Here is a 72,089-nt window from a genome sequence, read left to right as displayed (position 1 = left end):
GAACGTTATTCTCTTGTTGACAGGGAGCCAATGAAGGTCTCTCAGGTGGCCGGAAATGTGATTGTGGCGGGGTAAGTCTAGGATGAGTCTGGCTGAGGCGTTCTGAATGCGTTGGAGTTTTTTCTGTAATTTGGCTGTGGTTCCGGCGTAGAGGGTGTTTCCGTAGTCCAGTCGGCTAGTGACAAGTGCATGGGTGACCGTCTTTCTTGTTTCGGTGGGGATCCATCGGAAGATCTTTTTGAGCATACGCAAGATGTTAAAGCATGATGATGAGATGGCGTTGACTTGTCTGGTCATCGAGAGGGAGGAGTCTAGGATGAATCCTAGGTTGCGAGCATGGTCCGTTGGTTTGGGCGCGTTGCCTAGGGCTGATGGCCACCATGAGTCGTCCCATGTAGAGGGGGATGATCCTAGGATGAGGACTTCCGTCTTGTCTGAGTTCAGTTTTAAACGACTATTCTTCATCCATTCGGCTACGTCTTTCATCCCTTCATGTAAGTTGGTTTTGGCGGTGTTTGGGTCTTTGGTGAGGGAGAGGATCAGCTGTGTGTCATCAGCGTAGGAGATGATGTTGAGGTTGTGTTGGCGTGCGATGGATGCAAGGGGGCTCATGTAGACGTTGAAGAGGGTGGGGCTGAGCGATGATCCTTGTGGTACGCCACAGATAACTTCGGTGGCCTTTGATCTGAAGGGGTAGAGGCGGACTCTCTGGGTTCTTCCGGCGAGGAATGATATGATCCAATCCAATGCTTTTCCATGTATCCCGACGTTGCTGAGGCGTTGTACAAGGGTGCTATGACAGACCGTGTCGAATGCTGCGGAGAGGTCCAGGAGGATAAGGGCAGCTGTTTCCCCGTTGTCGAGTAGTGTTCGGATGTCGTCTGTGGCTGCGATGAGGGCAGTCTCGGTGCTGTGTTTGGCTCGGAAGCCGGACTGTGAGGGGTCGAGGGAGTCGTTGGACTCGAGGAAGGCGGCGAGCTGACTGTTGACAGCCTTCTCTATGACTTTGGCAGGGAAAGGGAGGAGCGAGATGGGGCGGTAGTTCTTAAGTTCAGTGGGGTCTGCTGTAGGTTTCTTCAGGAGGGCACTGAGTTCGGCATGTTTCCAGCTTTCCGGGAAGGTAGCGGTGTTGAGGAGTAGTTGATGATATCCCGGAGTTGGGGTGCTATGATGGAGTCGGCCTTGTTGAAGATGTGATGGGGGCATGGGTCGGTTGGGGATCCAGAGTGAATGGAGTTCATCTAGCGGATGGTGTCTTCGGTGCTGATCGGGTTCCAGGCGCAAAGGGTGGTGGTGGGGTGCTTCAGTTCGGTGGTGAGGGGAGTGGACTGGTCGCCGAAGCTGTTATGTATGTCAGCGATTTTACTGTGGAAGAACGAGGCTAGAGAGTCGCAGAGGTCTTGAGAGGAAGTGATGTCGTTGGTGTCGGCGCTGGGATTGGTAAGCTCTTTGACGATGCTGAAGAGTTCCTTCCTGTTGTGGGCTTTGTTGTCGAGTCGATCCTTGAATGCAGATTTCTTGGTGGATCGGATCAGCTGGTGGTGTTTGCGGGTGGCGTCCTTGAGGGCGGTCATGTTGTCTGTGGTTGGGTTTTATCGCCAGGCTTTCTCGAGGGTGCGGCAGTTCTTTTTGGAGTTCTTGAGGTCGTCGTTGAACCAGGAGGCTTTTTTGCTACCTGGCTTGTTGTGTTGCTTTTTCAAGGGCGCTAATTCGTCAGCGCAGTTGGTGATCCATTGTGTGAGATTGATGGCTGCTTGATTAGGGTCCGATGATTTGGCGGGAAGGTTTTGGCTTAGCGAAGTGGTGAGTTGGTCGGTGGTAAGTTTGTTCCAGTTTCTGTGGGGGACTTGTTGTGGCTGGTGGTGGGTTGTGGTCTTTCTGAAGCTGAAGTGAACGCAGCTGTGGTCCATCCAGTGAAGTCCTGTGACGTGATTGAAGGAGACGTGCTTGCTGGAGGAGAAGATAGGGTCGAGCGTGTGACCGGCATAATGGGTGGGGGTGTTTACTAGTTGTTTGAGTCTGAGATTGGCGAGGTTGTCCAGAAGGGTGGTGGTGTTGCTGTCGTTGTTCTTTTCCAGATGGAAGTTGAGGTCCCCTAGTAGGGTGTAATCTTTGGAGGGGAGGGCGTGTGGGCTGATGAAGTCAGTGATGTCTTCGCTGAATTGTGCGCGGGGTCCTGGTGGTCTGTAGATGAGGGTACCTCTAAGTGTGGTCTTGGGGTCGGTGTGAATCTGGAAGTGGAGGTGTTCGGCGGCTGTGAGGGTATCGTCGGAGCTGGTCGTGATGCGGATGGTGTTCTTGTGAACGATGGCGATGCCTCCTCCTGTCTGGTTGATGCGGTCCTTTCGGATGATCTTGTAGCTGTCCGGGATGGCTATTGCGTTGTCGGGTGCTGATGAGGCGTTCATCCAGGTTTCTGTGAGAAAGGCGACGTCCGGCGTAGTGTTGTCCAGCAGGTTCCATAGTTCGATGGAGTGTCTGTGAACCGATCGAGTGTTGAGTAGGATGCATTCCAGGTGGTTACTGTCTGAGCTCTGTTTGGCGTTTGTGGATGTAGAGTGGGTCCTGATGCAGCAGAACTTGCAGGATTGACAGGTGAAGGGACCATTGGTGCGTCCAGGGGTGGCTTGGTGGCATTCGGGGAGGCGACCGGTGTTGAGCGCAGTGAGGGTTGCGGCGTCGTACGTTAGGCGGGTGGAGTGGTTAATGCGAGGGCCAGGGGGTCTTGCGCTGGGCGCGGTCCAGGCACGGACGGGCGTAGACGGGCTTACCTTTGGCGCGCCTTCGGCGCGCATAGGGCACGTCCGCTGCGCGCAAGTGCCTCTGTCATAAGTGGAGAGTGGAGGGGGGCGGAGCGAGGTAGGAGCAGCTGGGAGGCGAGAGCAGGGTGGCTACCGGGGGTGGCTAGTGTGGAGGGTCAGTGGGAGCTGGAGGGAGCGGGGGAGCAGCGGCAGGGACGGGCTAAGGGCACAACAACAATGCTGGGCGAGATCACTGGTCGCGGGCACAAACAAAAACAATCACTGGCACAATCAATGGCACACAATGCAGGTCGCTGGCACAAATAGCTGGCACAAAATTGAGCAATGCAGGCAATGATACCGGGCCGAATGCAGGTCGCTGGCACAGATAGTAGGTCGCTGGCACAGATAGCAGGTCGCTGGCACGGAGAGCGCGATATCAGGCACAGAATGCAGGTCGCATGCACAGATAGCTGGCACAGGAGGGACGAGCTGCGAGAGGAGCGACCAGTTCTGACTGGGTCAGGATGGTCACAGCTCCTTGTCTCGCGTTATCAGCCAGAGGTATGTTTGTGGGAGGGAGGAGCAGCTGGGAGGCGGGGTGGCTAGTGGGGGTGGCTAGTGTGGAGGGTCAGTGGGAGCTGGAGGGAGCGGGGTGGGGCCGCGGGGGAGCAGCGGCAGGGACGGGCTGAGGGCACAACAACAATGCTGGGCGAGATCACTGGCACAGAGCGAGGTCGCGGGCACAAACAAAAACAATCACTGGCACAATCAATGGCACACAATGCAGGTCGCTGGCACAAATAGCTGGCACAAAATTGAGCAATGCAGGCAACGATACCGGGCCGAATGCAGGTCGCTGGCACAGATAGTAGGTAGCTGGCACAGATAGCAGGCCGCTGGCACGGAGAGCGCGATATCAGGCACAGAATGCAGGTCGCATGCACAGATAGCTGTCACAGGAGGGACGAGCTGCGAGAGGAGCGACCAGTTCTGACTGGGTCAGGATGGTCAGGATTCAGTACACATAACACACATGGAGAGGAATGTAGCTGTAACAGAGAGCAAAAGCATTGACAGTTGTAATTTCTGTTTGACTTTCAGCTGACCAAGGATATGGTCTCCAGTCATGGGCCATGACCGCAACAGTGCATCTCCACACTGATCTGAAATGACACTACAACCAGGCACTGGTCAAGACTGATAGCATCCTGGAGAGAAACTGTGGTCTGCTGAAGTCCAGGTTCAGATACTTGGACATGTCAGGGGGAGGTTGCTATACCCGCACCCTATTTTCTGCAAGCTCATCCTAGAATGTGCCATTCTCTACAACATCTGGGTCCAGAGAAATGACCCATGGGACGTGGACCATGATGAGCAGGTCTCAATAGAGGAGCATGAGAATGAGGCTGGAGAAGAGATCCAAAATACAGTGGCGGAATTGGGCCGCAGGACCACTGAAAACTCACACATACAAATATGAAACCTCTCAGGCAAGAAAAGAAGAACAAGGAAAGTGAGACCAAGGTGTGCGTCCTGCATTGCACAATTCACTGCAGTGTATCCCAGAAAATATGCCACTTGAATGGTTCAGACCCCAAGCATCGATCTATTTGAGCATCGTATCGCCCCTGTTACACAGGTCGTAAGCCACGTATCTGCACCAATGCGTTGAAAAAGCATTGTGGCTAATGTGTTGTGCGTTATTAACGCATTGGCAATTTTTATACCAATGCGTCAGAAAAAAAGAACGCATTTGTAAAAAATTAGCAGGATACACCCAGGAAGTGACATACTGGGAGTAGCAGGCCGCAGACTAGTAAGTGTGAAGTTACATTCACTTTCTCTTACTCTCTGTTAGTCTGTGCTTGGTGTTGGAGCTGTTTGGAAAGTGTGTCAGTGAAAAATTTGCATTTTGGTCTTGGCTGTGTGTGTTTGGGGTATATTTTGTCTCTGTCTGTCACATATTTATTGCATTGTCATTGTGTTTTTGCAATAATTGTCTTTATATTGTTGGGTTTTAGTTTCTAGGGACTGTCTTGATGGGGTAGTTAGGGTTTGTAGGGGTGATAGTTTTGGGGGGTAGTGTTTTTGGGAGGGTGTTCCCAATGTCTGGGTGAGGTAGGAACGTTATCTTTACCTTCCAAGGATGCTTGCAGCTAATGGCAGAGTGAGCCAGTGCTACCCTGCCAAGGAGAAGAAAAACAGGTGGGAGCGCATGTGCGGACACCATCATAAGATCTCCTGTGTGGACCATACTACCGTCCAAATGAAACATAGATGGGCATATAGCCTTTCCCAGGAAGCAGATGTCATAGACTACCTTGAACTGGAGATCAGTGGACCAATAGGTATGTCTGTCCTTTTTATCTGCCTTTAATGATGTATCACTTACAATGGCAAACCACGGCTTGATTTGATACGGCTCGCCACGGCAAGTTCGGAAGGAATTCGAGTCCCCGCCTGACCACTGGCCAGACGCTGTCATCCTGCTCGCAGAGAATCCAGCTTCCAGTGTCCTGACTCCCTTTGCGGGGTGTTAGGGATTGAGACCCGGAAAGAGATTCCAACCTCTCTCATTCTAAGGTATTGAGCAGACTAGAACCTAGAGGGACTTCTGCCAAATACAAAACTATAGCTTACCATACTATAGAAAACAGCACCTACTTCTTACCTCCTACCACACTTAGGTTAAGTACACTGGGGTAGAACTATTTAGAAGCATCAGATGAGTATTCACATTTTATCCTGTGATATTTATGTATGTTTAAATGAATATATGCCATAGTTTAATTAAGAAGTTTTCTATAGCACTGGCCAGACCCAGGGTATTGGAGCGCTTTACAATGGGAACATAACAAATAATCATCAGATACAGGATAGAAGAGTGAAATATCAACATAAGCAACATATTGTAGCGCAGGACCGTTTTTCCTTCAGAGTCCTTTGAAGTCATTGTACTGGAGCCGAGCTTGAAGTCTGCTAGTTGCCCCAAGCTATCCAATCCATAGGGAGCGGTTGAGGAACAAGGTTTTGCGTTGGCTTTTGAATTCTACAAAGGAGGGTATGATTCTGATGTGAGGGGGAATGGAGTTCCAAACTTTGGGAGCGCTTCCAGTGAGGGATAGGTCCGCAGTTTTTTTTTCTCTAGTTTTTGGTGGGATGAGTAGGAGGTAGTTAGAACTTCTCAGGTTCCAGGTCTGGCTGGCTTTTATGAGTTTTTTTGCCAAGTACTCAGGTTTGCCGGTGTGAAGGGCTTCTTGGGTGAGGCAGGTTGTTCTGAAGTTAATCCACATTTTGACTGGAAGCCACTTAAGTTCCTTGAGTGCAGGGGAGATATGCTTGAATTTCTTGATACCGGTGATCATTCTAGCGGCCGCATGCAGTGTTGTTTTGATGGGAGCCTGGTGTGAGTTTGGAATTCCTGAGTGGACTGCGTTCCCATAGTCCAGTCTTGACAGTACCAGAGATTGGGTGGCCTGTTTGAGATCATTGGACGCAATGTAGGGTTTTATTTTGTTCAGTAGTCTGAGGTTAAGGAAAGCACTTTTGGCTGAGTTCTTACTGTGTCTTGTCATGTTCAGTTTTGAGTCTAGAGTGATGCCTAGAGATTTGGCAGAGTCTGCTAGACTGAGATTCCCGTTGAGGGCATTGATGGCCTTTAGCCATTCGGCAATTTGGGGGTTATCTTCCTTATTCGAGATGAGGAGAGTTTCCGTCTTATCAGGATTGAGTTTCAGGTGGTTGCTTGTCAACTAGTGCTGGACATCTTTCAGTACAACATTAAGTCTTTGTATGTCTTTGGGAGAGGTAGTTTCCAGATAGATCTGAGTGTCATCAGCATAGAGATGGAAGCGGATGTTGGCTTTTCTGAGAAGTTGGGAGAGTGCTTCCATGTAGATGTTAAAGAGTTGGGGTGATAGCACCGAGCCCTGAGGGACACCCTTGTTGACTTGTTGGAGGTCAGAAGTGAAGTGTTTTATTTTTATTTTTTGTGTGCGATTGTGCAGAAAGGAGGAGAACCATTTGAGGACTACCTCGCCAAGACCAGCTCTTTCTTGGAGAGCCCTTATGAGGAGTTTGTGATCTACAGTATCAAATGCTGCTGAGAGGTCAAGGAGAATGAGTAGGCAGCATTGGTCAGAGTCTAGTGATCCATGGATATCGTCGATGATGTTAAGAATCGCGGTTTCTGTGCTACAGCCTTTTCTGAAACCTGACTGGTGGGGGTCCAGGAGGTTGATGTTATCCAGTTGCTGGGTTAGTAGATGTAGTACGCATCTTTCTAGAGTTTTTGAGAGAAGGGGGAGGTTCGACACTGGTCTAAAATTGTTCAGATCCGTCGCGTCTAGGCCAGGTTTTTTCAACAGGGGGGTCACTTGACCCATTTTAAGGCAGTCTGGGACCACTACGTTTTTCATGGAACTATTTATGATTGAGCTCCAGAGCGGTGCTAAGGCGTGCTTCAGTTTTTTGGTCAGTAAGGGAGGACATGAGCTGAGGGTTTGGAGGTGGAGAACAACAAGCCTATCTCAGTTTCTTGAATGCGTCGAAAGCTAAGCCAGGGATTGGGTGAGGGATTAGGAGAGAGATCAAGCGACCCAGCCACGGTGCTCTTCATGGGGTGCGTGTTGTTGACGTCCGGTGAGAGTTCGATTTTCGTGATCTTATCATTGAAAAAGTGGGCTCAGGTATTGCATAGTTCTTTGGACGCCTGTATAGAGGAGGGCACGGGCTTGGAGGTTTGTTGTCTGATGATGCTATATAGTTCCTTGGGTCTGTTTTTGGCACTGTCTAGCGTTGAGCGGAAAAAGCTGGATTTCTTTTTTTTATGTGATTGTTGTACTTCCTGCGGGCTGATTTGAGTTGATCCTGGGGGATGGAGGTAGGGTTATTTCTCCACTTTCTTTCTTTGGCTCTTAGTTCTGTCCTTTCAGAGTTGAGGTCGGGACTGAACCATGATCTGGATGGGATGGCTATACTCTTTTTGTGCTTTAGAGGAGCTATTTTGTCAAGCATTAACACTAGCTCTGCATTGTACCATTCAGTGAGGTCATTAGTGGAGAAGTGGTCATTGGTGTCGGGATAAGTGAGCTTATCTGTTCTTCAAGGACTCTTATGGGAACCTGAGAGAAGTTTCTCAACCATTTGGGGGGGTCTTGCAAAGGAGATTGAGAGAGAGTCAGTCGGTTGATATGAAATAGGATCATGTGGTGGTCAGATCAGTCGACGGGGAGTATGTGATTGATAATGATGGTGTTTCTTTGAGCAATGATGGCATCCAAAGTGGCTCCTTTATAGTGCGTCTCCTCTGTGCAACACTGGATTAGATTGTTATCGCCGAGGAAACTGGATAGCGATTGGATTATTGGGTTGTTGGTCTCGTTCCATTGTAGGTTCAGGTTGCCTAGAATTACATTGTTGGCATCACTGAGTGCACGGCGAGCTACCATGTCAGATAATTGATCTCCGAAAGCGGCAGATTTGCCTGGAGGACAATAGAGAAGGTGGCAAAGTAAAGATCCATTATCTTTGGTCTTCAATTTGGTTGAGAGACATTCAAATGTGTTGTAGTCGAATGAATTTATTTCCGTGATGACCATGTTGTCTTTATGGATGATAGCTACCCCTCCCCCTCGCTGGTCTTTTCTGTTTTTGTTTATGAGGGTGAAACCTGGGGGTACAAGTATGTCTAAGCATGGTGGGGATAACTCATTGAGCCAGGTCTCAGTGAGAAACGCAATGTCAATGTCATGAGAGAGGATGGCCTCTGCTAGTTCAGTTGCATGCAGAGAAGCCAACCTGCAGTTGATGAGCAAGCAGTTGGTGAAAAACTCTTTGTTGCTGGCGGTGTTTTCTTTGGGCGCTCCAGTTAGGCTGGTGAGGACGGGCGTCTCGGTTTTTTTTTGCAGGGAGGGTTTTTCGGAGACCTGTGATCACTTGGATTTTGGAATTAGGGGCGTCAAAGAAGGGTGTGTCATAGGAGGAGGCTAGAGCGGATGCTTCATTGTCGGACATGGCTGCCTCTGTTCTAGTGGGTCTTGAGATCAAGGGTTTTGTTTCGGTATTGGAGCGTCTCTGAGCCCTTGTGGGAAGGGCTGCGATTCTTGGGGCTTTTTGTGGCCAGGGTTCCGTGACCAGTCTTGGGTGTCTCTGAGGTTGAGTTTCATGGGTTTCTTAGGGCCAAGGGGTGCTCTTGAGGATGTTGGTGTTGACAATGAGGGGAACGCCGGGTGGGAATTGGTGGGGTCTGCGTGCTTTATCTAGAAGGGAGAGGATTTCGGTCAGGCCCCGGGAGATAGAGTCTATCTGGTTTTCTAGTGACATGAGTCGCTGCGCCACTGAGTCGTGGGAGGGGTTGGGGGCATCTTGGGGGGTTCACCTTGTGTGGTGTAGGTCAGGTTGGTGGAGTGTTGTCTCTTACTCTTTGTGTAGGACAAGTTGCCTCTTTTTAAAATCATGGGAGGAGGGTGGATTGGGCCGAGGAAAGAATTTGAGTTTCTTAGATCTGTGCGGGAGCTAGTGAGGGAAGGGGGCACTGTTGGAGGGGCTCGTTCGTGAGATTGCGGTGGGTGGGTCCAATAGGGGATTGAAGTTGTGATTTCCTTAGGGAGCTGTGGCACATGCTTGGTCAGGGAGCTGTATTGTGTGGCGACTCAGGAGGGGTGGACTACGGGGGCGTGTGGTGGTGTGGGTTTAGTTTCCTGTTGAGGCCGATTAGTTGTAGGCGGGGTAGGGTTGAGGCGGGTCGAGGCGGGTGAGGGAGAGAGGATCGGAGTGAGGGGAAGAGGGAGTCAGAAGCTTCGAGGTTCTCATTGTTTGCCTGAATGAGTATAGTGCCGTTAGTGTAGATGGTCACGGATGTGGTCCCTCTTCTAGATGCGCGATTAGGGAGCAGGGAAGTTAATTTGCAGCTGTGAGGCGTGGATGTGGTTTTGACAATGTAAAGTTGGGCTCTGAGAGTGGAGATCCAGTCTTCTGGTCTCTCCGTGTGGAAAATTAGGTCCATCTTGATGAGAACTTTGGAGGAGGAGTGGTAGATATCAGTAAATAGGGTTTCTCTGTGTTGTCGGATTAGTTTCTGTTTGAAGTTTCATCCCATTTTGGTAGAGAGGTGGGGAGGGAAGTTAATAGTGTATGACTTAGGCTGTGGGGTTTCAGATGTGTAGGTACGGGTTGGGTGGAGAGGGTTGGTGTGTCAAGAGCCATAGTGAGGTAACTGTATGCAGGGGGGTCACGTCTCTGAGAGACACAACAGAGCCCTAGGGGAAGAAAGTTACCCCGTCCTGGTTGGGGGAGCAAAAGGGGCGCGTACCTCGGTGGGCGTCAGTTTCGTTCCGTTCTTGGGGACTCAGCAGTTAGCGTCAAGAATCCACATATTTGGCGTTAATTGAGGCTAGATTCTGATCATTAGGGTTGCGCTAGTCAAGGATTAGAATTTCTCTGTCAGCTACGTTACCCTAGCTTAAAGAGAGAGGTGATCCCCCATGTAGTTATGTGTCTGGGGAGAGGTTCTGAGTGTGGATCAACGGGCGGCCATCTTAGGGCCAGGCATTAAGGTTTGTGGTGAGATAAAGGCATCCGAGGCTTTTGGGGTATATTAGTGAAGAGGTCTATGAGCAAGACAAAATCACTGTCTTATTGGGGCCCTTACTTGTGGTTCGGTCTTCCCCCTCGCAGAATTGTGGTCGGGGAGAGTTCTCAGTGTCCTTCGCAGGCATCCATCTTGGGGCCAGGCATCTGGTCTTTGCTGTGAATTTGGTTGGGGTTAGGATTTCCACGATGTTGACAGCATAGTATTGATCTCCAGATAGTGTTAGTAGTGCTGCCCAGTGTTTTGTTTCTGTAGATTGATTCTCTAGATTGTGGATCAGTCTTCCTGCTCATGAATCTGCAGTCAGAGGCAGCTTTTTAACAATCGCGGGCAGCCATCTTGGGGACAGGCTTCCGGGATTTGCAGTGAAATTAGGCAATTATTGGGTTCTCCTTGGTGTTGGGGGCAAGATTATGTGGTGAACCAGTGAGGAGGTCCTGTCCTGGAGCTCCGGTGCCCCTTTTGGCGATTCCGATCTTACCTATATGATTTTAAAGGGTTTTGCCTTGCTGTGAGGAAGTAGATGTCTGCCGCGGGTGGCCATCTTAGGTACAGGCAGAGTTGTTTAGATGGCACAACCAGGTTCTCCGTGGCATTAGGGGCAGGTTTCTGTGTAGATCCAGTGAGGAGGTCCTGTCCGCGAGCTCCGGTGCCCCTTTTGTGCTTCCGATCTTGTCTATACGTTTTTACATGGTATTTACTCTGCCTTGAGGAAGTAGATGTCCACCGCGGGCGGCCATCTTAGGTACAGGCAGAGTTGTTTGGCAGACACGACGAGGCTTGCGTTGGTTATTGCATCCAGGAGATGCCGGGACAGACCGGCGCTATACTCCTACGGGTCTTAGCGATGGGCTATCCAGGAGTCGTCCAGTGTGTGGTATGCCGACACCGATGACCTCCAGGCGTCGGTTGCAACCCTGGTGGTGTCGTGATGCAGATAGTCTTCTCCGGAGGCAAACGGGATGCGACTCTGGCTGAAATCCTCCGCTAGAGTTCCGGTGAGTCGCTGGTTTTTGTTGTTGGGGTTTGCGGGGTCCGCGGGGGTATATACTGGGGGTTTTGAACCTGGACCCCGGGAGCTCGCTCTTAGTGCTCCTTCCCCACGGCCATCTTGCCATCTTTTAAAAGACCATGCTATTGCAGTATTATTACTTCTTACTGCTCACGCTGTACTTATTATATTTCGCATACTGTCTTGCAATTGTAACAGCTCATAACGCTTGCACGAGAAATAAGACTGTTCAATAAATCCTTTTATTGAAACGCCTATCTATCTATTTCTGTGTAACTCTCAAGAAACTAAGCATGCACAATTGACTGAGTGAAACTGTTATCTATTGTTTCCACGATTCTGAGAACTGTTCGATTCTAAAGGGAAACAAAGTTGTCATGTGTATGTGGTTGTTAGAAACAAATCCCTTCTTGTTTATATGAGAAGTTTCTAGTGACCTCTGAGTTATCTGGCACACAAAGTATTTAAGTTTAATATACTCAATAGGAGCATACTGGCCTTAGTCCTATGCCAAAACTATAGTGTATATTATTCCAATGCACAGAGCCTATAAGGGGAATAGGAACTACACTACAAGTTAGTGTAGGATAGGTAGGTTAAGTCAGTTTAGGCACAGTTTAAATAGTGTAAGTTAGTATAGGTAGGTTTAGTTAGAAATACATTTTTATACATAAAACGTTTTCTGCTTTCCTGACTGTGTAATAATTTCCTGTGTAAGAGTTGTCATAATTGCTTTTGTTGAGTTGAGTACATGATGTAGCAATTCCATGCAGTGTTTGTAGATATGTGTAACTTCGTGAGACACCTATGGACAAGAGTCAGTCTACATTGCAATTGAGTCACATTCTTTGGGCACTGTGAGTAGTCCTCTTTGTGTGTTTGGGCGCACAGCCAAACACAGATAGTCTCCTACTGTATCACTGTGTGCGTAAGTTATGCTATATGTATAGTAGGGATGGATCTGTTAGCTCCATAGTACCCATTCATGGCTAACACACACTACTACCTGCAACTTATGCACTCACTGTTACACCATCTACTAGTAGGTTAGTGTTGTTTGCTGGATAGTAGCCATGAAAGTGGCCAATACATGCCTGGAAATGTCAATCATCCTTGGCATTGAGTACTTCTTTTTTTTTTTTTGTAGAGTTTTATATAGCGCGAACTAGACCCGAACCGAATCAGGTATCAGAGCGCTTTACATAGCACCAGTTACGTTACATGAGGACACACTTTCATTTTTAGGCACGGGGAGATTAAGTGATTTACCCAGAATCACAGGAGGTTTTTGGCGTTGTTACCGAGACTCAAACCCAGATCCCCAGGTCCGAGGTCGAGCGCCTTAGCCGTTAGGCCAACCCCTCTCCCCTACTTCTTGGTAAGTTAGAAATACATTAGTCTCAAGTTTCCTTAGCCTAGGAATGTGTAGCCTGGTTTCAGGATAGACGCTCTGGCTCCTATTTATTGTTATGTGTGTATATAGTACAATTGATGGCATGTGTGGTTACACTCACACTCAATGCATGTGAGGTCTCTCAGAGGCAGAGGAACATGTGGTCCCTGCATGTCCCAGTGTGCCTTACTACACCATTTATCATTTGACACAGGACAGCAAATATCTATTAGTTGCAGTTTATGCTTAATGACATCCAAGGCGTAGCACTGAGCTTCTACATCCTTGAGGGGCATAGGTAAGATGTTAAATCAGAAGGAGCCTGGTTATTAGTATCTGCATATTGTCAGTGTATGGTTTATGATATTACTTATTAAATATCTTCAATGTAAGCATTGAGGTTGACATATGTGCCAGAAGAAATTGTCATGATGTGTGAAATGTGTTAGTAGCTCACATGCCTCACAGGACCCAATTTTGCAAGTATGCAATTGTGTGATTAGTATGGCTTTTCACTGTGTGCCACTCAAATTACTGATGCTTATTATCACACCACGACGTTCAATAGTTCAATTAGATTTTCAACACAATGCCATGGCAGTGGAGGTACACCATGCTTGGCCATGTCCAACCAGAGCATGTGATAGGAACTGTAGCACAATTCCCTTGAGATGCTAAGAAGTAACTTTTTATACACACGTCCACCATGGTCTAGTTAGTCCTTTATGCAACAAACATACACGCTGCTTCACAGTAGTGCATTTATTTACAGATGTGTACATAGGCAATTTCAAAGTAGCATTTCTTAGGACAACAACCCCAACATTGTTTGAATCTAAAGGATATCTAGAAAGAGTCAATAGGTGATACATACCATGTGACATACCTAGGTGAGGAGTATTCCAAAGAAGAGGATGTACAAATTGCCATTCGGGAAGGTAGGCCTCATCAACAGTCCACACATTGATCAGAGTAAATGGTGGGCATACTATAAGGGGATAACATCATGTGAAAATGGTGGTGGCATGATTATAGGCACAGGTACAATAAAAAACTGGCCAAGAGGCACAGACAAATGGGGCGTGTACTGAAGTTCCTCTGGAGGCTCAGTGATGCTGTCATCCCTTGTCATGACCGGAGAAGGTGTTCCAATGCAATCGAGGAGTTTCTGGAAGGTGTTATTGTCCATGGGGGGCATGATGTCATCACCAACAGGGTGGTCATCCAGGACAGGCTGGTGGTCAGAAGGTGTTGTGTCTCCCTCTGCAATGAAATTGTAATATGTTAATGGTGATCTATGCTAGATGTTGTCAACAGTAATATTGGCTAACATACAGACTTTACTGACATTCACTTTCTGTTCTACATTGATGTGTATGACATATGTTACTCGTAGGAACTGAGGGCAAGTTTCACGATAGTAACCAGTGAGATGGCAATATCTCTATATTGTTCACACTGCCAATGTTTTACAAGGGTGTGTTTTCCTATCATACCACACATTGCAAATACATTACACAGCTTACTGGCCTGCCCTGCATGTTAGGGTAAGTTGAAGTGAGTTCCACATCTGCCTTGGTGATTGTCTTTCTTTTTCATGATGGCTATACTGAATGAAGTTTCATTATTGTGTGACACTAATAGACACAGCAGTGCATGACTAACAATTTGGCTACCCGGCATTAGAGATGTCACAACTCTCCTCCTTTCTCAGCAAAGGCTCCCCATTCAGACATAGTGCCAGTTCAATGTGCTCAGCCACACCTACATTGCACTACACTACCAGGGGCCCACCAGGCTCACACACTATCTATTGGTCCTCTAGTGTGCATCAATTGCATTCACCCCCACCCCTACTATGCATTTGTATATGACAGAAGGTAGGGGGGTCTCTAACATGGCATCTGACACCTGTGTGTTCTCACCTCAAATATCAGGACAGCTGAATGCAATGTAGTTTCATGCTAGTGATTATACCCATGGCTCTTCACAAGTTCGTATGTGGAGATACTTCACATATACCACACCTGACCCCGTCTTAGATGAGGAGTTAATCTTCTGGCAAACCCATTCCATTGCATTGATTTCCAGTCCAGATTTGACTACATGACCCCTATAAACTGGTCATGGGATACTTGTTTCCGGTCCAGGGAGGACTTACCCTGGCAGTTCGGGCTGGACTGTTCCCATGGGGAGCAGGGTCAAGGCTGATTTGCATATGGATGGGATCACACTGGATTGGCATGGTAAGAAAAACGATTGATTTAGAGCAAGATCTCTGTACAGGGGTGAATGTTTGACATTGTTCAGCATTCCGTCCATTGTTCTTTTTGCATTTGTTACCCCTTGACAGATACATTTGCCTCATGCGCAAGAGGCCTGCATTGTCACAGTCAGGGTGGGTAGGGTTCTAGTGTTCATGCATGATGTGATGTTCCAGTCCAGGTTTTTTGCTTTGTATTGTGGGACTTGTAGTCTTGGTCAAACATGTAATACATTCCACTACAAGAAGCTGGGCTGGTGCTGCACTTCACACATGGACTGGACAATCTTGATGGAGCTAGACTAGACTGTGCAACCTGTAACTGAGCAATACGACTTACATTTATATGATGTACGACTTGACATGTGAGAAATACCAACCACTTCTCTTGCACACAGTGCTTTTCAGCTCGGAAACTTAGGTTACTATGGTGCACGGCATAACATTTTTGGGCATTTTGTTTTTTGTTGCCACATACCCTGTAGGTCTTGTTAATACTCAAAGCCATCACTGTCCTGCCACTCCTGCCACCAACTCTGCTGGGATGACTGATTCCACCTACTTCTCCTAAGGGTCCAGCTCCTTCTGGTCTTCAGGTCCTCCTCCTCTAGTCTGCCTGGCTGCTTTCAGGTTGTTGGCCAGTTTTTCCTTGGTCCTACGCTTACAATCATGCCAGCACTTCTTGCATTCTGGCACTGTTCTTTTAGTTTGCCCTATGTTAATACGAGAAAGTTGATGTAAATATGAGTAACAATACATTCATGAACAAGAACAAAATCGCATATCTTTTGATGAATTCACCTGTTATGAACTCCACGTTAACCCGACTCAGAAATACGTGGTCAGGCAGGCCCGGAGACCAAGGTCTGAGGTCGCTGATTTACAGGTCACAGGTGGGGTGGCACGTAGCCGACAGATAAAAAGCATTAATAATAAATCCCAAATCTATCCCACAGATAGGTGCAGCAACACCACAATGGTCCAGAGAGATTGCCTTCAATAAAGCACACATGGCTGGAGGGGAACGCATTTTCCCAAAACACCAGAAAGTGAAATGCCACATGAAGTTAGGAACACATAGATAATCAGGACACAGCATACACTGTACACGCAGTGACCACATGGACTCCATGCTGGACATCAGGACACATTATCCACTTGCCCCTGGATTCCACATCAAACACATTAATTTATGGCTCCAAAGACAAAGGTTCGCATTCCTTTCTAAATAAGGATCGCCGGAACTGTTTTATTGCATTCAACAAATTGTGTAAAATCCATGGCCACTGAATTGTGAGTTGAGACAGTCCTCAGACCCAATGCCTATACATTTTCTCCCGGCCGTACTGTTTATTTAAACAAACTGTTGCTTTTTTACCAAATGCCTCTTGTCTCTTGTTTTTCCAAGGTTTTTCATTTTCAAGCACAACCTGCATTGTTAACTTTCTCAACTATAGACTGCCAAATGTCCTCTTTCTTCCCTAATGGCAATTTGGAGGTGAAAAAGTCTTGATGTTCATGCTTTGTCACCTCTATTATTAGCATTTGATCATCTACCTCACTGAAATGACTATTCCTCATCAATTTTTAAGGGTTTTTTGATGCATGACACTCTCCAATGTAATGTTAAAGTGATTTGCCCTATGTAAGCATTGCTTTACGAGCCCCAAAGCAGCCTAGCATCACTTTGGCTGCACGAGTCCCTTTTCTCTGCGGCAGCTCCCCATGGATCCATATATTTTTTTTACCTTACGCCATGGTCTCCCATACTGTAAATAAGGTGTATCCATGGCGTTTTAAACTGTCATACCGCAGCACAAGTTTTTCTGACGCAATGCTGCCTTACCTCAACGATGCGTCAATTCTCATAAATGAGGGCACAAATCTCTTTGAGTTAGTTAACTCAGTTCTTGCTTTTATTGCTATCTTTCTGAGTGAATATGTAAATGCTGCTGTTTGTTTTCAGATTGGTATTAGTTTATGTGCTACAACAAATCTGAAAAAAGTGACTCTTAAAAACTGGGAAAGACTAAGGGGCTTGTTTACGAGCACCCTGCACTAATGGAGCTTCACGTTTTGTGATGCTCCGACAGCGCAGATTACAAAATCATATCTATGAGGCCACGGAAAGCCACTATGCAGGCTTTTGATGGCCTCCTATATATGGAGTAAGGCAAGGCAGTGCAAAGTGCTGTGTTACCTTACTCTGTGCTTGGGAGGCGTTCAATGGAGAGTGTGGTGGGTTTTCCCATGCAACACCTATGGATTTTGATGCTGTCACAGATTTACAAGTTCATGTAAAACGGGGGAAGTGCCAAATCCTTACGCCTCCCGAGGCGAGGCGTAACAAGGAACAAAGTATTTCTCTTTGTTATTTCCTCTTTCTATGTGTGCTGCATTCTGCTGCATACATAGAAAAAGAAAAATGCCTCTTAGGATTGTTTCTGTGCAGGAAGGTCCCCCTTCCTGCACAAGAACAATCCCACCGACAATACAGACTTCCTTGCACCATGGTGCAAGGGTGCCTCTGTTGGCACTAAGTAGCCAAAATGACACTAGTGCAGGGAGAAAGGACAGGAATGCACAGCATTGCTTGCCCTTTCACATTGGCATAGGGTAGCACAGCACGATGACTTGCTGCACTACCCTATGTCAAATCCCCATAAATAAGGGCCGTAGAGTCTTATTTAGACACTTGTAGATGGTCAGGCAGTCCTCAGGAGTTGCGGTTATGACATATGCCAACTCTTTTAGAGGACTGCTTCCATATTTAGTGATCCCCACCTCCCTGTAAAAGAAGCCACCGTTGTGACACAGTGGCTCCCTATATAGCACTGACAGCTTGAGAATTGGCACCATGTTTATTTTAAGGTCCACAATTTGCAAAGATTTTCTAAGAAAAAACAATCTTCCAAAGATGGAGTTTGTTTTCCCTAAACATTAAATGGCCTGGCCATCATAGTGTTTTCTTCATGTGCATGGGAGAATTTCAAATTGGCATTGCCAGTCTTCACTATGCATCACGTCGTGGGTGTGGGGAGGGGAAATAAATGAAGGTTGCCCAGCCTTCAATAAGATGGAGCAAATGCAACAACAATTAAGTGGTCCTTTGCCAGACAGACCATTGTGTCATGAATGGCCATCTGAGGAGCTGGTGGAGGCTCCACAGAACCTCACCCAGTGAATAGAGTGTTGGAACCAGCGTTTTGCATGGTGGTAGGATTGCAGGTTTATGACAAGCCGCCCACTCTGCTGTACGCTTAATCAGACGCTAACCTATCTGAGCTTTCTTACCAATAGGGTAACAACAGTGCTCACTTCGTTGGGAAAGTCTTTGTTTCTGCGTCACTCTTGTCAAATTAATCTCTTCACATGCGAGTCTCAATCTGAAAGGGTAGTGTTAACAAAAGAAGAAATAATAGTCTGTGAATCACAGAGTAAATTGTCCAAGGGTTCCCCTGGCAAACATTAATGGAAGCTAGCACATTGAAGGCAAAACAAGTTTCTAATAGTAGTTGTGATAAATCCTTAAAATGAACAAAAGCAGATGCCTAACTGAGATCATGGGAACAAGAGTGAGTGACCAACATAGAGTAACAGAAATATAAATAATTTTGGCTGAGAAAGCTTCTATTGGTTTTTCTCACCTTGTGAACCAAAATAAAAAATCGACTCCAGCACAGAGATGGGTCATTCTTGGGGACAATGTTGGAATAAGCATTAAAACATGACTGAAGCAAGTTATACTTATATGAGTGCGAGTAAATACGTTTTATGCTTTCTCACTGCCACATGTGTGACTGGACACCATGTTTCCTGTTGGTGTCTGTGAGAAAAGAACCATATTGTCCAGGGAAAGCGAACTAGGGTTATGGATCCATGTCTGTCATCTCTGTCAATTGCCTTGGAATGTTCCAGTTATTGTTCAGAATCAGACACTCTCTGTGAGCGCCTAAATATGTTACAATAATCTGGATACAGAGCCTGAACAATTTGCACTTCTGACAGTAGTGCAACCGGGTGAAGAACAGAGCCTTTTTAAGCAAGTCTGAGGCACTTTAACTGGGTGTAACACTGTGTCAGTAGTAAACTAATGATACAGGTTTGTTTTACCCAATCTGTCCCATAATAGGATAGTCTGTCAATAGATACACAAAATACATTAAGAGGCAAGCCATAGACTTCCATGTAGTATATATTTAAATATGTAGACTCAAGTGTTATATATTGATGTGAAGTAAAAGTAATTGCTAAAATATTTTTGGAGCACACTTTTTAAGGACTTACAGCCTGATTCATGAAGCTAAATTGCGCCCGCAATAGCTGCGAAAATGCAATTGCGGGCGCAATTTCCCTAATCGGCATTCATCAAGAAAATATCTAAAGCGCAAACAAAAAATAGCGAATTCGCAAATATATTCTCAGATTCCCGGCAGGAGTGCGCCAAACCACGGAGTCTGAGAAAAAACTTTGCGAATTCGCAAATAGATTCTCAGATTCCCGGCAGGATTGCGCCAAACCACGGAGTCTGAGAAATTTTTTTGCGAATTCGCAATACAAGCGCAATCGGTATTCATGAAAATTCTCTAATAGCGAAAAACCACAAATTCTCTGTTCGCGAGGCGCAAATTAAGGACAACCCAAAGCAGGTGGTAACCATAAAAGCCATTAGAATTTTTTTTTGAAAAACCGTTGGCCAATCAGGAACAGGTGCAGGCCTGACCAAACACACATAAGGAGATTCAGCAGCAGCAGTTGGAGTCTCACAATGCCAGGAATGTACATGGTGGTCAGGCGGCGAAGGCTACAGCGAGCAGCACGGAGGAGACGCAGAATACAGGACAGGATATTCCGCCAGCGGGTCACCCTGCTGGGCCAAACCAGGGAGCAGATATATGCAAAGTACCGCCTGAATGGGGAAATGATAATCCAGCTAATACTGGACCTTGACCCCCTGATGCAGCACCCAACAAGGCGGACCAATGCTGTGCCTACACATGTACAGGTATTGTGTAGCCTGCACCTCCTGGCCTCTGGGAGCTTCCAGGGGATAGTAGCGGCTGCTGGGTGGATAGCCCAGCCCACCATGTCACGCTGCCTCAGGAGTTTTGTTGACGCAATGCTTACCCAGCTACACCGACACATCAAATTTCCCACCAGCCAACAGGAACAGAACTTGACAAAGCTACAATTCTACAATGTGGCCCATTTCCCATCTGTGATAGGATGCATAGACTGCACCCACATCGCCATCTGCCCACGAGCTGCGACGGAGTACATGTACCGGAATCGCAAATCCTACCACTCCCTTAACATACAGATGGTCTGCAATGCCAAGACATTCATAACTGACATTGTGGCCCAGTACCCAGGGAGTACCCATGACTCATTTATATTCCGGCACAGCGGCCTCCACACACGACTGGCCAGGGGAGACTTTGGGGAAGGACACCTACTTGGTAAGTACACTTTGTCAACAATGTCACATTGCAATGAAGTAGCTGCGCAGCGCAGGCACTCACCCTCTGCTCCTCTCATTCAGGTGACAGTGGCTACGCCCTCCGGGAATACCTCCTCACCCCATACCTCAACCCTGCTACACCACAGCAACGGCGGTACAATGTTGCTCACATACGGACAAGGAATTGTATAGAACGGACTTTTGGGCTACTGAAGAGCCGGTTCCGCATACTGCACAAGACAGGTGGGGCCATGTATTACAGTCCTGAATTGTGCTGCCGCATTGTGGCTGTCTGCGCAATACTCCATAACATTGCCACCAAGCGCAGGATACCTGTTGACATCTCTGGCAGTGAGTCAGAAGGGGACGACCAGCCACCTGCACATGGGCGTCATGCACGTGGGGAGAACCCAGCTGAAGGCCACAGACGCCGCAACCACATCACAATGAACTTTTTCTAGTGAACCCTCTCCCCTCACCCAACATATCACAATTGCATGCAAACGTTAATAATGACACTACGCCAATGTGTGCTGCCAAATTAAATCTTATTGTTTGAATCACAATAATGTTTGCAGTAGACATCCTTTCATTGCAAACAGTATTTCAGCATACTGCTGCGTCCAATACACAGGGCAGGCTTATGTTCAGCCTGTGCCTGTAAAAGTACTATTGAGTCAGGTGCGCCTCCGGCGCGAAGCACCCAAGGGCCTCTCCGGCTCCTCCTCATCCACCGCACGTGTCCCTGCATTGGGCCTGGTGCTGCGTCTCAGCGCCCCTACGTGTGAGGCAGAGTGGCTGCTCACACTTGATGTCCCCTCACTGGCATCGTCATCCCCGACAGTGGCAGGTACAGCAGGGTGAAGTGCCATCACGGCAGTGGTCAGGCCCTCCTTTTCTTTTACAGAGACCATGGGTCACTTTTTTTGGCACTGATTTTTGATGCCTTGCTTCACCCGGGCCAGCTCATGCCCTGAAGCACAAATATCCAGCCTATTTTTGCCGGTATATTTGTAGGACAGTAGGCCTACTTCTTTAGAACTGAGCTATTCACAGTAGGGATCACGATTTGGTCCTGATGAGTAGGCAGCAGGGGACTGCCTATGAAACATGTCGACTTGGTAGTCAGTAATTGCTCTACCTACATCCCCCTTTTAACATTCCCAGCCAGAGACTCCAATAAAGTGTATTTGTTCTACTAGCCAGGGAATTTTTAATTTTTTGTATTTTTTTGCATTCACTAGTTAGATCCCTACACTTCACATATCATCACTGCACCTACACATAGCTCTGTCACATTTATAGTGCTCCCGCGTAGTCCGTCTGGTCGTAGCACGCCCCGCCCCGTTATAGGGACGGGAAGACCCCTATGATGAAGCATGACACTAACGGATTTTTTTAGTGTGTGAGGGGTATTTTAAACAAGCACACGTGCTCTCATCTTTCCATCTCTAAGAGAGAGTCTATCACTTCACTACAATTAAATTTTGAAAAAATCCTTAAAAATATCTTGCACCTCCACACATTGATAGAATCCTTATGTTTATATGAACCGTTCAGGAGGGTGATTCTATCTCAACCTCTACGCTTCCCTTTTGATTTTTGTGAGTGTCAGGCCCTCAAGTACCCTGGCAACATCCTCGCAGCATTGAATGAGCTGCTGCTGCTGCGCCAGGCACTGGCGCAATAGCTGCAAAGTGGCATTGCCAATCACATAGTTTGACCGGGTGTAAGCTGTCAGCCGGGTCAGTAGCTGACGGTGGCGGCGCCGGTCCGTGTTGCGCTGTTTAATCATTGCAGCTGTGTTGGCCTCCATGGCTGCAGTCATGCGGGTCATCCCCTCCCCCACACCTGCAATGGCTGCCGTCATGCGGTCCATCCGGTCCCCCACCCCTGCCACATTGCGGCCAATGTTATGCAGCTGCAGCTGTATGGCCCCTTGCCGGCGTGCCTGCATCTGGTGAATCCGGAGCATGCGACGTTCGACACTCATGCTCGGCAGCCGCTGTCCATTCCCCCTCCTGGTGCTGGGAGCATTGGTCTGCAGGCGAGCCCTGCCACGGCTGCTCTGCTGGCCTGCCACAGTGGGTGGCCGCTGTGTCGCCGCTGTTGCGGGACCTGATGTTGGTGCCCCAGCTGCTGGTGGTGTCAAGCTAGGCATTGCTTGTGGGGCAGAGGCTGGAGGCACAGTGGTGGTGGGCCGGGCTGCAGGTGTTGGTGCAGCGGCAGAGGCTGGAGGCACAGTGGTGGTGGACCGGGTTGCAGGTGTTGGTGCAGCGGCAGAGGCTGGAGGCACAGTGGTGGTGGGCCGGGCTGCAGGTGTTGGTGCAGCGGCAGAGGCTGGAGGCACAGTGGTGGTGGGCCGGGCTGCAGGTGTTGTTGCTGCGGCAGACGCAGGAGGCTGTGTGTGTAACTGCTCCTCCTCGTAATCCTGTTCATCCTCATCTATGTGCAGCCTCTCGCTGTCGCTGCTGTCAGCGCCACCTGTGAGGGGAAGTGGACGTACATTAGTTGCATGTATCTGTCACATGTGCACTTGCTACATGCATGCTGGGTGACATTCCCTGACTGCCTATAGCATTGTGTACTTTTGGCCCTGTCTGGCTGCATTGGGGTACTTATACATTGTGGCCACACTACATGTCCCACAATGCTTTAGGGCATTAACTGATGTGCACCGATGGCATGACTTTGGAACATTATGGGAGGCTATAGGGTCATGGCCATTCATAGGGGACAGGGTCGCAGTCGCATGCCACTTACCTTGGCTCTCTTGGGTGGGGCGGGATGAGTCCATTCGGGTGACTCCAATACACGCCTCTTCCTCCAGTGTGTCCTCAACGCGATCCTCCAGGGGGGGTGTTTTGAGGGACTGTAGGTCCTCCCCCTCCAGTGCCCAGGGACTCTTCCAGCCTCTCGGCGACCCTCTCCTTGGCACGACCTCGGAGGTCGTACCACCTTTTCTTCAGGTCTTCCAGTGACCTGTCGGCCACACCCACAGAGTTCACTGCGGCCGCTATCCTGAGCCAGATCCTGCGCCTCTCCTGCTCGGGCACCCTCCTTGAGTCTTTACCAAATAGTTTGGAGTGGTTCTCCACCACCCCTTCAATTAGGTGCTCCAACTCTTGTTCCGAAAACTTGAGTTTCCTCTTGCGCCCGGGGTTGCTGGGCCCAGGTACTGCATCCTCTGCCATTGCTGCAGTGGTATTGGAGGTGGTAGTCCAACTTAGCAGGTGTCCTTGCAGGAGCTGTCTCTGTTGCTGCCTCGAGGTCTGCCTCACTGTGGTGAATGGGGGTGGGAACTGGCTGCTTCCTGGTTGTGATGTCATCGCTGTGCTCCAAATGCGACTTCCCGTTTTCCCGATCTCGCGCTATTTGCGGTCCCGCTATTGACGATCTCACTATTAGAGATATCGCTATTAGAGATATCGCTATTAGAGATATCGCTATTCCGACACGGATGTTGCCGGAAATAGCGTTTCTAATGCGAATTTCGATGATCGGGAACGCTATTTGCGGCCGCGTGCGATTCGCTTTTTATTCTCTAAATATATCATGAATTCCGTTTTGCGTGTCCTTAATAGCGATTCGCTATGAATCGCTATTAGGGGCTCGCAAAACAGCCCGTTGATGAATCAGGCTGCATGTCCGTTGTTTAAACATTTAAAAATTATGAGGATGAGTCCTCATGCTGCACTAATGCCAACACAGATAGAATGAATACTAAACTGTCAAACTGTCCAACATCAGGCGGTTTGAAACAGTCTATGTATCATGGCTTATACATGGCTTATACATGCCCACAAAACACACACATACGCACACGCACACACACACGCACTCACACACCTTGACACACATACACACACAAATACGCCACAAACTGCACATATTGCATCCCCTATTTGCGTATACTCTTCAGAACAAAGATGAGAAAATATAGAACAGCAAGTGAAGTGTAAATTATAAAATTCTTTAAAATCAAATACACAAAAAGCGTGGGTTAAACCTAAGAGTTAATCTCAGCATTTAATATGGAGTGAGAGTGAGGGGGTGGCGTGGCTTGTCAATGCAATATGGCAAACGCACATAAAGCTCCTGTCCGGCCTGCTGAATCTGATTGAATCTGGCACGCAACAGCAGAGGTTACTGCCACCTGACGACGGCCTTGCGTGCTGAGGCCACGGGAATAGAAGCAAGCCTTTAGTACCCCTCTGCCAGCCTTCCTCCTCTGATTCACTCACTGTGTATCATGGCTGTGCCGCTGAGTTGGCTGTACCAAGCAGCAGTCACCAGACAATTGCTAAGGTCTGACACCGTGAGCATACAAATGACATCTCATCACCAGCACTCCCTGTAGAGATCTATGATAGTGGCATTGTGGGACGAAGTTGTACCTCACAACAAATATTACACCCATTTTTTTGACTGTTGGGTACTCTTCAGGACATATTATTTGTTTGTTAGTTAAACTGGATCAAGTGGCAATGGCACAGTTTTGTTGGCACTGTGGTGGACCCTCGGGTGGAATTGAGATTGCTTGTGCCTCCCCTTCTTGGACTTGGCTCTTCTTTTGAGGGAAATGGTGAGTGTCCAGACACTGGACACTGTACTAATGGACCTAGCTCTGATGCTAACCACCATAAAACAGATGTTACTTTATTGTTTCTATATCACTAAAACCTATGTAGTGGACCATCATCTCTTACTCCCTATTACCTTCATTTAATAAAGAGAACTCCTGTGTTTAAGGAACTTCAACTACAGACAGCAAATCTTCACCAGAAACAATCTAATGGGCAAAATTAGATTTCACGAGGAGAGTGGCAACGATGCAGAGGGATGCTCCTGCCACAACAATATTTGGGTCAAAGGCCTACCTGAGGGAATGAAAGGATCTGAATCTACTGCTTTCATAGGACAGTGGCTTTCTACCCATGTTGCATCCACCAGCCTTTACCCTTCATTATGCTCTTCCCTGATATACTGTCACGGTATACAGTGATAGAGAGCCTCCTTTCTTGCAGCCAAATGAAATCTTTGAGATCTTCGCTTCAAATATGCCTTGCTTTTCAAATCACAATAGAAGATCATGGTTAACAAACAGACCTACTTCTTCCCTAAACCCAATAATGCATGGATTGGGTGTAACAATATCTGGAACACGTGCAGGACTTAGGATTCGAGATACTCAGGAGAGAGCATCTCTTCATTATCCTACCTGTAATGCTTCCACCCCAGCCCAATGGCAATGAGATTGAAGCACGGCACACATGGTCTCCCAGTGTATGGGTTCCGCTACAGCTAGCACCCAGGGTGACTCTGATTCCCCTACCTCATCTGACAAATATTCTCTTCACTGTCTTGTGTGCTCTGTCTCACTTATACTACCAATGATGGCACCTCATAGGTCAATGAACTGATATAACCACCCCTTCTGCTTGCCACTTGGTTCCTCTTTCAGTCTTAGTGGGAATCTGTTTATTTGCTAATGCTCAGGTGTAGAATCCCTCCACACTTGATCAACTTTTCCCATTCAATATGCACATGCTTCTTGTCTGATGAATACTGCAGCATATTTTGGTGCATCTCCGGGTTGGGACTGTTACAACATTGTCTCCATCCATTGATACCATTTGCCTCCCCCTGGGACTGGGGGAGGGGGATCACGATACAATGACCTCTAACTAGGAAGTACCCTGTGGTCCGATAAACATCTGATTTCCATATTACTGAATCTCAAAAGTAGTTCTTTCAATTGTTATCAGCTTATAAACAATGCCTAATGTTGGTGGGCCGAGACCAGTCTGTCTACCCTGGACCCGACCACACCTTTTAGTTACCCAAGGTACATTATTACCCACAGTGTAACACTCAACCTTCGTTTTTTTAACATGACAGGGGTACCCACACTTTAATTATTAAACTTACTCTCTTTGGTATCCCCTAGCCATTTTTAAAGTCACCACTTTTACCATCACCCCACACTAGGACACGCCCGCATACCCGCACTCATCATACGGTGGTTCTCTAAAAAGATCTCGGATAAAGTGACCCTTCGGGGGACCCGGAGGGCATTGCAGCGCCGGCCCGACGAGGAGCACCGCCCGATGATGAAGCATGACATCCTTCGGGGTGTGTGAGGGCAACAAGAGACAAAGGATGTCTTTTCGCCCCCTCCCGTCCCTTCTAGTTTCACTCTAGAGGGTCTCCACTACACCTAGCTTCTCTTACTCACCCCTTTCCTTTTTCTGTATCTGATGTGGACGTAAAACTTTACAGCACACATTCAGATGGAACAGTGACCCCCGTATTTGGTTATAATCCCACTGGCATGCCACAGTAATCTGCTGAGCTGAAATAGAATGTCTCTTTATGCAGCCGCGGTCGGTAGTGGGAGTACCTGCCGGGCGGTGACGTGGGGAGGGGGAGGGGCAGGGTGGGGGAGGTAAACTATGGATTACGGAGGTTTACAGGTAAGTAAACATATAAATAAATAAAAACGAATTTTGTTGCGCGCACTGCATCACATTTGGGGATGCAGTGCACGCAACAAAATTTATTTTATTTATTTATATGTTTACTTACCTGTAAAACTCCGTAATCCATAGTTTACTACCTCCCACCCTGCCCCTCCCCACGTCACCGCCTGGCAGGTACTCCCACTACTGACCGCAGCTGTCTCTATGGAGAGAAGAGGCATGGAGATTAAGCTGATGCCTTATTGCACCTAGCTGGAACGATTTTGTGACTCCATTCAAAGATCTGATCAGGGATTACACCAGACCCCTTTCATAGGAATCCATCTAATGTACAACTGCACCCTTCCCCTCACTCTGCTTTTCCCTTTTCATTTTGTCCACATACTTGTAAGGCAGACTTTCGTGATACTTATGACCTGCTAGCACATATGTCTGTCATGCACAAGGCTCTGTAGTCCTGTAAACGTTTCTCAATTTACATAGCGGCTTGCCTTTCTGTGCACAGTTACTCCTATAAACTCTCACTGCGTGGGATGCCTTTGTTCTCTCTGCTTGCTACCCTTACAATAGCTGCTATTGGTCCAGGCATGTTTACTTATTTTTCTTTTATTAAAGTTCCCATTTTACTTTGTCCACAACATGTTGTTAATTATGCACACCTACAGTATTTCTACCATAGATGTGCTATCTACAGGTCTCTAAATTACTATATTTATCTGTATACTTCTGCACAGATTGCTTACTGTATTCAGGGCTTTCTGTATCACTGTTTAACTATTATTGAAGAAAAAATTCAAATAGTTTATAAAACAAATAGAGCGAGGGAGATCAGCTTAGCTCAGCTCTAACTTGAAGAGATGTGTTTACAGTTGTTTCTCAAATGAGAGGATAGAAAGCTGAGTTCTCAAAGTACACATAGAGCAGAGTCCCAGAATAATTATGTGGTCCCTGGTAAAGGTTAAATTTTCTCTTTGGAGGGTTTAGTAGATTTTCACTGTGGGGCTTCCAGGAGGGGTGATTCTTCACTTTAAATTCATCTGCAACATTTTTGTATTTAATGTTTATAAAGTGCATGATTACCAGACGGTGTCTTGGCGCTAACAGTCCTGAAGCAAGCTAGAGCCTCAATTTGTTGAATTGCCAGGTTTTGAGAGCTTTCCTGAAGGATGTCAAAGAAGGGAGACTTCCGATGGAGATAGAGATGGGGAGGGCATTCAAGAGCTTCCTAATCCCTAGTGTGAAGCTTCTGCCACCCCAGTTAGACTTACAAAACCTGGGATAGAGCATCAGTTTTGCCCCTTCCGAACAGAGGTATCTATTTGGAGAATACCAGTGCAGTAACTGCCTGAAGAACTATGGACCGGTATCTTGTAGCACCTTATATGTAATACATAAGACTTTGAACTTAATAAGACTCTTAACTAGAAGCAATACAGTTTCTGAAGATGCTTTCCCACTGATTGAACCTTAGGGAGCCCCAACAGGAGTCTTGCAGCAGCATTCTGAATCATCTGAAGTTTATGTAGCTGTTTCTTGGTCTTGCCAAGATTGAGCCCATTGCAATAATCCAGTTTGGCAAGAAGCAAAGATGTGACCACAGTTTTCCTACTATCTGCTGGAATTAAAGGTAAGATTTTCTTAATTACCTCACATAGGAAAAAACTGAATGACAAAACTGCTTTGACTTGTGCTGCAAAGTTCAGTTTCTCATCTATAATAACTCCCAGATTTCTTGCTTTGGGGGCCGGATAGGTACTGTTCCCAATTCGTGTTGGGGAGTAGTTGCCAAACAGGATCATCTCAGTTTTTCCTGACTTCAGCTTGAGGCAGTGTGAGCTCAACCATGAGCTGACTGCCTGCATGCAATCCCTGAATCTTTTTACTGGTGGCATGCTGTTTTTGAGAAAGGACAGGACAATTTGAGTGTCGTCCGCATAGGATCATAAAGCCATCCTGAATGATTTAATTAATGCAGCCAGTTCTAACACATATACATTAAAAAGAGTAGGGCTCATTGAGGATCCCTGATGGACCCGACAAGGGAGGGTAAAATATTGAGATTCGCAGTTATCCATGGCAACTGATTGTATCCTGTCAGATAGGAAAGAAGAGACCATTGCTAACACATTATCCATGATGCCAAGAGAATTCAAACAGTTGAGTAGCAGATTGTGGTCGACCGTGTCGAATGCCGCCAACAGATATAGCAGGATGAGGGCCGCGGCACCTCATGCATCTAGAACTGGTCTAATTTCATCTGTAGCTTTTATGAGGGCTGCTTTGGTGCTATGCTCTGCCTTGAATCAGAAGTGGGACTCATCCAGAAAATTGTGTTCCTGCAAATATAAAGTGAGCTGGTCATTCATGACTTTTTCCACCAGTTGAGATGGGAGTGGAAGACGCGAAATAGGCCTGTAAATATTTGGATCAGCTACATCAAGATTAGAATTTTCAGAAGGGGCAAAATCAATGCCCTCTTCCAAATGCAGGGAAAACCCCTTCTGTAAACATGGAATTAAAAATGTTGGTTAAAGTGGGGCCAAGGATCTCAAGGAATTGTTTGAATATCATGGGAGTAAAGGGATCATAGGGAGAGCCCGATTAGGCTCGTAGAATAAGAGTTGTTATCTTGTCCTTGGTTGCTGATCTAAATTTCATAAATGCTGGGGCACTAGGGGTCAAGGAATTACTAAAGCACGGGTATCAGATCTTATCCTGTTATCAAAAGTAATATAGATTTGTTCCACTTTGTTTTGAAAATGCTGGGTTAGTAATTACAAAAGTCCTGGCATTCATCATTCTCCTTTTTTTTCTGGGAATGTGGGCAGTTTGGTCACCACCTGAAAAAGCTCTTTGGTAGAATTATTTGCCTCCTTAATTTGTTTGGCGGAATAGGAATGCTTTTCTATCAAAATCAGATAGTAGAGTCTTGTACTTGGAGAGCTCATTTTCATTATAGTTTGATCTCCAACATCTCTCTTGCCTTCTACAATCTTGCTTTTTAGATCTCAGGGCTTCTGAAAACCAGAGAGCTGACTGAACTTTCTTGTTACTTGAGTTTTTTTTGAAGGGAGCTATATTAATGGCTGTTGACATGAGCCAATGATTAAAATGAGTGGAGGCATTTTCCACCTTCTCAGGCAATTTAGTTTGAAAGCATAAAAGTTGGAGACTAAGCAAGTTGCTATCAACCTGTTCCAGGTTGAGATAAGATCTAGTAAGCATATTGGATATGCTAGGCTGATCCTTGAGTCAACTATTAAGCTTAAAGATAACAGCAAAATGGTCGGTCCAAGTTAATGGTGAGATCGCCTTAATCTCAATTGATTCATTGTTAGTAAAAATTCCGTCTAGGGTATGGCATGCCCGATGAGTAGGGCCCACAACCTTTTAGCTTAGGCCTGCCAAGGTCATAGTGTCAAGTAAGGAGATTGTGTTTATATATGTGGTAACTTCAAGATGAAAATTAAAATCACCCAAAATGTGAAAGCTGATTTTAAGAGCCCAGGTTTCAAGGAGAGGGTTGAGGCAGGTAAGGAACCCATTTTTAGTCCCTGGAGGATGGTACAGTAATAACCCTTTAAATGAGAGGCGATTGGCTATTTTTAAATGGAAATTAAGACTTTGCAGTCTTGGGACGGTACAGGCTCAAAAGAGGCTATATATGTATTCCGTTAAATCAAAGCTAGTCCACCGCCTTTTTTATTGGTTCTGTCATGTCTGGATACAGTGAAACCCTGTGGAACAACTGAACGGAAATCAGGGCCTGCTTCCTAATCAGCCCACATTTCTGTAATAAGAAGCATGTCTAAGCCCGGAGCGTCTATCAGCTCAGCAGTGTCCAACTTAGATTTAGTCACTGACCGTGCATTGATGAGGGCACCGCGCGTTATTTGCAGAAGTTTGGGAGTGTCTTTCAGTGAAGGTAAGTTACTGAAAGGGAGCGTGTGAGATGTTGGACTTTGCACCTGAGAAAAAATGCAATTAGCACAGCTGATCAGCTTTGTTATTAATCATTTGTCAGGATTGAAGCATGCACACTTGTTAGGACTAGTAGCAGGTATGTGATTCAAGTCCTGCAATTCCTTGCCTGTATAAGGCAGGTGCTATGCCGTCTGGCTGGAGAGTTGGGCAGCATCTCTCGTGCTGGGCTCGGACGGGGGCAGACGGGCATGCCTTTGGCACGTCTTTGGCGTGCCTGCGGCGTGCCTGCGGCGTGCCTGCTGCGTGCGTATGCTGCGCATCTAGCCCTGCATGCTTGTCTAAATAGATAATGATTCCGGATTACTAGACTGTCACCTACCGGATGTTGGAGCAGCCGGGAGAAGGGGAGCCACAACCCTCCGCTCAATCGGCAGGGATCGGCCACGGCAGACCGGAGAAGCAGTCAGGGAAGGGAGTAAGGAAAGTGCAATGTGCAAATGGAGATCAGCAACTTAAATTAGATATGTTACAAAGTTAAAACATATTAAAAGCCATACAAATATGAGAAGTCAGCCGAACGGTAAGTAAAAAGCTTAGGAATAGCCCTCAACGTGCTGCTTACTAGCTTCTTTTTCATAAGGTCACAGATACCGCTGTGCAGCAGAACTAGCCACCGAGCTCCAGCTTTGCAAATGGTGCGATCGCGCACTCAATTGGACATATCTGCCCCATTCGAGACTGAAGTCCAAGCCTTTACGGTCCTTGTAGCTGACCGCCCCGCCTGCACAGAGAGTGAGCCACCGCGCCCTCTCCGGCCTTTTTCCTTCTAACTAATGATAAAGGCTTCTTGTATTTAACTATCTTAAAGACAAACAATGATACATTTAAATGTCCTGAAGATGATGCCCTGTATGTAACGTTGGCAGCGAAACGTCGTAGACACCCAAACGCCATATGCAATATGAATAAGCAATATTGTAGTATGTGCAATGGTGTGATAATATTGATTTAAGTCTGTTTAACTGATTACAAGCATACAGACTGATTCTGCTCTGCCTTTTGCCCATTCTGTTTTCGTTGGTTTTTCTTTTGTTCCGTGGGTCACGGCTGTGCCCACTTGTTATCAAAAGTTTTCTTGTTTTGTTTCTTTTTAAATAACGACTTCTTGAAATTGAACTTATATGTAAATTAAAATTCTTGTCCGGCTGGACAAAAGACATACTGACTATTTAGCGTATGATTAATGTATGTTCCGATTCTTCCTTCCAAAATAGGGACCACTGTTCTCTAGAATACAGATACCTAGGCAGCTCTGAAATTCCCTGCCATTTTTGTTTTCGTCCCTACAAACTACTTGTATTTTTGGGTTTGACGTCATTTTGTGAGGTAGCTGACCTGTCCCTGAGGCTCCTCTCAAAGTGAAAGTTTGAGTGCGCACTTTCTCTATAGCAATGCTGCAACCTGGGTTTCGCTCCTCTAGTATCTGAGGAAGTCTTACTCACGCATGATCACCCTTTCCCAACACGTCACAGGGTGGGGTATGGTCTGTCAGATTTGCTAATGCCACCCAACCCTGTGATGAACTGGGAAAGGGTAGGACACTTCATTGTGACTACCATGCGTACTCCGGAAGCACAGCGCCTAGACCTTAAGCTTCCGGGCCTGCATTTATACAACGAGGTTGCTCTACATCACAGGAGGGATGGCCCTACAGGTGGTAGGCTTCAGACACCAAAACCGGAAGGTGATAGGCCCAGCAAAACCTCCGAAAGACAACACACCTGTAGTATTGTCTGTGAAACATCCCTGACTGCTCGTCCTTGCTCTCAGTGAGGACGAGAGCCTGAAAGCTTGGCTGAGGAATTATTAGCATTATTTTGTAACGTATTTAAACTTTCCAAAGAAATCAACAGGTAGCAGGCAATGGAGGAGAGGTGGATCGCCATTGCTCATTGGAACGAGCCACCATTGCAAACATCATATCTCAATTGTGCATGCTTGTCCTGCATCTTTGTGGGCCAGAAAAAAACATCAGACATGCACAGACTCACATACATACAAACACACAACATACTTAATGTAATGTGTATACTTGTAAAGCGCACTGTTGCCAGCCGGCGTCCTGGGGCTGTATACCTCTGGGGAACCCGTCCTGGCTTTCCCTGTGGGATGGTCCCTTCTGGGAATCCCCAAGGTGGATCCAGGAATCCCCCGCGTTGATGGGGCTGTTGTGGAGATTAGGCAAGCTAATGCCCAGAGTTGCCGAGTGCGACCCCTGGTTAGAGAAGGCACCGAGGCGAGAAATATTGAGTCCGCTGACCCTGGTCCACGACACTGCCGCGTCGGGAATCGAACCCTGGTCCCGGGCCGACTTCTGCTTCCGGGTCTGCCGCCTCTAACCAGTAAGCCACACCACTCCACTAATATTATTATGAGGACCGGTCATTGACCGTAATGAAGTGTGTAATTATGATTTTAACTCCATGCATGCTTTGATAGTTGGGAAGGTTATAAAGCGACCGAGGCAAATCTAACTGCATTTTGGTTTTTTGATACACATGCTCGAACGTACCTAAACACACTACTGCAACCGGTCCTCACAAAGTTAGTGTTTATCAGGTAGTGACAAGGTTAACCCCCGCAGTGAGGACTGAGTCAGTCCCCATAGCATTGTTATACATACACACGCACACACACGCACACACACGCACACACACACACACACACACCATACCTGCCAACTTGAAGAGCAGTTTTGTTGTATATGAATTTAGGACCCTAGTGTAATTTTCCCGCTTCATGCCCATATATAGGTATAAATCACCCTATCCTTATATAGGCATAGAAATTCTTAACCATATTTAGACTTAGCCTATGCAGTCCAAATACGGCATGGCTACTTCCACTAGCTCCGAAAATCCACAACGATTTCTTGGAAAAACCTGCCTTCAGCAGTCAGGGACTTCCCCTTGCTTGAATATTGATTTATCAAAGAACTCATGGAGTTTTGAAAGAACTGAGTCTTTGATGACGTTATTATGTCCAACCTTACGTCAAACTAGGCACCTTCAAGGTATAAATATGCCCACACTTGCCCAGTCAAACACACAGTGGTTTGGAGCAGTTCGACTATCTATCTACACTACACAGCTCGCCAAAGCAAGTGCCGAAGGAAGTCGACCCTCCAGCAGACGCACTGAGAAAGACGCTGTCTTTTCTCTTGCCGAGAAATCCAGCTCCAGTGTTTCCAAGCTACCCTTGCGGGTTGTTGGGAAATCGAGTCCTGAGAGAGAGATATCAGACCTCCTTCATTCTGAAACCAAGGTACGGAGCTGATTAGACCCTTAGAGAATTCTTGGATAGATTCTTGGCAAAGAATACTGAAACTAAGCTACACCTCACTTACTCCTTCCCTTGTACTAGACCTAGGTTTGGTACACCTGGTAGGCGTAATTGAGAAGCACCAGTTGAGTACTTTTAGTCTTTATTTATTAATGTATGTAGTCTATGTATTTTATGGCTTAGAAACCATATCATGTTTTTACAGTATTATTTTATAATACTCTTCGTACTGCACGCATTGTACTTTGCAACCAGTATTACGATTGTAGTAGTTCATTTCTCCTGCATGAGACAGAAGACTGTTCAATAAATACTTTTTATTGAAAACGCCCATCTCTCTATTTCTCTGCACCTCTGGTGAAACGAAGCATGCACGATTGACTGAATGAAATAACTATCTATTGTTTCCGCAACTCTAGAGATACATTTCTTATTCTTGGGAAACAAAGTTGTCATGTTTATACGGTTGTCAGAAACTAATCCCTTCTTGTCTACTCGAGAAAGTTTCTAGTGACCTCTGAGCTAGCTGGCTCTCACAATTAAATCTAGTATACTCAATAGAGACCTAGTCGACCTCAGTCCTACGTCAAATCTATAGGATATATTATTCCAATGCACAGAGCCTATTGGTAATATAAGAACTACTCTACAGTCTCATAGTGTGAGGAGGGTGAAGGGCCTTGAAGCTGGTGGGGTCTTGTGCCGAGAAGTACCTACAAGACACTTTTGAACCCCCTCCTCCCTAAAAACAAAAGCTTGCTGAGGCGGGTGACAGCACCCTTGAGGGTTTCCACAAACCCTAAATGGACATCGGCAGTGCAAAGACTCGAAAAACGACCTGGAAATCCACTATCTACAGTGGTTTTCTGCTTGTTTTCCCTGTCACTGTGTGATATCTACTCGCCACCGGGAGAGCATGTGATGAAAGCCTATATCGGTCTGGTCTTGCACTTGTTTACACATGAGCACACACAAAACTGCACTGATACAAAACAAATAAGCATATATGGGCCTGCATGTTATAACACTGAACACCACAATTTAAGCATTTCAGAGCTTGCTCTGCTTTACCATGTCCTAATTTGGACAAACAAAGTAATGTAGTGCACAGCGGCCCGTTTCCTGTTTTCTTCACATATACAGAAAAGAGTATACACAATATGGGCAAATAAGACTAGCCTCTGTGCTTTAAATATTAACAAAAGCCTCCCAATTCAATTAGAACAATTTGTGTTAAATGTTTTTCAAATTGTTCTAATTTTACACATCGACATTCCCTTTACCCCCTCCGCAATTTGCATGGTATGATCAAAAGTGATTAATAGAGAAAGAAATATCTCCAGAAAAAGAATCAGTCAAGACTAACACACAATAATTGGTTTGCATTGCTAGCAGATATCCAGTATTAATGTTCAGCTGGTGAATTCCAAATCAGCACTTCCTTAACGCGTGTTTCGTAATTGTAATTGTAATTATAATGAAATTCATTTTTCAGCGTAATTTTTGCAACACAAATGATTCCCCTCTTCCCATTACCTAAGAATACGATCACACAGAGTTACCGAGCTCGCCTGAAATGTGCAGACTGTGGTACATCGCTCTCTCCCCCAGCGTTTAATCTCCTCGCAGTCTAGAGATGTCAAGAGGTTCCGATTAAGCTTGTTAAATATCTGCTTCAGCCTAACTCATTGATGATTATTTATTTAGCAGTTTTATGTAACCCTGTCACTGATAAGCACTCAATTAATTTGCCCAGGGACAAATCAACACTACTTATTTTTCTGCTGGCTATTAGGCTCTGGGCTGATGCCTGCTGCAAACCACTTGCCAGTTAATTATAAATTATGGGCCCTCTTCGCCTATATTAATTGATATCTCATCTGCCTTTGTAATACCGGACAAATACAGTGCAAGGAAGATGTATGAGGAGGCGAGTATCTCGCCTTTATTGGTATTCTTTATGCCGCTCTTGTTTTCGTGTATGCTTGTTTATCAAGATATGATGGACCCGCAGTTTCCCAAAAGGTCCACGGAGGGAAAGCGCTTAATCACTTGTCGCGCAATAATGTAAAAACTGCTCGCACACTGAATTATGTGATGCTTTAAACTTCCCTTTTTACAGCAGGTTTGAGATAACACAACCTTTTTTTTCAAATTTGTTTGAAATAAAGAAAATGAAAAAAAAGCATCATGACATTAAAACCCGAACAACAGTTTGGGTTGTATTCTCTAAACAGACTTAAGATGTCAACATGCCTATTAGTGGTGCTACGTTAAATATGCAACCCTCGCCCCCAGCAGCACGTGAAGAGCGGCCCCTGAGTCTCCCATATCTCTCAGATATTCATTGGCTTTAGGGTGAAATGGGGCCCCCTTGACAGATTTGGAGAACCCGGGAGAGTTGGGGTTCCCTTGAGTTGAAGGGGCTGCAGGGGCTTGCGTTAAGCTCCTCATGTCTATCCCCAAAGATAGGCGCCCTCCAAAGTAGCCACCAGAAAAGTGCTTGAATTTGTGAATTTAACATTCAAAAGCTATGGGGAGTGGGGGGATGGGGTAGTCATTCGCTGTTATTTAACTTTGTAATATAGTTCTTCCACCAATCCGAAATCTTACACATATTCAGATGCAATCCCATGTAGTTCCTATTTTAATGCTAGCTCTTAGAGAAGTTGGGCTTGTTTTACTGAAGCAGGCAGAACTTGTGACTCCTGCAAGCTAAATAAGTATTGGCTTCTACGGGTATTTAGCAAAACTTCGCTTTCTAAATATATGTACTTTTTGGCTGCCATATGGAACAGTCTGAAGTATAGTGTGTTTGTGTCTGCATATTCCATGCGCAAAGTAAATTACATCACTTGAATGAATGCTACTAGACATCTTTAGTGATTAACTTTAGAAAACCTTAGTTCTAACACTAAACACTATTTTTCCAAGCCTGTATTTTCTTTCAGCACCCCAATCCTCATGAAAACCTCCTAATGGTACCACTTTTCCCACTTTCTGTGGCTGTTATATCTGCACAGTCCAGTTGTAAGTTGTGGGCCTTATTTATGAAGGTCTGTGTCACTTTTGCTCTGCCATTGCGTCACTTTTAGTGACGCAGCGGCCTAAATAATGCTCCATCTTGCGCCATAATTACGAAGTGATACATCTAGGCAAATGCGTCACTTGATAAACCACTGCTCTACATTATATCTGCATCAGGTATGATGTATGTAGGGTGGGCGTTCCCCCGCAAGAAAGGGTAGTAGGAGGGGCGCAGTGAAATCTTTAAGATTTCAGTGTGCCACTTCTAAGGACGCCAGTGAGTCAAAACCTTACGCCTGCCTCATGGCAGGCATAAGGGTGACGCAGGCCCGATCACATGGGGCTTGCCCCATGTGAAAGGAACATTGCTGAAGTTGCGTCTTGCTTCAGACTCAACTCCAGCAATGCGCCACTTTTGCGCCGACAAATACGTCAGTAACACTGGCGTATCTGTCATTTCTTGTGACATGATGCGTCATACCTGGCTCTTCGAACAGTAGCAGCGTTCCCCCCTCCCAGCGCCCTGAGACCCTCACGGGTATGTAGTGCGCTTTACAAATACTATGATTGATTGATTGATACAGTAAATATGATGCTTCAATGGTGTCGCAAGGATGGCACACTTAGAAGTGTTGCATCACTGCTTTCACACAGCGATGCAACACTTCTCATAAATGAGGCCCTAAGTGTCTAGGTAAATGTCATAAATTAATTTATAGCAGTTTGGGAATAACAAAAGTTACACCTGACTGGTTGTTCATCATCTTCCCATGGTATTTCCGTAATCCCCAAGAATGCATAAATTGCTTTCACATTAGTAAGCTACTATTATTTCACCCATTTAGAGAAGCTCTTAATCTTCTGTAGGTACAGTTTAATAGCTTACATGGTATTTCTAATTGTAATTTTAAGAAAACTGAAGTTTGTGATATTTGTGGCTAGTATGCAAATCAAAGTAGTCAGTCCTTCAGTTGGTTCTAATGGAAGTGAAATGTGAAAATGTTCAAGGTGCCCTCACTGTAAATGTGAACTAAGAACACCTATTAACAAAGCAACACCTCTCTGTGTATTCATGAAGTGGATATTGATTGTTCTGACCATGAGGAATGAGCTTTGTGCTACATCTGATATAAAGTGCTGGGATTCGATGATAGTTTTGTACTCACTGACAAGGGTTCAAAGGTTCTATTTCCACTGGGATTGATGCACCTATGGGAGATAGTGAAGATGTGTTAACATGCAGCTTCAGTAATTTGTGGCAACTGAAAAATGTAGGCCAGCACAAAGAATACATTTAGACAAATATTTGTAAAATATTTGGCAGGACTTACTTACCATCAGTGGTAACACATCTCCATAAGAGATATTGATGTAGTAAATATTTTGCCTGCTTTTTTTATGACGGTAGTCAACAAATCTCAAAAACCTCCCTCTCTGCCACCCTTCAGAAATAGTGTTTTGTCTTAATTACTACTTTCCCTGTTGATAGCATTCCTAATTAATTTAAAAAGCAAGGATCGCTGAAATAATATTGATGCAGCCAGTATTGAAACACAGAAACATCAGAAAATAAATATTATTCACAAAAATATCGACTTCCTATACTTAGCTAGTAAAATCACAATATCGAGAAAACAAATATCATTGTTAAGTATATAGATTTTTACTTTTATCAAAAACACAATTATTGGAAACAAAAATATTGTCACCTCAAAAATATTGGTTCACGCAATATCAACTATAGTAATATTGGTAAAATAATTATATTATCATTAATAAACATACACACATCATTATTTATGTATCACAAGTATTTGAAATAAAGCAAAAACATTTTATGCACATCTTTAAATGAAATACAAATGTATTACATCATCAACCAGCCACTGAAATCTGATGTATAAACAACTTTAAGCAATAAACTGAGACAAAGAATGAAATCAATAATATAAATGGTACACTATTTTAATTAAAAAACTAGAAAAGCTGCAAGACAAGGAAACTCTTCTGGATTCTTTGACCAGACTTTTAAATAAGAAATATATATTCCTAAACAATTACCTAACCAAGTAAGTTCAACTTACATTTAAACTAAAACTTACTCTTAAATAAATGTAAAAATGTAAAATAGCAAATAATTAATAATTGATCCCTGACAGCTGTGGTATTGCAGTGGAAGTCCGACTTCCGAAGTCCTAATATGGTGGTCGGACCGCCAGTGCAGCGGTGGCTGGACCACCAGTCTCTTAATTAGGGCCCAAGTGCAGAATATTCTACAAGCAGCCAATTTGCCTTTGAAATAAAAAAATATATAACAGTAGCCCATGTCCCTGTAACGGAGGTAGCTAACCACTTCAATTTATTCATAGAAAGCCCTTTCCACCAACGAAACTAAGATAAGCTAAGGTCCCTAATGGATTTTTTCAAAGACACTTGAGATGCAAGACTGCATCTCTACGGACACAGATGCCAAACCAAATTCCAAATACCATGATAGAATGTCTGTGACAGCACCTTGGCACAGGAAGCCAAAACAAACAATGCAGTGGAAGGATGGCATAATGCCTTGTAATCCACACTAGCCAGAACACAACCTGCACTTGATAATTTTATAGAAGCATTGCAAAAAGACCAAAGCTACCAACAACTTGGAATGAAGCAAACTGGTTGCCAAATTGCTCCTAAACATAGTAAACAAACCAAAAGAATGTACAACATGTTACAATTGAAAGGCAAACTCTTTATAAATATCAAAGGAGTGGATTACTTAGAAATAATGGACAAAAGCATATCATAAAGAAAATAGCAACCTCCTAAAGTCCCAAAAACCTGTCACAAAATCTTAACCAACATTTTTTAATATAAATAATAAACATAATATTCTATTACATCAGTCTAATAATTAAATAACACTCCAATGTTAAGTAAGACTGAGACAATAGAATAATATGTAAATAATCTAAACAAAAATATAACCCTGCCAACTTAAAAACTAAAAAACAAACCCAATCCACCACATCAAATAAATATAACACATAAGCCAATCAATTCCAAATAAAAATGACATTTCTACACAAACAATAAAATATAACATTTCCTTTCCAAAAGAAATGAAATAAATAATACTTGTTGTTCTATAGCTGCAGATCTTCCTCTGTATCCATGTAGTGAAACATAATAATCCACCAAAATTGTCCAAAAGTCCCCCAAAGAAATGCAGACATAAAATGAATTCAATAGAGAGCCCTTGAAGCAATCCAAAGTATCTAGGAACCATAAACCCACAAAAAGTAGTTAATAAAAGAAACACTCTAAAAAAAGCATTGGTTTAGTAAAAAAACAAAAGTGATTTCCTTTTAAAAAAGAAATGGAAACTCGCCAATGCTCATAGGACCCGTTTATAGACAAACTCCTGTAATGTAAACAAGAAGACCCACTCGCAAAAAACATTACATTGCCAAAAACTCATATACATCACACTTATTCTTCAAAATATAAGTAACATACATAATTTAACATAATTTACCATCACATAACAATACATTACTAAAATATTGCACAAAACCCCCAAACTAGTGAAAAACACTGCTATTAATACAACTAAGGGGGTCATTACGATGTCGGGTGGAATCACTTCCCCCTGACACTAACATGGCCATGGGACCGACTGACACCTGGTCGGCAGTCCCGATTGCCCTATTAGGATGCGACCAAGCACTGTTCAGTCACATTCCTATATTTCACTGTAGGAGCATGCAGTACAGTGATAAACCGGCCATAGTGCATGCTCCCACAGTGATATGAAAGGTGCGGTTCATTCCTGCACCCCATGGCAGGCACCACAAGGGATCAACAGGGGCCACCCAAGGGGTACCATCTGCCTTCAACCGGAGGGTGTGCACCCAAGGGGACCCTGCTGGGGACCCCCGAACATGCTTTTCGACATGGTTTCCATGTCAGACAGACTGGCATGGAAGCCATGTCGGAAACTGTTATCATAATCTCAAGGGCAGAAAGGCCTGCCCTTAAGATTACTACCCGACTTCCGACTGGCGGACAGGCTCTCCGAGACCGTCAGAAGCCAGCTGGAATGACTGGTTGGTTTCCTTTCTGACCACCTCCATTGTAATGATGAGGTCGTAAAGGAAACTGAGCAGCCCATTATGATGCGGCTGTGAAGGCTCCGACCATAAATTGGAGCCTTTACGAGTCGCATCGTAATCGGCTACTTAATGTACCGAAAACCCACAAACAACACTAAAACTATCTCATGACCTCCCCATACACCCAACTACCCTCTAAAACCTTTAAAAAAAACATTACAATTGACATATGTTCTGAAGAACAGCAGCTCCTTACTGCGTCCTGGATCTGGGAAAATTGACTAAAAACTTCACTAATAGGATTACAAAATAGAAGGTAGCAGTAAAACAAAATGCCTGCCAAATGAAAATTAAAAAAGGACTATATTTCCCCATAGAAATGAATGGGAAATAACTTTAATATGTTGAATAAATGCTCGAAAACATGTAAACAAATATTAAACTTTTATAACATAAAGAAAAGTTGCAAAAATGTTAAACAATTGTAAAGTATAAATTAAATACTAGTATAAAATGTATACAAATCTATATAAATAAAAATGTAAATGTTCGTTTGTTCAAAATTGCAAATCTCAGAAAGTTCTTCACCGATTGCTTTTGTTGACACACCGTTGGATTCAAATACGCACATGTTTTTATATACACAACGTTGGATTTCAATACGCGCGTGTCGAATACTCGTGTGTTTTTAATCGAAAGACCGAACAGACACATGCAAATGTCAATGTTCGTTTGTTCAAAATCTTAAATCTCCGAAAATTCTTCACCGATTGCTTTTAAATTATGACACAACGTTGGATTTGATTAAGCGCGTATTTATATATACACAACGTTGGATTTGAATAAGCGCATGTCCAATACGCGCGTGTTTTTAATCGAAAGGCCGAACAGACCCTATCGATTTGGTTGCTGCGCAACAACTACAAAGGACGCATAGAGACAATAGTCTACATATATTAGGATGGACAGTTGGTATCAGAATGGCAAACCGGGAAGTGGGTGGAGGGAGGGGGGAGGAGTTGGTTCACTTTGCCACATTAAGAAAGGACAAATAGAGACATTACTCTACATATATTAGGATGGACAGTTGGTGTCAGGATGGCAGATCGGGAAGTGGGTGGAGGGAGGGGGGAGGAGTTGGTTCACTTTGCAACATTAGAGCCTGTTTATACATACACAATGTTGGATTAGAATACGTGCCTGTCCAATATGCGCATGTTTTTAATCGAAAGGCCGAACAGACCCTATCGATTTGCTTGCTGCGCAACAACTACAAGGGAAGCATACAGACAATAGTCACAAAAACATATTGTATACCCACAAGCATTGTGAAATTAAACATATTAGAAATGTGCGCTTATTCTTTTCTTTCTCTTCCATTTAACCAGACTGAGCCACAGCAACGCGTGGCCGGGTACAGCTAGTAGTTAATATATATTGAAAATCTTGTTAAAATGATGGTAAAAATACGTATATAAAACATTTTAAGAAATTACAAAAAAATGTTAAACAATGGAAAAAATTTGAAAATGTACGACATACAATACTATTTAAATAAAAAGTCATTTATGTTATTTTCTTGATTTAACTATATATTCATGTTTATTTTTAAGTTGAAATATGTGTAAAAATATATATTAAATAATATTTGAAAACATAAAATGAAAACAAATGTGTTGCATGTCTTTATTCTATAAAAACTGTAATTGATAATATTGATTACAAACAAACAAGTAACTATTTTTATATTATATTTCTAAAAATCAACAATGCTAATTAAATAAAAACTATTTCTACTAGTTACAAGTAAAATTAAAACAAAGGATGTCAGAATAAAATAATAAAATATTCACACTCCAACATAAACCAATTTGAAGAAGATGTTGGACACTAGAGGGGTGACAAATACTATTCCCACCCTAATCTAAGACAGTTTGGGGATTGCTTTGGACACTACATGGGTGACATTTACTATTCAAACTCAAATCTGAACCAATTTGAGGAAGGTGCTAGGCACTAAAAGGGTGTCATTTACTATTACCACTTCAACCTATGCTAATTTGTGTATGGATTTGTGCACCATAATGGCAACATTTGCTATTCTCACTCCAAACGATACTAATTTGAAGAAGGTGTTGGACACTAAAAGGCATTTACTATGCAACTCCAATAAAAAACACTTTGTGGGAGGTGTTGGACAACTAACAAATTACATTTACTGTTCCCACTCCAAGCTAACCCAATTTGGGGAAGGTGTTGGACACTAATCTATGCCAATTTGGGGAAGGTGTTAACCACTAAAGGAGTGACATTTAATATTTCTACTCCAATCTAAAAATAATGGTGGCTGGATGGTGTAGGACTTTAAGGAGTGACATTTACTATTCCCACTCCAATTCAAAAATATTGGGAAAAGGTGTTGGACACTAAATGGGTGATATTTACTATTCCCAGTCCAATTTAAGCCTTTTTGAAAAAGGGGTTGGACACCGAGTGGTGAAACTCACCATTTCGATAACATATTGTACAAGGTAATACAAGCAAAACATTTTATATACACCATCAGTACTCTATACTCAAACAATTTATTGTCTATAACATGTAATCTAAAAACACCCTTAAAAAAAATCCAATCCTATATAGTTAAAAACAAATATATACTTTTTATAACTAAAGATAATTAACATATATGTAAAAATATTTAATATCTTGCCTAAACTTGAAACCATGAAATAAAAAATAAAGTCATAATCCAAAATTAGCAATCATAAAATAAAAGCATATGTAAAACCAATTTTTAAATAAAAAGGGTAAAATATATTTTAGTGTCCAATTAAAATTTTAAAACAAGAAAAGGAAAATATTTTTATTATTAACATTTATGTTTCACAAAAATTATAAAAATGTAAAACTTTCATATAAAAAACTCTAATATGTTACGTTACTAAGATTATGTTTTATATATCTTTAATTGTTAAAATTGCTTTAGAATGTTATTATGTTTAATATTTAAACAATATTTGTGTTTAATACCATTAATAGATGTTTTAACTAGATATACATTTCAATGTATTCAAATTATCAATGTAACAAAACAATACACATTTTACAATATTGTTTTCATATAATTTAAACAAATAGCTTAAAATTTACTTTAAAATATACACTTTTTAAAAATCACCCCACAAGTGGGGCGGTCGGACTGCCTTTTCACCGCCGCAGGAGGTGCGGTGGTTAGGGCCTCAGCAATATGCTGGTGGTGCCGCTTCAGCACTACTATGCATATTATGAATTTCAGGACCACCAGCGGTGTTATGGAGGTCTTTCCTTAATGAAAAGGCTGGCGGTCCGGAAACCTGTTGTACATGTTCATGGGGGTGTGCATGCACCCCAGTTCCTGCACTTCATGGACTTTGCAGGTTATGCTGAGAAGTAACTGGATTTGGCGTTCCCATTGCGGTGTCCATTTTCAGAGGCACAGCGATGGAACAGCCAAAACCAGCCCACCAGATGAGGAAATTCGTAATATGGTGATCGGTGAGACCTCGGGTTTGGCAGTGCAGGAGCCAAACTCATAATCGGGCCCTGAGTGTATATCCAGAGAAAACATATGTTTTACTTTTCTGAATCCGAAGCGATGGCACATCCTGCTCACCAAGATCATAGGTGAACATTTCTAGAAAGGCAGTGAATCAGTAGCTCTATAGAGGAAAAATTGTACACTATTTGGTGTGGTCTCTGTTGAGTACCTTGTTACCAGTGACTAATATATGGTCTCAGTGATATATAAATAAATAAATACAAATAATAAAGTATAGACTAATAAAAGACAATGTTAAGAACATTGATCACACACCTTAAGAACAACATAACAGAAAAAGGACACTTTAGGCAATGTCTTGTGAGACCAACTCATATTTACTGGGTTATTATGCCACACCTTCTCTGTACTGATCCACAAGAGATAGAATCTGAATTCCACAATCATCAGAAAGTTAGGAAGTCTGAAAAGTCATAGGAAAACTGGAACCCATCTGGCATGCTTTTTCACACCCCTTTATGCTCACCAGTAAAAAGTCAAGAAACTCTTCTACAATTAACTTAATTTGTACTTACCTTAGGCACCAATGGCGATATACGCCCCATTGTCAAGACAAAAAGACCCTCCTTTTAACTACTACAGGTAAAGGTAAAACAGAAGCTTTAAAAACAGTTCTCTATTAGAATCATCAGCATTTATTGCTTATTCCATTTCTTCTTTTGCTGGATGCCAATCGAGAATTAATAAGAAGACACTGATGCATTAACTTTGAACTAATAAATATGTATCACATCACCTGTTCATAAAACTTACACTTTTTCATTGTTCAAACAATATGTTTCTTATATATCTCCCTATTATTTAAAAAAATACTAGCTTTTCTATCTCCTATAAGAAATAGTTAAAACATGGAGCTACATCTGGAATCTCAACATTTAGCTATGCACAACTTTGGAATACTTCTCAACAAATTGACTTTCACCTGAAACACTGCATGAGAAAGCCACCTTTGTACAACCTTAACCAATCCTGGAAACTTTCACTGTTTAACAACAACAATGCTACAGCAATTGCTAGATAGCTACAAAGTTGGATGACCTCGGAATTTATTGTTGAGTGGGACTCCTTACTAGAACTCATATGTTGCCTTCTCCAGCTGATATGTGGGGTTTTCCATGCTAGGCCCTGACCAGGCCTATTATATTTGTAACTCGAACCAGCTTTCACATTACATTAGAGTAACAGAGAGAAAAAGGAGTGATCTTCCAGAGCTGAAAGATTCTGCATTACACTGAAGAGGTACCACAGCAATTAAAGGAATCATGCTGGCCTCTTGAAGAATAGCTGGACTACATGCCAGGTAATATAGATGCCAAAATCTTAACTAAAATATGGGAAATATACAGAATGGTATGAATCCTTTGCTAATCCATATGGATCAAACATGACTTGTAAGGAGCAGGAATGGAACACAAAATAATAAGCAACTCATTGGCATCATGCAGGTGGTAAATAGTGAAGAAGAGAACCGTGTATGAATAGCTATGGATGCTGAGACAGACTCTGACAACATTAGTTGGGAATAACTTGTCGAAACAACGAAATTATTTAACATTATCCTGACCATTTACAATATTAATGAATCATTATATGCTTAATCAGCAGGAAGGAGCAACGCAAATATGCTTCTTCCATAAAGTCTTGAAGCAGTGATAGTGACAAACAGGCTTTTCAACTGTCTTCCTTATTATTTATTATCACTCTTGAACCCGTAGATATTGAAATTTGGACCTCAGCATATAGTTGAGGTATTAAAATAGGATATGAACGTTCCAAGGGGCCGATTATGATAGCGGTTTTCCCGCATCTTCCGGGCCGGCGGAAGCCACTGCCGGCCCGGAGGATGCGGGAAAACCGCTGCGGTGCCTCAAAAGACCCACCGCCATATTAGTATGGCGGTGGGTCTTGAAATCCATCCGCAGCTTTTCCGCCGCAGTCGCCTTCTGACCACGGCGGAAAAGCTCTAACATGGCTGGCAGTGTCTATCAGACACCGCCAGCCATATTAGGATGGAGGAAATCATATGCTTTTCCACGGCGGCTTTTCCGCCGTGGAAAAGCATACGGTCATTCACTTCGAGGGCCCGTTGCGGGCCCCCTTGGTGAAGGGGTGGTGGGGGGTGCACATGGGGGGTACCTATGGTACCCCCTGCATTTGCATGCACAAAGAAGCATGCACCGTGCGATGCCTGCCGTTTTGTGCATGCAAATGCGATGCATGCATTTTTAACATTGCGGCGGGTGCAGCTTGAAGCTGCACCTGCCGCAATGTTAAAGATAGAGGATGTGACCGCCACCCTGGTGGTTACATCCTAATCTTCACGGAGGGAACGCCGCAGCCCATGCGGACGTTCCCTCCTCCTCTGGGGTCGTGGACTGACTCAAGTCCGTCCGCGATCCTAATCGACCCCTTAGTGTCTACTGCTCATGCTGTCTGATCCAGTATTATCCATTCCACTATTAATTAATTTTGTGGAAATATTTGGTTGCATGCCAGGCTACAAAATATTTGTGTCTAAATGAGGTTGATTACCCGTTTCTAAATTTAACAGGGTTATTGTTTACTCTTTACATTCAAATGGCTAATCAGCTCTAGTGTGAAGGAAGTACACCAAGTCATGAAGCAGTTCCTTTAGCATTTGCAAGATTTATTTGTATGGAATAGGCCTCATACAGTAAACATGAACATCATACCTAAACTCTTGGATGTCTCGCTTGTAAAAATAAAACTTACACATGTGTGGAAAATTAAATTAAAGAATTTGCTGGGACCCAGGCAGATAGCTTTAATTAATTAGTTGAAGATACTTGTTGGACATGGCCCTTCTAAGGGGGATTGCCCTAAAACATTTGCCTTTTTGTCCTCCTAGTTTATGCTAACTCTCTTTTCATGACCATAGGACTCTGGGCATTTCCCTACTGTACTGCAGTGGGAAAGAGCTTGCATTCCTTCTACAAATGTCAGGGTGTAGTGCTTACATGAGTGTTCATACCTGTGAGTGCTCTGTAAAAAGGTACACCCATACCCAGGTCAGGTACTACAATGGCTAGTAGGGGGATGCTGCACTGATTGTCCAGCCTACTGCTGACAAGGGCCTGGGTGAATGTTATTCTTGTGTCTGTGGGCAGGGACGGACTGGGAACCATTCCCGGTCCTGGCAAAGTGCTCGCCCCCCCTTCCCACTTAGGGGGGTTGGAGGTGCCGCCGAGCTCTTTGCTGGGGCCGGATTTTGGCCGATTTTGGTACAGAGCCGATTTTGCAGCTATGCTGCAAAAACGGCCTTGTAACAAAAATGGGCCCAGGGGCCCAAAAGCGGCCCCCACCTGTGCGGCGCACGGGGGAATTGCTCGGTGCCCACTATGACCAGTCCGGCCCTGTCTGTGGGGATCCACCTTTAGATCTTTTGGAGCATGCGGAGGGTGTTGAAGCAGGAGGATGAGATGGCGTTGACTGTCTTGGTCATGGAGTGAGATGAGTCGAGGATGAATCCCAGGTTGCATGCATAGTCGGTGGGTGTAGGAGTTGCACCCAGGGCAGTGGGCCACCAGGAGTTGTCCCTGGCTAAGGGGGTGGGGCCAAGGATGAGGACCTTCGTCTTGTCCGAGTTCAGTTTCAGACGGCTGTGCTTCATCCATTCTGTGACAGCTGTCATTTCTTCGTGGAGGTTGGTTTTGGAGGTGCCAGGGTCTTTGGTGAGGGAGAGGGTCAGCTGTGTGTCGTTGGCATAGGAGATGATGTTGAGATCGTGCAGTCTGGCGACATGGGCTAGCGGGCCATGTAGATGTTGAACAGGGTCCACTGAGGGATGATCCTTGGGGCACGCTGCAGAAGATCTTGGAGGCTTTGGAACAGAAGGGGGGAGTTGGGGAGAAAGGAAGCTGTCCAGTCCGTTGCTTTGCCACTGATTCCTGCGTCCCGGAGGTGGGTGCATAGGGTGCGGTGGCAGACCGTGTCGAAAGCGGCTGAGAGGTCCAGGAGGATGAGGGCCGCAGTCTTGCCGTTGTCCAGAAGGGCCCTGATGCCATTGGTGGCGGCAATGAGGGCCCTTCCAGTGCTGTAGTTGCTGCGGAACCTGGACTGGGATGGGCCCAGTATGTTGTTCTCCTTGAGGTAGCGGGTCAGCTGTTTGTTGACGGCCTTCTCGATAACCTTTACCGGGAATGGGAGCAGGGAGATGGGCGGAAATTCTTGAGGTCTGCCTTGGGTATCTTGAGCAAGGCGTTACTTTCGGCTCTCCGGGAAGGTGCCGGTCTTGAAGGAGAGGTTGATGGCCTTGAGGAGGTGGGGTGCGATGGTGGCGCTGGCTTTGTTGAAGATGTGGTGGGGGGAAGGGTCTGACAGGTAGCCGGAGCGGATAGTGTTCATGATTTTGATGGTGTCATCGTTGTTGATGTTTGTCCAGGTGAGCAGGGGGTTGCTGTGGGTAGTGTCCGAGGTGTTGCTGTTGGTTACCCTGGTGGTCTGGTTGTCGAAGCTGTCGTGGATGTCAGTGATCTTGCGATGGAAGAAGGTGGCCAGGGAGTCGCACAGGTCTTGCAATAGTGGGATGTCGTTGGTGTTGGAGCTGGGGTTGGAGAGTACTTTCACAATATTGAAGAGCTCTTTGCTGTTGTATGCATTGCTGTCGAGGCGGTCCTTTCAAAGAGGTCCTTTTGGTGGCTCTATTGAGGTGATGGTGTTGTCGCATGGCGTTCTTGTGGGCTTTTTGGTTCTCTTGTGTTTGTTTGTGGGGCCATTTCTTCTCCAGTTTTCCACAGTGTTGCTTGGAGGTCTAGAGGTCTACGGTGAACCAGCTGACGTTCCTGTTGGTACGTCTGCCGGAGGGGTTCTTGACCGGGGCGAGGGTGTTGGCGCAGTCATCGATCCAGCGCCTGAGGTTGCTGGCGGTGGCGTCAGCGTCGGTGGGGTTGGCGGCTGGGCTCCGGGCGAGGGTAGTGATTAGCAGGTCTTCGGTGACTTTGCTCCAGCAGTGGCGGGGGATCTGTTGGGTACGGTGGTGTGTGGTAGATTTCCGGAAGGTGAAGTGGATGCAGTGCTGGTCGGTCTAGTGGAGTTCAGTGGTGTGGTTGAAGGATACGTGGGAGCTGGCAGAGAAGATGGGATCCAGCGTGTTGGCGGCAATGTGGGTGGGTGTTGTAATGAGCTGTCTGAGTCCGAGGTTGGCGAGGTTGGCAATCAGGGTGGTGGAGTTGGTGTGGTTGTTGTACTCGAGGTGGAAGTTCAGTCTCCTACGAGGATGTAGTTCATTGATGCGAGGGTGTGCATGCTGATGAAGTCGGCGATGGAGTCGCTGAACTGTGGTCGGGGCCAGGGGGTCTGTAGATCAGGGTTCCTCTGAGGGTATTGTTGGGGTCGGTGTGAATCTGGAAGTGCAGGTGTTCGGTGGTGTTGAGGGTCATCGGAGTTGGTGAAGACCTTGATGGTGGACTTGTAGACGATGGCGATACCTCTTCCAACTCCATTGGTGCGGTCTCTGCAGGTGATCTTGTAGCCCTCCGGGATGGCTATGGCGATGTTGGGTGCCGAGGTTTCGTTCAACCAGGTCTCTATCAGGAAGGCGACGTCTGGGAAGGACGTGTCGAGCAGGTCCCATAGTTTGACGGCATGTTTGCGTGCTGAGCGGGTGTTCAGGAGTATGCAGCGGAGGTGGTTGGGTTCGGTCCTGGTTGGCGGCTTGGCGGCTCTGGTGCTGGTGAAACTGTAGTTCCGGTAGGAGAAGGGTCCTTGGGTGTGCTTGGGGTCGGCCTGGAAGCAGATGTGTTCTCGTCCAGTGTTGAGTGTGTGCTGGCATCGTAGCAGAGTGGGGCGTTGTGGCACTTGGGATGGCCAGGGATTCTGGCGCTGGGTGCGGTCCAGGCGCGGATGGGTGCAGACGGGCATGCCTTAGGCATGCCTTCGGTGCTCCAGTCGCACAGCGGCCACGATAAGTAGGGGAGGTGGGAGGGAGGAGCAGCTGGGAGGGGAAGCTGACAAATGGTCGAGTGGGGGAGCTGGCCACAGGGGACGTAGCTGCGGGAAAATGGAGGGGGGAGCGGCCGACAGAAGGCAAGAGCCACAGAAGAAGGGGAGAGAAGTGGTCGCAGAAACAGGACAAAGCAAGCAAACAAGAAGAAACAATGCAACAAAACAAATGACCAAACAGATGCAAAATACAAAGAACAGTGCAGTACAAACCTACGCGAGCTGGATCAGGGGCACAACAGGTGGTGCTGTGGCGGCATGCGGAGCGACCTGCCTAACATGGACAAGGGTGCCACCCACTGGAATAGCCTGTCGAAAATGTCTCAAACTCACGGTGGCCTATCTCACTCATTAGCCAACCCTGGGTGGGCCTTTCACTACCACCAAACTCGGGTAGGTGGGTGGCTGGGTAGGTACACCTGTGTGTGTACTGCCAAGGTAGGGACAAACCCTCATGTGCGTTTACCCTAAGTAGGGTGTTGGTTCTCCCCATGGGACCTCCTGGGTGTGGCTGATTCTCTTGCTGTGTCCTTAAGGCCTGGGGCACTTTCACACTGTACATGTAGTGTGAAGGTGTATGTGCTCTTCCTGCATATCTTCGGAAGTGGTGTTTACCTGAGGTTTCAAAACATAAGACCTTTGACTACCACCAGAACACTCCGAGGGTACAACTTAAGGGGTGAAGCGGGTGGTAGGTACAAGATAAGGCAGGTACACATGTGTGTCTCTGCCCAAATACACAGATGTGTTTTCACTACCTCTGAGGTTTTCTATTCCCATAAGCCAACAAAGGGAAAGGGCTTAAATGACTTCAGGCTGCAATAGTGGATTTCAGTGGAGGAGCCTCATAATGTTCCCTATCATTGGATTCACAGTGACAAACCCTTTCGAGTGGTAAAGGTGGTTTTGTCAGTTTAGCGTAGAAATGCCACTTCCGGAAAGTGGGACTTTCATGCTCTAACATTCTTTGCGTGACTTTGTGTTTGGCTCCAGTCTACACTGGAGGTTGTGGGAGCATATCTGGGCATTACCCAGCAACAGCTATATAACAATGGCCATTGGGCCTGCAACTGGAACAACAGAATAGGTTGGAGGAAGAGGTTAAGACACTTGGCCTGTAGAGCCCAATCATGGCCCCACTAAAGATTAGTGCATTTCACTGCCTCATGGAAGACAGGATCGAAATTAGGGGAGGCATCTATGGTTCACAGTGAGACCCTTTGAACTGCCCCCAACTTCAAAGGCACACAACATTATAACTACTGGTGCCATACTTCAGCGGTGCAGAAATACACATGTGGGGGCGTGGGACTAGAGAACATGGAACTGCATGGTGCACACTGTCAGAGGAATCTGTTGTGCATAAGGAGGATTACTGCCATTGGAAGGGACCGCAAGCCCTTCCTGACTAGTATCTGGCCTGGGATGGCTATCTGCTGCTGTGTGGAATCCTGAAATGTGTGCTCACCAATGGCTTGTTGGCTTGCACCCTGTTCTTTTGGAGGTCTCAGGGACATCAAAGATCTCCTCCAATGGACCCACACCATCGACTTGTGACACCTGTGACACCTGGGGAGTGGTGCCCTCTAAAGTGCCCACATCATCTGCTGGATCTCAACAGGTATCGCTGCATGAGCATGGAACTAAGAACTGTGCCCTGAGATTGGATTGCCCTGTGCAGGGCACCAAAAGTCTTGCCTGCATAAAAGGCACATGGGCCCTGTTTTGTGGGGATCTCAGCACACATACGTTTCTTGTTGGTGCTGAGCAAATTCCCCGGTTGTGGAATCCAACATGGCTCACTTCATCAACCGTGCCACATCTCTCTTGTGCAACACACCAACTGCATTCTCATTGTGTGTGGTGTCTGATTCCCAGGTTGCAACTCTTGTAGGTGGGGCATAACTATAGTACTGCCTCAGTCTACCTCATGAGGCATTGCTGAACATGTGCCTGTATGTGTGGCCGAAAAAGTCTGGTGTGACCCATATCAACACGCATCGGATGTTGTGCCTCATTTTCAGGAAGGTACAGAATTTGCACCTCTTATTTGTGTGTGATCACAACAATCCAGTCCTCCCCATATCAATGTGCCCCCGACATTGTGCCTCATTTCAAGAGAGGTATGGAATTTGTAACTCTTCATTGTGTGTGAGCGGAACAGTCTGGTTTGGTACATATCATTGAGCACCAGATATTGTGCCTGGATTGCCTGGGTGCAACTCTGATCAATGGGCACCTGACTGGGTGCCACCTGCTTCTGAGAGGCTCCCCGCTCCATTCTCCATTCATTAATTGTTTCCTTTTGGCCTCCAGTGTGGCGGACCAACTGCCGTCTCTTCACCAAGCCTTCCCCCGACGACAATGTGTTGACAGGTAGTATTGCCGGCTCGGGGTGGAGGGATTGACTGACCGCACTGGAGCAACACTTCCAAACACGATTGGAAGCTGGTCAAGAGACTGTATGATTCCCCCTGTGCTTATCAGAACTAGGTTGGTGCCGGACGGCCCTTGTGAAACACTTTGGTGTTACTGACTATTGCCCTCAACCCGCTGTTGCTCCATATCCTGTGCGTAACTTCCAGAGTGGTGCCAATCCCTATTTGCTGACTGCCTCCTAATTAGGCCAGCTACCTACCTCCACATGCTGCCCCTAAGTGTGACTTTAGCCGCATCCGGCATAGTGCCGGGGGGGGGCAGTACTGGATTTCTCCAATTCGTGGGAGTAGGATAGTCTGGGTGAGTTGTACGGTGTAGGGATTAAGGGAGGCTTGGGACTATGGGATCTGCAGTGTATTATCACTTGACCTGTTGAGTATCAGTGCACCGCATTAGGGTGCTGAGTGTGTATGTGTGCAAGCATGTTCTTGACTGACCTGCCTGATACCTTTGCACTGCATATTGGTGCAGAGTGATGGTGTGTGTGGGAGTGACACTCTGAGGACCGCCTGTAATTCACAACACTGGCCAACAGTATTGCTGTACACAGTGATTTATTGCTAGGATAGCATTGGATTTGACATTGGTTTTACATACGCGGCCTCAGCCCGAGTGCAGCTAAAAAGTGGATAATTCTGTGTCTGTACATATTTTGGATGTCACTATGACCCTAGCAATTCTCATAATCTAATATCACACAGTTAGAGGGTGCCCTCTAACTCTGTGATATTGGATTATGAGAATTGCTAGGGTGGGTCTTAAGACAGACAATTGTGCATATTACTAATGTCATTTGAACACGGTTGGGCCTAGTGCTGCTAGTAATAATTTAAAATGTGGTTTGTGCTCAGAAATACATGATGCTCATGTTGTGTTGTTTATTATGTGTGTTGAATGCAAACATTATACATCACATATGAAGTCTCTTTTTGTGATGCTTAGTGTAACTATGGTGAGTGATTGCTGTGCCAGTGCTTTACACATTGCCTCTGTGATAAGCCTGACTGCTCAGTGCCAAGCTACCCAAGTGTGCGTGCAGGTTATACAGTGTGTCTAATCACTTGCCTCTGATGGGAGTGGTAGGTTCTGCTCAGCCAACCAGAACGTGCCTGTTCCAATATCACTGTTTTCCAAAGGCAGTATTAGTTTTCGTTTTGTTGCTCTTAAGAAAGATATTACCATGGTTACTCCACTTTATCCTAAGCCCTGAAGTGGAAAATAAACACTGAATAGAATTGCTTAATAAACACTCCATCAAACATGGTTGTTGATTGCAAGACAAATGTTCAAATATATCTACCTCAAGCTATTGATAACCTCAGATAAACTTAAATCTACAAAGTATAAGACATGAACTATACTATTTACAAGTTCATTATTTCACCATCTGAATGGAAAAAACAGCCTGCCAATGTTCCACTCCTCATCAATAGAGGTGGACCTTCAGATCCAAATGATGAAAACACTTTATTGGCCAACATTAATTTGTCTGTGTATACTTTTGGTGATCAAGTAGTGTTGATTGATCATGTAATTGCGCACAAAATAAAATTTGCTGATCAATAAGAGGACAAGCTATAAAATCTGAAACAATGTGTAAAACGCATATACTTTCTATCTCAAAGTCAAAATACCAACCACAAGAGGGCGTGACTAGCAACCAAAGGAAGATGGTCGTGGTCCCCTGACTCTCCTGGGACGACGGACGAGCCGATAGACCAGGCGACGTTTCCAGTGTCTCCAATTGTACCACAATGGTGGTGCAACCCTCGCAAATGGTGGTGACTTAGTTGAAGTGAGTGCCTGTCCGAGCCGCATCCCGCAAGCTGTCTTTGGCACTTAGTGCGCATCATAGCGGCTCTGTCAATATGACGCCCGCCATTTTGTATCTTTGACGGGAGAGCGGTTCACGCTCGCAGTGACTGGAGCGCTTTCTTAAAATCATTTATGGAAACTTGGTGATTGATATTTTGAAAATAAGTGCATCTTTGCACCACCAGTGTTATATTTGCCCCTCTTTCCTGTGCTGCAGTGGCCCCTCTAGGGCTTTCATCTCTTCAATTCCTGTCAAAGATGTGGCTATATTTTGACTTTTTTTTCTTTACTATCTGCCCTTATTTATGTGCTTACTATAAGATAAAGGATCACTGTGACCTCCTCATTTGATTTTTCTTTGTCATTACTACAACTGCTCTGAGCACCTGTAGTTTACCACTTGTAGGTTACGCTTTCTGTTTGGAGAAACTTTTACACCCCCACAGAATAAGTCGACATTGCGCTTTTGGCACCTTCTCATCTACGGGCACCTTCCCCCCTACGTCATTTTTGGTTCACTACTTCATCATTAAAAGGCATATTTAACCCCTTCTCTGCACAGCTAATTCTGCCACGGCGTGGGGGGTTAGGGGGTGAGTACGGCACAGCGGCGCTCATGATGGCTCCACACCGTCATGAGTCAAGGGCGGCGTGTGCTCATGACAACGTGGTTCCATCATGACCACACCCGCTCATTAATTCACCCGCACAGGTGGGGAATTAATGCCACGTGGGCGGAGCGTCAGGGCATGACGTCTCCACGCGTCATGAGCACGCAACAGGTTAAGCTGTAAATAGTCCTCTTTTAGTGTGACTGTCTAATTTTCTTCTCGCCTGCTCTTGTGTATGGGCAAACCTACTAAAGTAAAATTTCTGTTAGCACTATCTTCGCCTAAAATCTTAACATGCTTTAATCATCATGCGCACATGTCTTCAATGGATGACTCTATTAATTTACCGCCAAAAGGCACCTTGTCACCTGCCATTCATGTAACCCCTGGCACTAATAAAGCGTCGAGCAAACGACTGAAGAAGGATCCTCCTTCTGAACAATCCTCAACAGTCTCTATGGAATTCTTACTGGAAGAGATCCGCGCTCTTCGCCCTTTTGTAGAAGAAACAAACTGTAAGATACAAATCCTAACAGAACGATGGTCACAATTAGAAGAAAGGATTACCACAGCGGAGCACAAAATTGAATCTTTGGGCTTATCCAACATCAAGGTTGAAGCTCTTCATTCTCAAGTGACGTCGCTACAGAAACAGGTTGAAAATCTTGAAAATAGAAAAAGGCGGAATAATCTTTGTATCTACGCTCTACCAGAGGGCTTTGAAGGTTCTGACCCTATTACCTTCTTCAAGTCGTTTCTTCCAAAGATCCTCAATCTACCGGAGGGTGCTCCTCTTAATATTCAATGCGCCCACAGCCTGGGCCCTGCTTCTTCAACAACTTCTTCCAATGGGAGGAAACCAAGAGGAGTGACCTTGTATTTCCTAGAATACACTGATTTGCTTAGGGTATTGTCAGGTGCCAGGTCTATTAAACACATTTCTTGGTCAGGTAACTCTTTATTAACCCTGGGCGAAGTACTACGCTACGCTCGCGTAGTTTGCAAAGTTTGCACTACTTCGCACTACGCAAATTGCATGTAACACAGTGCAAACACACATGCGTAGCATGTCATTTTTTGCTAGCTGGTGGTCCTCAACGTCTAGTTGGCAACCGCGAGCAAGCAAAATGTCATCCCGGCGAGACTTTTTCCTCGTTTGTGATCAGCATCATCAAGTTGCTGATCGAGAGCGTGGAAAATAAACCTCCCAGCGAGATTCTCAACGCAGGGAGGTCAGGTTTCTCATTGCGAGTGGTCGCCTATGCTCGCGATGAGAAACTACCAGTCAGCATTGCAAAAGCTTCAGCTCGAGTAGAAATCTACTCGAGCGGCAGAAAACGATCGCTTGCACTGTGCGAGATGTGGTTTGCACTGATTGCACAGTGCGGACAAGCATCCGGCACTGTGCAGTCAGTGCATACAGCATTTTGCACAGTGCACTTCGCAGTTTGCGTGGCTACGCGTACCTCACATAGTGCGCCCAGGGTTACTCTTTATTCTTCTCACAAGACTTTGCAAAGGCTACTGCTGACAGATGTAGAGAGTTCCTGGCTTTGAGACCACACCTTTGTTCTATTGATGCTCGCTTTGGCCTCTTTCACCCTTACCTGTTCAAAGTAACTTATAATAACAAAACTACTACTTAGACTGAACATTTTTCTCAATTCTTGGGTCACAGAAACTATGGACACTTCGTCACACCACAATTAGTAGTTGCTTTCATTATGTGTTATGGTCCATGACTTCAAGGATTCATCTTTGTTAAATAATAGATGATGTTTTTGTTTACTATGTTTCTGCTAAATGATATCTAATCTCTTTTCTCTCCCTACAGGTTACACTTCCTTATCATATGATTCATCTGTTTTATTTCTCATTTGTCATGTGGCCATCCCATCTTACTTCATGGAGTCCGGACGTGTCATTGTTCAATGTGGCCTCATCCCTCCCACTCTTCTCATGTTTTTGATTATATGTAAGGATGTTTTTTAGCTTTTTCTCTAATATTTTCTGCAGTCTCCTCAACTTTTTCTATATTTTCAATGTTTCCTTCTTATAGTTCCATTTAATACATTAATCTCTACTACCTACATTCTATCTTTTTCTTCTCCCTTTCTTCTTTTCTTCTGACTTTCAATGTTATTGTATTAATTTTTCTATTACATGTTTCATGTGAATATATTTGCATTATTGCTGGTTATCCAATCATTTACTTTGCATTTATTTTTTATGGCTTTAAAAAATTGTCACTTGCAATGCTAAAGAATTAAACTCTCCCATCAAGAGACATGGTGTAGTATCATATTTATCTAAACTAGATGCAAGTATCGTTCTGCTGCAAGAATCCCATCTAACGGAAACTGAATCTTTAAAACTCAAGAAAATCTGGGTCAGCTACGTTTTTTTCCTCATCCGGTGATGGCAAAAGAACTGGAGTCATAACCTTGTGTCATAAAGCTTTGCAAGCTAAGCTTCTTTCACAAGAGGCGGAAGTGGATGGGAGATGGTTGTTTACCAATTTAACAATAGGGAAGACTCTGATTTCTTTATTTAATTTTTATGCTTCTACCAATGGTGATGCTCCTTTCTGGTCCCAAGTCTCCCGATTAATCACACAAAATCTAACGGAGAATCTTATTCTGGCTGGTGATTGGAACCAGATAGTTGATCCTTTCCCTGACTGTAACTCCAGACTCTCTTTCATTCCAAATAAGACACACAAATCTTTCACACATACTATAAAACAATGTATCCTAACAGATGCTTGGAGATTGTGTAATCACTCATTGCAGGAATATACCTTCTTTTCCCCGCCTCACCATACACAATCAAGAATTGACTACATCTTTATCTCACACAATGTTTCCCAGTTTTTACTTTCAGCTGCTATAGGCCCTAAACTCATCTCTGACCATGCCCCAATCTCTATTCAGCTAGATATTTTATCCCAACCTGCTTTTACCAGAAGATGGCGTTTTAACAATTATTTGCCATTAGACCCTAAATTTAACGCTTCCTTTATAGCCTTTTTTCATGAGTTATTTCAATTTAATAGCACTGACAGCATTCCTTTTCATACAGTTTGGGATGCTTTTAAAGCATCTGCACGAGATTTTATAATTTGATTTGCATCTAACAATTGAAAGAATACCCGGTTACTTAACACAGAACTTCTTTCTGAGATAAAGAGATTGGAACATTCCTATTATACCTCTAAATCAAAAGAGTGTTTGGCAGGTCTCATTAATGCTAAGATTAAATTTAACAAGGACACTACTGATAGTGCTTCTTTGTATCTACTTAAAATCAGTGCGAAATTCTATGGTGGAAAAATAAATCAGGCAAATTGCTAGCTAATTACCTCAAAATCAAACAAAACAAATCCCATATTAAATCTATAATAGATGACAATCAAATGCCAAAACATAAAGATTCTGATATTTTACAAGAATTTGCACCCTTATAAATAGTTATCTACACCAGAGTACATGCCCACAGAAACAGATATCTCCTTTTATCGTTCTACTATTACAAAAATACTAATCCCCCAATGATTTTAGAACCTTTAGAAACTGACATTTCAATGGCAGAAATGCTCTGTGCACTCAAAACCCTTAAGAAAGATACAGCTCCTGAACCTGACAGTTTCACTGTTGAATTTTACCTATGTTTTGCCCAACTACTCCGCCCACACTTACATAATCTCATTTCCTCCTTCACTAACTGGTAACTCCTCAAGATCCTTTTTATATGCCCTCTTTTGTCTTATTCCGAAAGAAGGCAAGGCCCTACGATTTTGTAAAAATCACAGACCTATTTCCCTGGTCAACATTGACTATAAAATAAATTCCAAAGCTTTAGCCCTCCGAATTGAGTCACATCTCCCTCATTTATTTGGTAAAGAACAAACAGGCTTTGTCAAGGGGCGCTCTATTATGGGCAACACTAGTTTGGTATTTTGATATTATATCCAAGTCACCAAAATACACAGAACCTCTTGCTGTTCTTGCCTTAGATGCAGAAAAGGCTTTTGATAGAGTGTATTGGCCTTTCATCTTTCAAAAACTATCTTGGTTCGGTTTTGGCCCAAAATGTATTTGTTTGATTTCTTTGCTTTATTCAGACACTAAATCTGCAATTTTTGCTAATGGTCTTACCTCTCCATATTTTACCCTTCACAGAGGAGTACGGCAGGGTTGCCCCTTATGTCCATTTCTTTTTAACCTTGCTTTAGAACCTTTTTTATCCAGAATACGATAAAAACAATTCTATTTATGGCTTTATTTCAAACTCCCAACATTTTAAATTAGCAGCTTATGCAGATGATGTACTCTTGTTTCTTTCTCAACCCCACCTCTCCTTACCGGCCTTCTTGAATAAAGTCTATTCCTATACATTAGTTTTGGAACATAGGTTAGAAAAGGAGAAGTGTGAAATATTGCCTCTAACCAAATACACTTTTAAAGAGGACTTTTCGGCCTCTAACTTCACATGGAGTTCACATCATATTAAATACCTTGGCTTATGGTTCACACCTAATACGTCATCAAGCTCCCTAAATTTTGAAATGTGTATAGAAAAACTGTCTTCTCCTACAACTAAATGGCACCCCCTATATTTTTCCTGGTCGGGTCGCCTTGACACTATCAAAATGATGATGACTCCTATTGTTCTTTATATTATCTCCAACATTCCAATGCCCATACCATTAACGTTCTTTCATAAAGTTAACTCCATCGTTATATCATTTTTATGGTCTAACAAAAAATCTAGAATGTCATTACAAAACTGCCGCATCCCAAATCTGAAGGTGGTGTTAATTTTCCTGATTCCCTAAATCTCACAAAGCCTTTCTATTAAGACATTTATCCAAATGGGTGTCTGATGTATCTCCGAATACTCCGTTATGGGTTGATCTTGAGAGATCATTCCTTTCTCTCGTCTCCTATCAGGAATATCTGTCCTTCTTGTGCAAACATCTTTCCACACCAATCATCAAGCATTCATGTCAAGTGTTGAGTACTGTTCTCCCTACCATCCCATATTATATTGAGTCATTTCTCACCTCCGCCATATGGCATAACAAGCACATATGCATTAAAAATAAAACCTATTTTTTGGAAATAGTGGAGAGATAAAGGTATGCTGTGGGTCCATCAACTAATGGATAAAGATACCTTTCTTACATTCTCAGTTGCAGCCTCTCTCTTTCAACTGCCTCCTTTATTTCATAACAAGTTTTCAATTTTACGTTCTGCAATAGCGGAGGCTTACTCTCAATTTAAATCTGTAACCTCCCCATCTCTGCTATCAGATTCTACATGGTATAACCTTCTGCGAATATCTTCAAAAGCCTCTACTTTCTACTCTCACCTCTCACAACCTCCCTTCGAGGGAGATAAAATAAAAATAGAGCTATCCTAGGAATCTGACCTGGGTATACAATTGTCTATCCCATTATAAAATTGAATTTGGGTGAAAATCAGAAAATCATGTAGAGCGGCCAATACTACAGAAACATATTTTTTTCATTTATAATAGACTGCTCTTAACACCGACAATCCTACATAAAATGCATATCGGAACCCCTGATAGTTGTTGGTCTTGTTCCCATGCACATGCTGATTTAAAGCACCTACTATTCACATGTAGTTATCTTTTGGAAACAAGTCTGGTCGCAGATTAATACCATATTTCACACTAACGTTCCCGTTTCGCCTGTCAACCTTTTCCTCAGTAGCCTGTCTACAGGTTGGAATGCAAAGAATGCTCAAATACAAATTATCAACTTATTACTAGCAGCGCCCTTTCAACAGATTACAAAAAATTGGAAGGATGCATCTAAACTCTCATATTTAGCTTGGTGGTACACTGTTTGTCATAATCATAGGATGGACACAACTTTAGTATTTCCTATGTCTTGTGCCAAGAAATGTTTACTACTATGGTCTACCATTTCGCAATTTTTAGATGATTGTGTTAAAAAATCTTTTGCTCCCATTTCCTCTGTAAAAGAAGTTGCTCAACCTCCTTGAATTCTGTTATATCTTAATAATCATTATTTGTCATATTTTTTTCTCTTGTCTAATTTCCACTAGTTTCAAATATATGCCTTTTAATTCTTAAGTCTTTCCTTTTTTATCCCTTGCTATAACTATGACCTTTATGACCAGCTTATGTGCATTTTTGATTTTCTTTTTCATATAATTTTTCAAGTTTAATTGTAAGAAACATAGTTTTTTATTCTTGTGTGCTCAATAAACTTATTTTTTTAAACTTAAATGACCAACCACAAAATATAATTTAACAAAGTGCCAAGGTCAAAAGACCAACCACAAACTATGGTTTAACAAAGTCATATATATCCTTGCTCACAAAGATTTTATTCAGTTTCTGCATTCTAGAAGTTAACTATAAACGGTGACTTACACCTATTTGAGAAGCACCAGAAAGACTGGCGGAATGCCCTTAGTTATGCCATACCTGAAAAAATCTGGCAGAAATGCTATGCTAGCAAGTTTTTTTTATATGCAAAAAAGTACAGTAAACTTTTCAAATGCAATCCAATTAGGTGCCAATCAAAATAGTCAAGTTTGTGCTTTCAGATACTTCTTGAGATGTAAATGCGGAAACACAAATCAAGACTGTGAAAAAAACAGACAGTGGTGGGTTAAGTTTGCAGATAGACTAAACTTAACAGCATCCCTTGATATTTGTTAATTACATTTTTCTTTTAAAGTCAGTAAGATATTACTTAAGATTTGGAGAATAGAAACCTAGCTGAACGATATGTGATAACTAGCCCTTTCTGAATGTTTTCAATGTAAGATGAGCATAAACCTTTCAGTAAAGAGTTGATGACTTTTTAGCTTTATAATATTTAATTCGAAGAGCCTCATTTAGGGTTTGGAGAGAATTTAAATTCCTCCACTCCCTGGAGTAAACTCCAAATACAGATTAAACAAGCATTTGCAATGCAATAGGTCTCACATTTGCAAGAGTTTAAGCTATTAGCATTGTAAATGACAATGCCTTTTTTTAAATCTGTTTTGATAATTAGCACATGAATAAAAGGCATTGTCATTTACAATGCCAATACCTCAAACTCTTGTAAATGCAAGACCTAGTTAATTTCAAAGAAGCTGCAACCATTGTCCCAGGCTGCTTGGAGAGTGAAAGCACGCATGGTGCGCTGAATGTTGCAGGAAAGCATGTTGTGCCTGCAGTAGGAGAAACTCTTTCAAGAAAGTAGTGCTTTCAGACTAAATAAGACATATTGTGGAACAACAGAAGTAAAAGGGCCAATCTTCATGTGAGGTTACAAATGGAGACAAGGCGATACTAAGGAGGGTTTTATCAAGCCTATTAACGAATCAGAAGCCAGCATTTAAATAGGACAATGACACAAGCCAATGAAAAATATGGACGGAGAGTGGGCGGAGCTTCAAGTCCATACTCGAATACAGCATGCCTCACGGAGTAGCGTATGCGCTGCCCACACTCCACCTAAAATTGAAGACAGATTTTCCTTCACATTACTATGGTATTTATTTATAGTTCAGCAGTTGCAGAATATCCACTAAAAGAGTAAATGTACCGAACTCCCTATTTAGATTACATGGACTCCTTATACACTCTAAATAGGAGCTACAGGTCATCCACCACTTTATTTTATTAACCTTTGGAAGAATAGCGGTTACCTCTACCAGTAAACAAGGCCTGAGAAAGAAGAAAAGGGTAGAAAAGCACATATTTGTAAATCTAAAAGATCTGATTTACATTTCCAGTTATAACCCAGACTTATTGGTTTTGCCATTGCTTGATTGTTGTCGGATAAAAGGTCAGGGAAGACCTGTGCTATCTGAGAGGACCTCTGTTCTTCTGAGCTGCCAAAGTGACGGCATGCTGGATTTCTTCTGGTAAGCTTTTGTGCTTCAAAATAAAAATAATCAGCCCTTTACATTGCAAGAAGCTCTTCGCACATACAACTTGTAAGACCAAGCTGACATGATTGTGGACTTTACTTTACCTGTGGATAGCTTCCAAGGAAGGAACAAGGTCCAGTGTGGCCTTGGGAAAGTAGGGTGAATGTTTCAAGGTATCACAACTAGCACCACAACACCAGTGAAAGGTGGCTGCTCATTCAGGGGCAGATTTACAAGCCCCTTGCGCCACTTTTGCGTCATTTTTAACATGGGAAAAGTGATGCAAAAGTGGCGCAAGGGCCTTGTAAATAAGCCCCTCAAAGTTTTGGAAGTTTGCAAATTTGGGGGGTGGGAGAGGTAGAAGGCCTACAAAGAGTGCTGGCTGGGTGAGAAAATCCCAATCCTAGCAATGCAGAAGGTCCAGCTCACAATGCAAGGCTGAGGAGAGAAACAAAGAAAGGACAAATCAGCACAACTGTCTCGAGGTATTTCAAAAGACAGGCGGAGACAGAGAGAAGAGTGGGTAGATAATAAACAAAGGGGATGCTACTTGAGAAAATAAAAGTGCATAAAAAGGGTGCAAGAGAAGGAATAAGGGGCATTGTAAGACGAGGGAAAAAGAACAATAACAACAGATGATGATAAAAACAAGAATGAAGAGCACAGGGATAAGAAAGGGGGTGAAAAAGTGCTTACCAACTGCAGAGATATCTGCATAGCAAAGAGATTTTTTGTATGTGCAGCAGAAAGAGCTTCACATGTATGGCAAAAGTATAGGGGTAGAGCACTGAAAAGTGTGTGTCTCAGAAAAGTGTGTATGCACACAACTTAAAGAGATGTTTGTTCAAAACAAAGATAATTCTGTGTACAGTAGTGAGGGGCATCTTTGCATGGCACAGAGGAGTTCTGTGTGAAGTAGAGACCGATACACATCAGGAAGATGTTCATGTGCACAACAGATAGTGTCAACGATGCACATTACCTTCACACCTGCCAATTTCTAAATGAGTCGACTACACTGGGAATGTGTTCATTTAGTGCACAAAAAATAACTGCCAAGTCGGATATCTGAATATGGACTGCACGATTTCAGTGTGCATTTATTTGACATGTAAAGCAAACTCTCCTGTCGCTCATGCTTCACTGTTGAGGAGCACTTTGTTCAGTAAAAACGGGTTAATCTCACGCAAATTCAAGCTGCAGCCGGGCCTGGAATTTAACACTATCATGTTACACTATCATGTAACATTAGAAACAAGCATTAGGAATGCATTAGGGCTCGGGTTTGTTTGAGTTTCATATAATGGCATTGTAAATGGTAATGTGTTCTAGCCATGTTTTTTGGAGTGCACTGACAGCTGTTGATGATTGTGCCAATTGAAAGAGTGACTGGTGCACTGTCAGCTGTTGTTGTGTGTGTGTGTTTAGTGAAAGTTGCACTGACATTGTTTGTTGTGTGCGTGGGTGTTTAGCGGCACTGATGCATGGTCGTGTTTGTTTTTGGTGAAAGCGTACATTGATGGTTGTTGGTGTTTGTGCCTGGTGAAAGCATTCATTGACGGCTGGGGGTGTGTTGTTGTGTGTGTTGTTTTCTGTGTAGTTTTCTGCACTCTCAATCTGCATTCTCAAACTGCACTCTCAAACTGCACTCTCAATCTGCACTCTCAAACTGCACTCTCAATCTGCACTCTCAATCTGCACTCTCAATCTGCACTCTCAATCTGCACTCTCAATCTGCACTCTCAATTCGCACTCTGAAACTGCACTCTGAAACTGCACTCTGAATCTGCACTCTGAAACTGCACTCTGAAACTGCACTCTGAATCTGCACTCTGAAACTGCACTCTGAATCTGCACTCTGATTCTGCACTCTGAATCTGCACTCTGAATTTGCACTCTGAAACTGCACTCTGAATCTGCACTCTGAATCTGCACTCTGCACTCTGCACTCTCAATCTGCACTCTCAATCTGCACTCTCAATCTGCACTCTCAAACTGCACTCTCAATCTGCACTCTGAATCTGCACTCTGAATCTGCACTCTGAATCTGCACTCTGAAACTGCACTCTGAATCTGCACTCTGAATCTGCACTCTGAATCTGCACTCTGAAACTGCACTCTGAATCTGCACTCTGAATCTGCACTCTGAATTTGCACTCTGAATCTGCACTCTGAATCTGCACTCTGCACTCTCAATCTGCACTCTCAATCTGCACTCTCAATCTGCACTCTGCACTCTGAATCTGCACTCTGAATCTGCACTCTGCACTCTCAATCTGCACTCTCAATCTGCACTCTGCACTCTCAATCTGCACTCTGCACTCTCAATCTGCAATCTGCACTCTCAAACTGCACTCTCAATCTGCACTATGCACTCTCAATCTGCACTCTGCACTCTCAATCTGCACTCTGCACTCTCAATCTGCACTCTGCACTCTCAATCTGCACTCTCAAACTGCACTCTCAATCTGCACTCTCAAACTGCACTCTCAATCTGCACTCTCAAACTGCACTCTCAAACTGCTCAAACTGCACTCTCAAACTGCACTCTCAAACTGCACTCTCAAACTGCACTCTCAATCTGCACTCTCAAACTGCACTCTCAAACAGCACTCTCAAACTGCACTCTCAAACTGCACTCCCAATCTGCACTCTCAATCTGCACTCTCAAACTGCACTCTGAAACAGCACTCTGAAACTGCACTCTCAATCTGCACTCTGCACTCTCAATCTGCACTCTGCACTCTCAATCTGCACTCTGCACTCTCAATCGGCACTCTGCACTCTCAATCTGCACTCTGCACTCTCAATCTGCACTCTCAATCTGCACTATGCACTCTCAATCTGCACTCTCAATCTGCAATCTGCACTCTCAATCTACACTCTGCACTCTCAATCTGCACTCTGCACTCTCAATCTGCAATCTGCACTCTCAATCTGCAATCTGCACTCTCAATCTGCACTCTGCACTCTCAATCTGCAATCTGCACTCTCAATCTGCACTCTCAATCTGCAATCTGCACTCTCAATCTGCAATCTGCACTCTCAATCTGCAATCTGCACTCTCAAACTGCACTCTGAATCTGCACTCTGCACTTTCAATCTGCACTCTCAAACTGCACTCTGAATCTGCACTCTGCACTCTCAATCTGCACTCTCAATCTGCACTCTCAATCTGCACTCTGCACTCTCAATCTGCACTCTGAATCTGCACTCTGCACTCTCAATCTGCACTCTCAATCTGCACTCTGCATCTGCACTCTCAATCTGCACTCTGCACTCTCAATCTGCACTCTGCACTCTCAATCTGCAATCAGCACTCTCAAACTGCACTCTCAATCTGCACTATGCACTCTCAATCTGCACTCTGCACTCTCAATCTGCACTCTGCACTCTCAATCTGCACTCTCAAACTGCACTCTCAATCTGCACTCTCAAACTGCACTCTCAATCTGCACTCTCAAACTGCACTCTCAAACTGCTCAAACTGCACTCTCAAACTGCACTCTCAAACTGCACTCTCAAACTGCACTCTCAATCTGCACTCTCAATCTGCACTCTCAAACTGCACTCTCAAACAGCACTCTCAAACTGCACTCTCAAACTGCACTCCCAATCTGCACTCTCAATCTGCACTCTCAAACTGCACTCTGAAACAGCACTCTGAAACTGCACTCTCAATCTGCACTCTGCACTCTCAATCTGCACTCTGCACTCTCAATCTGCACTCTGCACTCTCAATCGGCACTCTGCACTCTCAATCTGCACTCTGCACTCTCAATCTGCACTCTCAATCTGCACTATGCACTCTCAATCTGCACTCTCAATCTGCAATCTGCACTCTCAATCTACACTCTGCACTCTCAATCTGCACTCTGCACTCTCAATCTGCAATCTGCACTCTCAATCTGCAATCTGCACTCTCAATCTGCACTCTGCACTCTCAATCTGCAATCTGCACTCTCAATCTGCACTCTCAATCTGCAATCTGCACTCTCAATCTGCAATCTGCACTCTCAATCTGCAATCTGCACTCTCAAACTGCACTCTCAATCTGCACTCTGCACTCTCAATCTGCACTCTCAAACTGCACTCTGAATCTGCACTCTGCACTCTCAATCTGCACTCTGCACTCTCAATCTGCACGCTGCACTCTCAATCTGCACTCTGTACTCTCAATCTGCACTCTGCACTCTCAATCTGCACTCTGCACTCTGCACTCTCAATCTGCACTCTGCACTCTCAATCTGCACTCTGCACTCTGCACTCTCAATCTGCACTCTGCACTCTGCACTCTCAATCTGCACTCTGCACTCTCAATCTGCACTCTGCACTCTCAAACTGCACTCTGCACTCTGCACTCTCAATCTGCACTCTGCACTCTCAATCTGCACTCTGCACTCTGCACTCTCAATCTGCACTCTGCACTCTCAATCTGCACTCTGCACTCTCAATCTGCACTCTGCACTCTCAAACTGCACTCTCAAACTGCATTCTCAATCTGCACTCTGAAACTGCACTCTGAAACTGCACTCTGAATCTGCACTCTGAAACTGCACTCTGAATCTGCACTCTGATTCTGCACTCTGAATCTGCACTCTGAATTTGCACTCTGAAACTGCACTCTGAATCTGCACTCTGAATCTGCACTCTGCACTCTGCACTCTCAATCTGCACTCTCAATCTGCACTCTCAATCTGCACTCTCAATCTGCACTCTCAAACTGCACTCTCAATCTGCACTCTCAATCTGCACTCTGAATCTGCACTCTGAATCTGCACTCTGAAACTGCACTCTGAATCTGCACTCTGAATCTGCACTCTGAATCTGCACTCTGAAACTGCACTCTGAATCTGCACTCTGAATCTGCACTCTGAATTTGCACTCTGAATCTGCACTCTGAATCTGCACTCTGAATCTGCACTCTGCACTCTCAATCTGCACTCTCAATCTGCACTCTCAATCTGCACTCTGCACTCTCAATCTGCACTCTGAATCTGCACTCTGCACTCTCAATCTGCACTCTCAATCTGCACTCTGCATCTGCACTCTCAATCTGCACTCTGCACTCTCAATCTGCAATCTGCACTCTCAAACTGCACTCTCAATCTGCACTATGCACTCTTAATCTGCACTCTGCACTCTCAATCTGCACTCTGCACTCTCAATCTGCACTCTCAAACTGCACTCTCAATCTGCACTCTCAAACTGCACTCTCAATCTGCACTCTCAAACTGCACTCTCAAACTGCTCAAACTGCACTCTCAAACTGCACTCTCAAACTGCACTCTCAAACTGCACTCTCAATCTGCACTCTCAAACTGCACTCTCAAACAGCACTCTCAAACTGCACTCTCAAACTGCACTCTCAATCTGCACTCTCAATCTGCACTCTGAAACTGCACTCTCAATCTGCACTCTGCACTCTCAATCTGCACTCTGCACTCTCAATCTGCACTCTGCACTCTCAATCGGCACTCTGCACTCTCAATCTGCACTCTGCACTCTCAATCTGCACTCTCAATCTGCACTATGCACTCTCAATCTGCACTCTCAATCTGCAATCTGCACTCTCAATCTACACTCTGCACTCTCAATCTGCACTCTGCACTCTCAATCTGCAATCTGCACTCTCAATCTGCAATCTGCACTCTCAATCTGCACTCTGCACTCTCAATCTGCAATCTGCACTCTCAATCTGCACTCTCAATCTGCAATCTGCACTCTCAATCTGCAATCTGCACTCTCAATCTGCAATCTGCACTCTCAAACTGCACTCTGAATCTGCACTCTGCACTCTGAACCTGCACTCTCAAACTGCACTCTGAATCTGCACTCTGCACTCTCAATCTGCACTCTGCACTCTCAATCTGCACGCTGCACTCTCAATCTGCACTCTGTACTCTCAATCTGCACTCTCAATCTGCACTATGCACTCTCAATCTGCACTCTCAATCTGCAATCTGCACTCTCAATCTACACTCTGCACTCTTAATCTGCACTCTGCACTCTCAATCTGCAATCTGCACTCTCAATCTGCAATCTGCACTCTCAATCTGCACTCTGCACTCTCAATCTGCAATCTGCACTCTCAATCTGCACTCTCAATCTGCAATCTGCACTCTCAATCTGCAATCTGCACTCTCAATCTGCAATCTGCACTCTCAAACTGCACTCTGAATCTGCACTCTGCACTCTGAATCTGCACTCTCAAACTGCACTCTGAATCTGCACTCTGCACTCTCAATCTGCACTCTGCACTCTCAATCTGCACGCTGCACTCTCAATCTGCACTCTGTACTCTCAATCTGCACTCTGCACTCTCAATCTGCACTCTGCACCCTGCACTCTCAATCTGCACTCTGCACTCTCAATCTGCACTCTGCACTCTCAATCTGCACTCTGCACTCTCAATCTGCACTCTGCACTCTTCACTCTCAATCTGCACTCTGCACTCTCAATCTGCACTCTGCACTCTCAATCTGCACTCTGCACTCTCAAACTGCACTCTGCACTCTGCACTCTCAATCTGCACTCTGCACTCTCAATCTGCACTCTGCACTCTCAATCTGCACTCTGCACTCTCAATCTGCACTCTGCACTCTCAAACTGCACTCTCAAACTGCATTCTCAATCTGCACTCTCAAACTGCACTCTCAAACTGCACTCTCAAACTGCACTCTCAAACTGCTCAATCTGCACTCTCAAACTGCACTCTCAAACTGCACTCTCACTCTGCACTCTGCACTCTCAGTCTGCACTCTGCACTCTCAATCTGCACTCTGCACTCTCAAACTGCACTCTCAAACTGCACTCTCAATCTGCACTCTCAAACTGCACTCTCAATCTGCACTCTCAAACTGCACTCTCAAACTGCACTCTCAAACTGCACTCTCAAACTGCTCAATCTGCACTCTCAAATTGCACTCTCAAACTGCACTCTCAAACTGCACTATCAAACTGCACTCTGAATCTGCACTCTGAATCTTGAAGACGTGGTTACGCGAGGGTGGTGCTTCTTTTCTGTTTGTCCCGAGAGTCCCTGCCTATATCTGTGCCTCGGGGTCCCTTTTTCTCTGGCATTGTTTGTTGAATCTTGTTCATTAATGTGGCACACGGACCCAAACTAGCATACCAGTGCAAACGGGGAACTAACCCCTCGCTGGTAATCTGGGGCCCAGTCCTGCACTTTAGGCATTTTATCTGTTACAAAAGATGTATTTGCAATAGTGCTAACATTTAACGCAGTGCTGTTGGGTCGTCTTTAAGCTCTGGTGTCGCCAGAAATCACTCTAACATTCCCTGTCCCAATTCCTTGGCGGTCTATTATAATAGCGTGGTTATTCACGTCTGTCAATCTATAACGCTAAACTCTGATCCCCACCGTAGGAAAGGCAGCAAAATCATACGTGTGCGCCCCCTGCCCCCACCCACCCCTGCATAAGCTGCACTCCGCTCCGAGACATAACAGCAAATAATTGTTGTGTTCTGCTTACATATTTGGAAAAGGGCTTTCTGACAATAAGGTTCTCCAGTTAAGAGGGGTGAAAAGTCACACCTGCTATCATTTAATGTTGTGCTTCAAAAAGCATGTACACAAATGCGGGCCTATCAAAGGAATGCCGACGCGGTAACCAACACTGCGCAGCTGTTAGAACGAGGGCTTCATTATTCCGCCTAATGAGTAACGCTATCCCCCTGAAAACGGCTCCCAAAAATCCGTTCGTTATGCCCCTCGTGAAGCGCATCGAAGCCCGCCGGCTCTGCCCAGGTTCCCTCCATGTGAGCCCAGCCCTCGCCTGACTTCAGTGCGCGATTCTTCACTGCAAACAGTATTTACCTGCTGTGCCACTTAACTTTCAAGGAGCGGTTACAAGGAAAATACTCATCAATTCCCTCTTCGTGGGGCTGTAATTTCAGCATTGCCCCTTCCCTCGGCTCGAGTGCAAATATATTAGTCACACCAGCCCGCTCGACGGTGGGCGCGCAGGGACATTCCATGCCTGCGGGTGCTAAAACATTCAGCACTTCAAAGTCTAAAGTTGGGGGCGATTTATTGGAACAGTGATGGTAAAACATTTACCTGCTTACACCCCCTGGACAGTAAGATTTATTCTGCTTTAATTATATGGGAAACATTAAGACCAACGCTCGTGGCGGTGTGTTCTACGGACTACAGCGCCTCGTTTTTTGCCTCTTAAGCCTGACGTGAACGTAGTCACTGCCCAGCAAAACTAGAAACAGGGGGGAACAAGGCTTTATTGAAGTCTCAGGGTACTTTGCCAGGAGGCGGAGGGCTGCAAACAGCCTTATGCAGTGGCTGGCCTTGAAGCTACAGGAAACTTCTCGCTTTTTCACTTTTTTTTTAAAGGTTTTACACTTTGCTTTGATGCGG

This window comes from Lissotriton helveticus, chromosome 6, assembly GCF_964261635.1.
Source record: "Lissotriton helveticus chromosome 6, aLisHel1.1, whole genome shotgun sequence".
Taxonomy (NCBI): domain Eukaryota; kingdom Metazoa; phylum Chordata; class Amphibia; order Caudata; family Salamandridae; genus Lissotriton; species Lissotriton helveticus.
The sequence above is the reverse complement of the archived record's forward strand: the minus strand, read 5'-3'. Positions refer to the sequence as shown.